Genomic DNA, 72,089 nt, shown 5'->3' with positions numbered 1-72,089 from the left:
AGATTACTCCCCTCCCCCACCAAAGGAGGAGACAGTTATCACAAGGACAGTGAGGGGTTTGATGGTGGAGAAAAGAGAACACACGTCAAGTCAGATATCAGCCTTAGGATCAGCTTTATTATGTATTTTACCTTCACCAGGGAGAGGAAGGCAAGGAAGCTGGAGAACAGACCAGCCTGCATCACACAGACACAAATCACATCTCTAAAGAGTGTACATGGTGAGAACTAAGGGCTCACATTAGACCAGCTGTGAAGCACAGAGATTGACAAGAGCACCAAACATCCATCTCATCTTTCCCTTCTGGTTGTTTTGATTCAGTTATTTACATACTTTTGGCTCATTTTAAAAAAGCACAACCAACATTTCAATGTTCAATAATTTCCTGTTTTTTTTAATGTACAGGGACAAAATCATCCAAGTTTTGATTTTTGAAACACCGCAAGTCACTTTGTCTCAACACCTGTGGTGGTGGCGGTGGTGGTAGTGGTGGTGGTGGTGGTGGTGGCGGCGATGGTGGTGGTGGTGGTGATAAGTGGAAAGTCCATCAGAATTCAGTTTGTTTTGTGGCTCATTTGATAGCCTGAAACTCTGAAAGATGAATGAAGGCATCCTTGGCTGTTACACCCCCAGAGCTGGGTGCATTTTTGCACCAAGGAAGCTGTGCTAGGCTTCTGTGGTCTTCCCTGACAGTCACACCGTTCCTGCATTTGAGACCTTCATCAGACTGCTGAGAACAATGCTTATTCACAGAGGATGATGAAATATAGAAAGACACAGACCAAGTCCTGGAATGCTAAGGAAGCCAGGAGGCAAGAAGGTACATTGCACACAGAGGTACCCACAGAAGAAGGTCACCAGAGCACGGGCTGGGGTCAGGGTTTCATCTGCTGCCCATCTTCTTGACCCCAGAAGACATATGAGCAGCTACTTCCCCTTGCCAGGGGATGAGCACTTCTCCTGGACTTTCTGTGGGCAAACCTCCACACATTTTGTCTGGAATAGCTCCTGGCATGGCTCTGCACACTGAGGTGGACATTGATCTTGGCATGGAGGTAGGCATGGATCTTGGCCTTGCTGTGGGCATTTTTCTTGACTTAATTCCTGGCACTGAGAAAGACATACCTCCTGGGCTTGCACTAGACACTTATCTTGGCAGGGGTGCTGGCACGTGGGGAGGCACACCTCCTCAGCCTTTCCCTGGCACTGCTCCTGGGTCTTTTGGAGGCATGGAGGGGGCACACATGGCTGCTTGCACTGCTGCTCACTGAAGGACATCCTAGGGTGATTTGCAGAGCCTGAAAAAAAAACACAATATTCGAAATTATCTGTGTTAAAAATATCAGTGTGGGAACTGGGAAATAAAGGGTTGAGAAAGAGGAATGAGGAGTGGATGGAAGAACTAATGGAGTGGAATGAGGAGTGGAAGTAAGAACTAATTTCTTTGGCTGCTTTTTATCTCTTTCTCTTTTCTATCCTGGCTGCAGCTCCCTGTGGCACCTGTCTCTAAGGTGGGAGTACTCTCATGGCCTCTGTCTAGACATCCATAGCTCCAAACCCCAAGTCCTACCACAGGTTTTTTTCCTTCTCTTCTAGTCTACGAATCCTTTCGAAAATCAGGTGCAAGAGACTAGATAGATAAATTCTAGTCTGGATAGAATATACAGGATAGTTTGTGAGGCCCAAGAAATGGCAAACCACTTAAAAAATCAGTAGAAAGTACAGTCCAGAGGAGGAACAGAACGGTGGCCGCCTAAAGACAGAGTAACAGGAAGAGAGAGGGCACAGATGCCCCACTTACCTGATCTTCAACAAGACTCAGCAAAAGCTGTGGACTGTGAAGCCCGGCAAGGTGGGACTTTTATATGGTGCTTAGTCCAGCCTCCTGCGGGACTGACTGGCCACATGGGCTGCGGTACTAATTGTGGAGTCACCATAACAAGCTTCCTCTGAAATCGCCGATGGTTTGAGTCACTGCTTGGGATGCCTGTTAATCAGACTACATTTTGGCCTGTGGGTCCTCATCAGACCTCAGCAGGGAGGGCCTTCCCTCAGATCTCTCTCATCAAAGGCAGCAGGAAAAGAATGTTCATAAAGTGTTATCTCAGTCTGTTCAACCAGGATTCCTTGTCTGCCCAAACTGGTACAGGATGTGGGGAGAGATAAGATCCACCTTGCTCATCTCATCTTCACCAATGGGAAGACATTATGCCTAAGGCCTGGGGCCTCTCTGGGTCAAGGGCTTACATGGCTTGTTGCAGACACTTCTTCATCAAGCCTAGAAAGTCACCCTTCAGATGCAAAGACGAAGGCTTGCCCTGTGGTTCCAAGCGAACAAAAGGCTTTCAGCCTGCTGAAGAGAGTGATTTTCCTGCATGGTGGTCTTGACGGAAATTGGGATTCATTTGTTACTCTTGGGTTGTGAAGTGGAGTGAAGGGGAAAGAGAGGAAGGAGAAGGCAGACAATCTTCATCTTCTCAACCTGGATTTATGACACCCTTCTGAAAGTGGAGTTACTCACAGAATTTTCATAGTGACCAGGAGAACAGGCTGGAACAAAGTTAACTTGTCTCTTTGCCTACTGGAAAACGTTTTCTTAGAACTCAGGTCAATAAAAGTCAGGGGATGAAAGGAAAAGTTTCAAAGCAAACACACCCAGTTTTCTCTACCTCCACTTTCTAGTTTGGGCTGTTAGTTTTTACCTGATGTGTTCTCCCTGTGCCTGTGGAAATCCTAAGCATTCTGCAAAGCTTTACTCATGTCTACCACCCTCTCACAGCCTTTCCTGATTACTCTAAACCAGAAATGAATCCACCTCTCTATGAATTCCCATGGTATCTATTGTTTGTATTATTCATATGACATTTACTATTAAAATTAGGATTTTCCAGATATTTATATATAGATCTTATTTTTTCCTGGGTTATAAGTTCCTAGAGGATAGGTACTATGCCATAGGTATAGTAAGTGGAAGATGATGGAAGACAAATGATTATTGATGGGGTAAATGTATTAATGAAGGAATGAAGAAGGTGGATGTGGGAGAGCTGGGAGTAGAGGAAAATCTCATTTAATTGAAAATGGGAAAAGATTTACTTTGAAAGAAGCCCCTAGTTCCATAAAGTGGTGGTTCTGTGTTTGTTTGCTGAAGTTCATATTTATGAAGTTGAATTTTAAATATGATGATGTCCCTTCCTTTCTCCTTAATTTGAAGTTATGTTCAATCTCTTAACTTGAAGTGGTAGGTTTAAGTCATTTCCTAAGAAAAATATTTGGCTAAAATCAGAAATGTCTCAAATGTTTATATAGATTTTGGATGCTTGATACCTGAAAAGTTTTTAAAAGGTAAGCTGGGGAGACCAGGAGGCATTTTTGACCTTTGAGACTGGTTCTCAGAGGTTAATGTGACACCACCATGAGCCCCATTGGTGTCCTGGCAGGAGAGAGAGGCCTGGGTGTGGAAGGACTTGGAATACCCAGCTGTATATCTGAAGAGACAAAGTCATTTGGGGCATCTGGGAGAGTAGGTGTAGGGTGGGAAGACTCATCCTTCTTTTTCTCCTCTTTTTTCACCTCCTCCTTTCAATCTTCTTCTTTGCATTTTTCATCTTTTCTTAGAATGCTGTTGAAGAGACAAAGCAACTCTCCTGTGTCCTAGAAAACAAGGAATTTTCCATCACTGAGTTTAATAATATGTTCTTTCAGTCACTCATGGCCCCTATGTGATGTCAATGCCTTTCCCTTCCAAAATGACTCACAGTTTCATGGAGAATATGGCCAGAGGTAAGCTGCTATGCTCCAGAGGAAGGCCCCTTCCTTGGTTTTGGGTGGAAGGTTGTGGAAGGCTCATGGGGGAGGAGGTGTCTGTGCTTTGTCTTATTGGACAGTAGGAATTACCCAGGCTAGGAGGGTGGACAAGGGCATTCTAGGTGGCCTCTAGGAAGGAATCCTTGTTGGGAGGCTGTTGAAGTACAGAGATACAAGGGAGATGAAAGGAGAGGTGGAGGCCAACTTAGGAAAGGAATGAGCAAGAGACTCTGGGAAGACACTCTCTTAGCTGGGATTTCTGGAAGTTTCCTGTGACAGGATGCATGAGATGACCTTGCTCATGTCATGTACATGTCTGTGACTTTGGTTAAGCCCAAGGACAAGGAGACTAAATAGAAATGTGCAGAACAAGAGACTACAGAATGTTCTCATGGAGGGGAGGTGAGCCCAGGTAGGTAGAGCCCAGAGTTTGACTCCTCTCACTGGATGCCCTGCCTGCCATCGAGTTGATTCATGACAGTGGAACAATCTTGAAATTGACCCAAAAGTCCTTCTGTTGTAGGCAGAATAATGGCCTCCTAAATATGTTCGCCACCTAATTGCTAGAATTTAGGTTACTTGGCAAGAGAGACTGAAAGTAGTGAATAAAATCAAACTTGCTATTCAGAACGACTTTAAAATAGGGAGATTATCCTTGATTATCCAGGTGTGGCCAACATAAGCATAAGGCTCTTAAAAGCAAGAAGAGTCTGTCAGAGTGATGTGATTTGGGAAAGGCTTAACTGGCCATTGCTGATTTTGAATATGGAAGAAGCCCACGAGCCAGAAATGAGGGCAGCCTCTACCGTCTGGAAACAGATTCTCCAGTGGGACCTCTGGGAAGAGGTGCAGGTTCGCGGGCACTCTGATTTCAGTCCGGAGAGACTTTGTCAGCCTCTGAGCTCCATAACTGTCATAGTGTTCACTTTTGTTGTTTGAAGCCACTAAACTTGTGGAAACTTGTCACAGAAGCAGTAGAAACCTAATAACCTTCCCAATGCTGGAGGCTCTTGGGAGCTCTTGAAGAAGGAAGCCTCAGATGAAGAATAAAATCTCATTTGCCATTCCCTCATTTAAATATATTCCTACTTGTCATGTCAGCATCCTCAATCAAAGGCTAGCTTTTGATAAAGAGGCACTGAGCTGGGTGCAGTGGCTCACGCGGATAATCCCAGCACTTTGGGAGGCTGAGGCGAGTGGGTCACTTGAGGTCAGGAATTTGAGACCAGCCTGGCCAACATGGTGAAATTCCATCTCTACTAAAAATACAAAATTAGCCGGGCATGGTGGCGGGCGCCTATAATGAGGTGCCTATAATCCCAGCTAATGGGGAGGCTGAGGCAGGAGAATTGCTTGAACCCAGGAGGTGGAGGTTGCAGGGAGCTGAGATTGTGTCATTGCACTCCAGCCTGGGCAAAAAGAGTGAGACTCTATCTCAAAAAACAAAATAAAACAACAACAACAAAAGAACCACTGAGATATATGGAGAAAGAACTCAGGATCCCATTCATCTGGGGTTGACTATCACATAGAGTATATGCAATATTGGATAAGTGATTTAACCTCTCATAATCTCAATTTCCTCTTGTTGAGAAAGGAAAATACTATTTCACAGATTTCTTGTGAGGAATAAATTAGAGAATGTATGCTCCAAAACTTAGGGCCATCAAGCTACTTATGAATATTAGTGCAATCTGAATCAGTTCAGGACTCACCTCCTCCATGAAGCCTTCCTTGATTCCCCTGGTTCTTCTTGTTCTATGTCCTTTGCTCTGTCCCTCCAATACTTGATTTTTGACTTGAAATTTTTTTTTTTTTTTGAGATGGAGTCTTGGTCTGTCAGCCAGGCTGGTGTGCAGTGGCACGTGATCTCAGGGCACTGCAACCTCGGCCTCCCAGGTTTAAGCGATTCTCCTGCCTTAGCCTCCCGAGTAGCTGGGACTACAGGCACATGCCACCACACCCAGGTAATTTTTGTGTTTTTAGTGGAGATGGCGTTTCACCATGTTGTTCAGGCTGGTGTCGATCTCTTGACCTCATGATTCACCCCCTCAGCCTCCCAAAGTGCTGGGATTAGAGGCGTGAGACACCACACAGTTTTCTTTAATACAGGTTCAAATTCTGCTATGCATTTCTCTCTCCACATGTGTGTCATATAACATCTAATACATGCCCAAAGCCAAACTGCTGATCTTGCCTCAAAAACTCCTCCTACCACAGTCTTCCTCAGCTCTGTAGGTGGCCTGGCCTCATCGTCTTTAACATAGGAAAGTTAGACTTTCAGTCCATCCCATCTCTGACATTCTGTGATACTATATATGTGATCATGAATGATCAGCTTGGGTAACTATGTAACTTTGTAGTGTGTGGACACATGTGTGTGGGCACTTTTTCCTTGGTCAGGTGGTAATATACCCACAGGAAGACCCAGTCTTCTGTCTTCTGCATGTGGCAGTGGCTCACTCAGTGACTGATTGACCTTAGGTGACCTGTTTTTTCCTAGGTGTGGGAGTATTTGGGGTCTGAGTCCTCAAAAATCCATCTTGGTGGCCCAGTATCTGGGGTTGTGGATTAGAAAGCTTTGGAAAAATTGTCTCACCCCAAATCTTAAGATAAGGTGACTAAGTTGTTTCTGTGATCATCTCCAGCCCTCCAGCAAGATTGGAGTTAATCTGATTTAATGACATCTGAGATTTAAGTTTTTAGACTTCTGGAGCTGTCATTACTGGGAGCCAGGGCATAATTAGACAGGATCAGCAGGAGAGTCTCAGGTGTGTGCAAGGCAGTTTTTTTTTCTCCCATTCCCATCAAACAACTATCTCCTCTGTTCAGATCTTAAAAGTCCTCAGACTCCTCTGATCCATTCATCTGCATATTACAGGGCAATGTCTCTGATAGAGCTGAATGGTGCAGAATGTGGTTTCCTGCAGAGCGGGTGCCACTGGGCAGCTTGCGAATTCCTGGGCGGAAGTCTACCACCCCTCTCCTTTCCTTTCCTCCTGTGTCACCCACACAGGGGTCTGAATCAGAGGTGCAAATTCAGGAAAGAGCTGTGAATCACAAGCCCTCAGGGCCAGACGGGACTTGAGAGGCCACTTGATTCTACCTCCTTGTTTTAGCCCCAGCACGTGCTTTAAAAAGGAGACACAGAACTATTTATTGACTGCGTTTTTTAGATGAGGAAATTGAGGCACAAAAGTGTCAAGGGCCTTGTTCAAGGTTACATGGTCAGGTCATGTCTGGTCTGGGCAATGGTCCACGTAAAAAACATTTAGCAGACCAGTGTATTGAGGATTCCTTATAAGCTTTGGGAAGACAACAAAGACGCAGACCAGCCAGTGGCTGTTCACAGTTTGGGATCATAGGAAATACTCATATGTACATGCCATCATCTATAGGGTGTCCAGGGCCCAACCTGGGAGTGGCGGGGTGGCCCCTAACTCTACTTGCCTTCAAAGATATTTGTCATCCTTTTGTGGAGCTCCCTGTTTCTCCCTCAAATGTACTGCTTCACACAGCAGATAGCAGGAAGCTTTTGCTGCAGTAGGTGATGGGTTGTGACTCCAAGTGTGTACATAGGTACTAAAGTACTGTTGGCATCTTGGCTTCCTAAGTGCAGTTGCCCACACTAGGGGCTTGACATAAGTTATCTCACTTCATCGCCCCACCCTTGCCCCTTGGTGAGACTTTTCGTCTCATTCCTCAGGTGAAGACCTCGAGCTCCCTTCTCCCACTGAGGCGAAGCATCTTGCCCGGCTCCACAGCTGGCTGGTGCAGTGCTTGCTTGGAGCCCATGTCTGTGGGATGCCAAGCCCTTTCCCTTTCCTTGCTGCTGCGCGAGGTGAGGGACCCACATGGAGGTAGCCTGCATCTTCCTGGCAAGGCAGGAGGAGGGTTGGCAGCATCTGCATCTTGTGCCTGAAGGAGAAAGTGGCCAAAGGCAGGACTGCGACAAGGGCCAGGGCTGCCTTTCAGCCCCAGGTCACTCATGCTGAGTCCCCTTCCTCTCTCCCCACTGTCGCGTTCTGGGGATGACTCCATGCCACGAGGTTAAGGAGCACAGTGGACAGGGGCTCAGTCCAGAGCAATCCCCTCTTGTTTGGGAAAGTGGCTCTGCAGCCTCTGAGCATCCACTCATTGGTTATTACTGCATGTCTGCGATGTGTGCCCGGCTGCCCCTTCTAAAAGGGCAGGCTGGTGAGACAGTCAGGTTACAAACACGTGGCCAGAATGTGGAGTGATAAGGAGACAAAAGCATGGAAGCTCTGAGACCACAGAGGGGCATCTAGCCAGCTTGGGGGTGGGACATGGGGAAGATTCTTGGAGCAGGTGACCCCTGAGTTGACTTAAAGGGTGAGGATTTGCCCAGGTGGATCATTCAGAGGAAGATTCAGTGGAGGCAGAGAAAAACGATAGAGAAGGGAGTGTAAAGTCACAAAGGCCAGAGACTCTGTGCTGTGTGCCAGGAAATGCCAGCAGTTACTTGTTACTGGACTGTAAAGTTCTAGAAGGAGATGGAGAAATGGTCCTATGGCTAGAGAAGGAGGCAGGGGCTAGATCCTAAAGGCTTTTGCATGACAGAAAGTTATTTGAGCTGCCCTCTAGGCAAAGGGGAGACTCAAGGGTTTTAAGCGAGGACATCATGTATGAATTTGATTTTAGCAAGACTGCCTTGGCTGGTTTCCACTGGAGTAAGGACTGAAGGCAGGTTAACTTTGAAAGCCAGTTAGGAGGGTTGAATGGTGTAGGTGAGAGATGATGAGTGCATTTCTGGGCAAAAGCTATGACTCCTTAGTCTGAGAAGGCTTTCCTTTGAGCCTGGGAGGGGGCGTATAGCTCTCGAGATGAGACATGAGGTTTCCTGCACTTGGAAGACAGGTACAGCTGAAAATATCCTGATACGCATTTTACGATCAGTTTGTATCTTAGAATCTTTACGTGTTTGGCAAATGGCTTAGTGTTTTTACTGATCTCTTTGTGGGGCATCAACACCTGTGACATGGAAGCAGTTATGACTTATCACTAATAAAGCCTTCTAGAATGTGCCTGTGCTCGTGTGCTGAGCTGCAATCTTTGGTCATGTGGGAACAGGACAGGAAAAATAGGACGTTTGGTAACTGGTTACTTCCTCCCCTCTCCCCAGTTGCCATTCAAGCGTGGAGGTGGGGGATGCAGGAAAATGGTCTCTAAGGTTCCTTCCAGCTTCAAAGTCAGACACCCCCGAGGTTCTGTGCCCAGCCCTCACAGTGCCAGCCACCTCACAGCCAGTTGCCTGATTTGGGAGGGCTTAGAAGCCCTTTTAGAGAGCTAGCTGTACTCTGCCTGATTCTCAAGAAAGCACAACGCAAAGGGGTCTGTGGTGGAGGCTCCTTTTGTGACCATCTTAATGAATCCTCAGAACTGCTTTGTCATGAAGGGAGAGGTCTCAGTCCTGCCCGTCTTGTTATCTGGGAGTCATTGAGCCTGGTGCTGCACAGATGCCTGTGATGTCACTCTTCAGGCATTGCTTATTTATACAGCCCTCTACTGTTTGGGGCAGAACCCTGGTGACTGCCGCTGGGGCTGGGAGTAATTATGGCATTCTGCAGGGAGGTGGCACTCTCATCATGTCCCAGCCATCTCCCCAGAATTGCCTTTGATCCAGCTTTTTGTTGGGAAAGTAGCCATTAAGAGATGCCTATCTTGGTTGGGTGCCGTGGCTCAAGCCTGCAATCCCAGCACTTTGGGAGGCTGAGACAGGTGGATCACGAGGTCAGGAGATCGATACCATCCTGGCTAACATGGTGAAACCCTATCTCTATTAAAAATATAGAAAATTAGCCAGGCGTGGTGGTGGGTACCTGTAGTCCCAGCTACTCGGGAGGCTGAGGCAGGAGAATGGTGTGAACCCGGGAGGCGGAGCTTGCAGTGAGCCGAGGTCGCGCCACTACACTCCAGCTTGGGCGACAGAGCAAGACTCCGTCTCAAAAAAAAAAAAAAAAAAGAGATGTCTATCTTTCGTTTCATTTACATGGGAGAAACGAGACCTAAACTGGCAACGAATGGTTTCATGTTCCCAGAGCTGGCCTCCTTTCAGGCTGTGCCCAGAATTCGCAGAACCACCTGGGAGGGCACAGCCCCCTGACCCATTCTCCCAGGCCTGGGACTGAGATCCTGCCCCTGGAGGGAAGGCATCCACGGCGAGGTGCCTTCGATGTGGTGCATACTCCCTAAAATGTTCTTCCTTCCCTGTTTTTGTACATTGAGTAAAATAAAGGACTTTGGGGGTCTCTGAAGTAGTCATGATTATTTCATAAATTGTTGATTATTTCATGATTATTTCTTTTTTAACCCATTACAAAACAAAAACATGTGAAAATCCAGATGAAAATAGAAATAAACTACTAGTTACCCATAACCCCACTGTCTTAAAATAATGAGAATATCCACAAATTTCCTTTTTTTATTATTATTACATTATCAAGGAAGATTTTGGTTAAAGATAATGGCTATATGTTATATTTTCAATTGAGGCCTTACTTTCTTTAATTCATTTTAATGTATTAAGTTAATTTAATACATTGAATAGATTAATACATTAAAATTAAATTAAAATTTATTTTAATGTTTTAAAATTATTAAACTTAAAACAATGTTTCATCATATAATAGGTTCAAGTTTATTTAATCAAACCTTGTTAGATATTTAAATTGTTTCTAAGTTATGCTGTGATAATCACCTTTATTTATATAGCTCCCCTACCCACCATTTTGCAATTTTTTTTTTTTTTGAATAGGTTCTATGAAGTGGACTCATTGGGCCAAAGAGTTGAATCATCTAATGCTTTTGATGATATATATTCCCACATTCCTTGAATTGTTTTCTAAAAGGATTTTTGTCTATTTATATTCCCACCAACTGTAGCACACTTTTTAGCACTGGGTTCTGGGATTTATTATTTAAAAGTGACCATTTATTAGAGGATGGTCTATTGACCATGGATGAAGATGCCATGTTATTGTTGTATTCTCTCTCTCTCTCTCTCTCTCTCCCCCTTTCTTCTGTCCCTCCTCCTTTTTGACTTCCTGTGAGGTAGAAGGGTTTGCCACCTGTTAACCACAGCTGAAGGGGTTTCCACCTGTTACCATAGTCTCCAATGCTCTAAACTAGACCCTCAGAGTCTCCTGGCATCCAGTGAGTGCCTCTCTGCAGGGATCTAGAGTATGGGAACCTCAGTGTCTCAGAAGACCCTGAGACCCCAAGGTCTCCTCATGTCACACCTGGAAAATGGGGGGGGGGTGCCTTAAATGCTCTGCCTGCTTCATGTATTCCAAAAGCCTGCTCCGTCACCAGCTGACTGTACAGCCTCAGTCTGGTGGGGTCCTAGGTATTTTTTCTTTGACACATTTTGGACTCTCTGTACTTGCCATACCCTTTGCTGTCTGAACCATCCTTCAGGCTCAGAAGGATGAGAGCTAGTTTTGTGTCATGGTTCCATAGGGAGCCATCCCAGATATGGCTCTTCAGTTATCTATTACGATGATAGCAGGGAATCCTTAAATGCTGTTCACTGTATCACTGCTTACGTGCAGTGCACTGAAACAATTCACAACTGGTCTGTCTGTGTGTCAAAGGTCTGTCACCTGCTTGGCCACGGGGGCATGCTCGTGACTTTCTAGGCAATCAGGTTCCTCTCCTGGTGAAAATAGGAATATCCTCGTGCCCAATCTGTCAGCAAGCTGGGTCTGCAAACTGGCTCAGGACCTTACTGAATGGCGGGGGGCGGAGCGGGGACGCACTAGGAGGGGATGGGACATATTCTGAGGCATTGTAGAGGCTGGCGAGATGAGAGTGACTGAGATGGTGGAGTGGGTCCCTGATCCCAGGCCTTGAAGTCTTGATTCCTACAGTTCTCCCTTTAATCCTATGCCCTGTCCCCAAACCCTTCTCAGTGTGAGCTGATAAATTCTGTTTTGTGTATTAAGCTAGTTTGACATGGACTCTCTCTAGCTACTTGTAAATAATCTCCACTAACATGTCAGCTATGAATACTTTCCCTATACATTCCTAATTGAGGTCCAAGATATGTACAATATCTTTTTTGTACCTAAGTTTTTATTTTGAAATTTTATAGATTCACAGAGTATTGCAAAAATAGAGGTTTCATATACCCTTCACTGGGATTCTTTCAATAGTGACATGTTATGTAACTATAGTTCAGTATTAGAGCCAGGTAACAGATAGTGGTATAATCCATAACTCCTTTTTGATTATTTTTTAAAGAATGTCTAATTGTACGCTTACAGATGTCAAAGCCTGACTCCTGTGGTCAGGAGATTTACAGGCTAGGAAGAATTACACAAAGCAATTAAGTTCAGGCATGATAAGTGTTACACTGTGGTGGGTGTGGGTGTGGGGTGCTCCCTTTACCAACTTACTATGTCCCTGTAAACCAGGCACTTGGCATTTGTTAACTCTTTTTTTTTTTTTTTGAGGTGGAGTCTCACTCCCTCACCCAGGCTGGAGTGCAGTGGTGAGATCTTGGTTCACTGCAACCTCCACCTCCTGGGTTCAAGCGATTCTCCTTCTTCAGCCTCCCAAGTAGCTGGGATTACAGGCGTGCTCCAAACCCAGCTAATTTTTGTATTTTTAGTAGAGACGCAGTTTCACCATGTTGGCCAGGCTGGTCTCGAATTCCTGACCTCAGGCGATCCCTGCCTTGGCCTCCCAAAGTGCTAGGATTACAAGCATGAGCTACCGTGCCTGGCCTGGCATTTGTTAATTCTTTAGCCTCACAACAACTCCATAACAGCAGTACTGTTAGCATCATCATTCCTTTTGCAAAGAGAAGGAAACTGAGACACAAAGAAGTTAAGCAACTTGCTTAAGGTTACAAGGTGTTAGGGAGCAGAGATAGAGTTTCATTAAACCCGGGCAGCCTCTACTGGGAGCCCTTCTGCATAAACATTATGCAACAGGACTAACAGGAACGTAGTACAATGCCTTTTCCTGAGCCTTCCTGGACCTTTCACCAATGTTCTACTCCTCTTTCTCCCTCATACCCTCTCCTTTCTGCTTCCCGGGGTTGGACACTTTCACAGCTGCAACCATATTTATGGATCTCTCAGGCTTTGCTGTAACAGGGCCTGGCATTCCCTGGGTACACCTTTCAGAGGTGGGCACCTGCAGGTTGGGTCAGAGGGAAAGTCAGTTCTCAGAGGTGGTTGAGAGTGCAGGGTTCTAGCCTCACTTCTCAGGGATTGCCTGCTGGTCGTTTAGTGCTGTAAAACAACAAACAAAACAAATCGAGACCCACCAAAACACCAGGAGAAGTCTTGCACAGCAGAGGAACACGTTTACTTGTCAGTTCATGGCTTCAGTCCCCAGCCCCACAGCGTTGTACATGGTGGAAGTGGCAGTGGTAGTGGGGTTGGGTAATGCCCACAGTGCCTCACTCTGGGGGAGGGCAGGGAGGTGGGCAGGAAGAAGGGCATTTAGGAGGACAAGGCTTGGCGCAGGGCTTGGGAGGGCAGGATGAAGGGGACGGCGAGGGGCAGGGCGGGCACTTGGGTGGTGCTGGACACTTTTCCCGTGGGCACTTTTCAGAGCAGCGTTGCAGCAGCTTCTTTAAACAGCTGGGCTGGCATTTGGACTCACACTTTTGTTCACACTTGGGATCGCAGTTCTTGGGCTCAGTCTTGGGGTCATTTGATTTGCTTTTATCATCACTCGACATTGTTTCTTGATTATCTGAGCCCTGCAAAGAAATATGAGATGGGTCGTAGGTGGGAGAGGATTCCTACAGGCTTCTTACAGCTTATCCTTGTACTTAAGAAAGTCTTCCCTGGGATGCGCTCAGGCTCTAGATCATCTTCTCATTTAGGGCCTTGTATGAGTGTGAGATAGCATTTCTTAATCTCTCCACCCTTACTCTGCTTTCTTTTCACTTATTCTTGCTTCTATGCCATAGACCCTAGTAGGAGTTCTTAACCTAGGGCTTTGGACCCCCCACCTCCCCCACCCCACTGAAACTGTATTTCAGTAGAGTTGGTGTCTCTGTAACCCCAAATGTTGTATTTAGTTCATTTAGAAACATGATTCCAAGGAGTCCCTAAGTTTGACCAGATTGCTCAAGGCATTCATGGCACAATAGAAGTTTCGCTCCTCTCAGGCCACTTCCCGTTCCTCTGAAGATAGATGGGAGGTACATTAGCAGACTTGGGGGCCTAGGATACTGCTTTCAATCCTGTGTACCACCCACATCCCCTAAACCTTGAGAATTGCTTTCTTTACTCGAGGCCATGGGAGGGAAAGCAATTTAATCCCTGCCACGAGTGGGTTCCCATGGGCTACTCTAGAACTGCCCACTCCTTTGCCTCCATCCAGGTTCTGATAAATAATAGGGTAAGGGAAGAAATCAGGAAATGAACCATGAAATTCCAATTTATCTGAAAATCTGAACGACAGAGCCACAAAATATGATTTTCCGAAGGGAATTCCTTTTCTCCCCTGTTGAGTTTTGCCCTGAGCTAGGCATTTCTATATGGACAGTTTAACTCCTAGATATGGACAGGGATTTCAGTCCCTCATAATACTTCAAGTTGAATCTAATTGGTTATATTTCTTTGATTTCTTTTAGCAATATAAAAATAACATTTTAAATTTTGTTTTAAAATCAGTATAGCTCCCTGGGGAGGCATATTATTAAGCTGAACTCTAAAATTGTTGAGACCCTGTTCCAAGGTGAAGCACACACCGATTCTTACCACTGAAAATAACAGGAAACTTTCATTCAAACATGACTTTCCCAACCCTGCTCAGTGCGTGGGGTACTTCAGGTCACTCCCAGGAAAGAAGAGGCCAAAGAGTGGCCACTTCCATCTGTCCAAATGCAACTTACCCCTCTGTGTTGGTGGTGAACTTGACAAGTAGTTGAGTGAGGTGGATGTTACGGCTGTGCTGGGGAAGGTGGATTTTCCCTCTGGTTCCTCTGCCCAGCTCTGAGGAAGCTGGGGTCGGGGGCAGGGGCAAAGACCTCCACTTATGAGGTCATTGCAGCATCATCGAGGGGCGATTGTTGTGTGACTCCATAGCTCCCAGCACAACTCAAGCCCTGGACACCAGAATAGAGGCATGATGAACCATCCCCCGCTTGGCTGTCCCACCCCTCCCTAGACCCCTCAACATTCAGGCCGGTAAAATGAGGCTGCAGTGAAGGGTCCTAGGCTCTGAGGATGGGAGGCTCGTTGTTGATAGGAGCAGAAAAGCTGGCCCACTGTTAACACATGGTCTCTAGCTCCTCTTCCACGCCCAAAGTTTAATTCCTCTGAACCTGCCCCTTTCCCACCTTTCTAGGAAAACAACCCTGAATTGATCACAGCCATTTTGACATTCTTCTTTTCTTTTTTTTTTCTTTCTTTTTTTTTTGTGTGTGTAATACGTGTTTAATTTTTTTAAATTTTTAAATTTTTAATTTTTTATTATTATACTTTAAGTTCTAGGGTACATGTGCATACCCGGCGAGAGCTGAAGCAGGGCAAGGCACCGCCTCACCTAACATTCTTTTCTTTGTTTTTCTAATGTGAGATTCTGAAACCTCTTCTTACCACTCCACACAATTGGGTTAGCCCCAGATCCTGCCTTAGGGCAAAAAGGTTTGCCTCTCAGAATTCCTTCCTTACCTTTTTTAAAGGCCTGACCAGGGTCTTTGTGGTTGGAATTGGGGTGTTTCAGGAGTGGCAATGGGAGGCTGGAGTGAGAAAGGTGGGTAGGCTTAGTTAGACACAGGGTGCCTGAACTCAGGTTTAAGAGGTTCATCCCGGCAGTCATCACGAATGAATCACGAGTGACTTTAGATTAAAATCGTGACAAAATTGTGCCTAAGGTATTGAAATATTAGGATGGATTGGGAGATGGGGTGGTAAAGTAAAAGCTGAATGAGACTGTTTTAAAGAAATTATGAAAATCTCCACATCTGAAGGAAGGCAGTCACGGGTCTGGGTGCCCATGAGAAAGGCCTCATTAAACAGGCAGATTCATGGGACTTATTTACTCACTGCAGAAAATTAAGAATTGAAGATGGCTCCAGAGCAAAAGGGCTGCTTCCCAATGTACTAGAAGCCAATATGATGACACCAGCTTTTCGAGAAAAGAAAAGCTTTTTACTGCAACTCGACCATCAAGGAGACAAGAGTCCAGCTCGAATCTGTCTCCCTGTGCTGGCTTTAAGGCAGCGATTTTATTGGGAAAGGTTTAGGGATTAGATTCTGGGGTTAGTAGGTGATTGGTGGAAGGAAAAGGGAGGTCTGGAAAAAGTCCTCAGGCATGGGAAGTTATCTCTTCATGCTACCTCATGGGTCATGCGTGCAAATTCGAGGAGAGTCAGTATGAAACGTGCGGTGGAAATTTGTGACATCAGTATGCTTTTTCTGTGCAGACTCCAGTCTACCAGTCTGCCATATTGGTTCCGAAGACTTCAGCCAATTTTGTTATCTGACAAGTGGAGAGAGTTTCAGCATTTTAGCAAGTTGTTCATTTTTTAAAATCTGCCATCATGTAAACTCAAGAATTTGTGTTAGTCGCTAGTTTCTTTAATTCTTTGGGACAATGTTTCACCAGGTTTTGGGGTGTTAGTGTTACTGTTAATGAGAGCTGAGGAAACAGGGGAACAGATTTGTGCTAAAAGAATATGGGTTTAAGTCTGAGAAGAGTGTAGTTAGAATGAATGCTCTTGGGTGGTTACTGGAAATATGGCTTTGGCCCTTGGGCCACTGGGGAGACCTGAGGCCTTCAGTTCATTTCAGTTCAACAAGTGTTTATTGAATAGATGATCATGAGATGACGATGGAGAAGCCTCATATAGGGTTTATTCACAAGGATAAATAATGCCATATTCAATGAAACCTCAGATGAACCTAAATAGAAGGGGAGAATGGGTTGGGATTTAACCCCCATCACTGGAATAATTGATGGAGTCATAGTCCTGGTGCAGCCCACTCCTCCCATAAGAATTTCATCATTCTTCCATAATTTTGTTCATCAGCTCTCTCTCCTCAAAGTGGTTGAGAAGCAGCTCTCACCCCCATCTCAGGAGACCCAGCCTCGCCTGACGTTCAGCTCTGGACCAAAGCTACCAGTCTAGATATGGAGATGGCAGTCATTTGTGACAGCAATGTAAAAAATGTAGTGACTTCTACTAGCCATTGTTATATTTCTCTTTCTCCTTTCTTCCCTCTCCTATTTCTTGCTCAAGTTCTCAGTGAATGAAAGTATACCAGTCACTGGACTCAGTAGGACACCATTTGCCCATTATCTTTCTAGTATTTAAAACCCTCCTTTGTAAAGGTCAGCACTCCTGGCAGTGTTACATTTGGTATCCCAGCTACCAGCCTTACCTTTCACTTAGGGTTTGGTGGCTAAGTGATTGCCTTCCCTGGCTGGAAGGAAGCACTACTGAGACGAAACACAGAACAGGCTTCTTAGGCTGCTGGGCCTCCACAAGAGAGACTGGAAGAAGAGATAAATGCCAAAGCCCAGTTTGCCTAGATTAGGGTTAGAAGAGGACTGTGAAGTCAGATTTCTGAGTTTAAATCCTGCTTTTGCTAGGTGCAGTGGCTCACGCCTATAATCCCAGCACTTTGGGAGTCGGAGGTGGGCGGATCACGAGGTCAGGAGTTTGAGACCAGCCTGGCCAACATGGTGAAACCCTGTCTCTACTAAAAATACAAAAATTAGCTGGGTGTGGGGGCGCATGCCTGTAATCCCAGCTACTCGGGAGGCTGAGGAAAGAGAATCGCTTGAACCCAGGAGGCGGAGGTTGCAGTGAGCCAAGATTGCCCCATTGCACTCCAGCCTGGGCAACAGAGCGAGACTCTGTCTCGAAAAAAAAAAAAATCCTGCTTTCATCCTTTACTTGCTGAACAACCCCTAGTAATTTACTTAACCATCCAGGTCTCAATTCCCTCATCTATAAAATGATATAATGCCACCATCATCTTAAGATAATGTATAACTTACGTTGATCGCTCATAACATGCCAGGCATATTTGCAAGTGCAAAACCTACACCCTCATCAATTATAGTGCCTCACTAGACTCATAGAATTGTAAAGACTGGAGATGCCATGTATGAAGTACCCCACAAAAATGTTTGTTATTCATATTAATTATTGTTTTTGTCAACACTGGCCAGGTGTCTTCATTGGTTTGCTGAACTTCTCTCTCTGTGTCTTCATTTCTGTCTCATTCTCTCATTCTCATTTTCTGGTGTTGGCCCTATAATCCCACTTCTCCAACTCAATATTTTCCTCAGACCTCTTCTCCATAGCGTTCTTTTTTTTTTTCCCAGCCTTCCAGCCAAAGCTCCTAGTGGTGTTCACAGTAAGATTAGATATTTTAGTATTAACTATTAATGGATGATTTCACTTTTGAGTAGGAAGGGTTGATATCAATGTTATTGATAAAAGATAGTAACTTAATTTTGGCCAAAAAAGTCATTGGGCCATTCAGTGGTTCCTCTGTGTGTGTCCAAAGGCCCTGTATGTCTGCATATTGTATCAGCCCAGGGACATGCTATGAATCAGCAATTTCAACTCCATTAGGATCCGCCTCACTGCTTTTTTGGCAAAGTATTTCTATTTTTTCCCCTGCCTTTTTCTGTCTCTCTGTGTAATTCTTGTTGAACAAGCAGAACCTGCATGCTAGTCAGAAAGCAACTCTATTTCTTCTCTTGATGCCTCTTAAAACCATCTCTATGGGGCTGGCTCTTCCCTTCCTCTTGGAGTGAAATCTCTAGCAGATGCCCTTGACTTTTAGAATCATGCTAAGAAATAGCATAATTTCTTACTTCTGGTTACATAAAAAATCACTTCTATTTACATAAAAAAATCTTATTTCAGTAATCGGACGGTCTTTCCTTGAATGTTGGATTTCCTTTTCTTTCCTACTTGGTACTACTGCAGGAAGGAAGGCTGCATGGAAAAGAAGAGTATCTTCTCTATTAGCTACTAGAGGTTTTTAATTTTCTTCCCTTGCTCACCCAGCTACCTCTTGTCCATTTGGGTAGGGGCTGCAAAGGAACGAGAAAGAAAGACCTGAAAACTTTGTGAACTGGCATAGGAGCTTTCTGGGCTTGGCAGGTGCTTACGGCTGACCTTTCTCCTGTGGAGAACTTGAATGTGTTCTTCACAGACTCTTCCCCTCCCTGCTGGCTGGGTGTTGGCCACGGTTCTTTAGTATGACAGGCACGTCTACTTTGTCTAGCTGTGCATGGCTCCTGCAGCGCCTAGGCATTGGCAGGCTCTCCTACAGCTTCTCTTGGCTGGTATTCCTCATCTTCACCTCCTGGACAGGATTTTAGACATCTGGACAGCCAGTTTTCCCGCCCTTATGGCTCATATCTGGCCCATGGGAACCAGTTATACATCCTCCCCTTTCACTGTTTATTAATCACCATTGGGTAAGTTTTTCTTGATATTTGTATGTTTTGCTCATTCATTATATAAAGGGGTAAGAATGTTCTATGAAATCCTCATGGACATGGTTCAGGGATTAACCTATTTGACTTTACTGCAGTATTTGACACAGTTATGTCCTATATTTTACCCCTCTTCCCTTTTGGCCCTCTGTGACGTGGGTAGCCTCCCACTTACAGCCTCATCTACTCTCCTTCCTGAGCCCTTTCTCCTCTGCTGAATCCTTTCAAAATCACCTGCACCTTCATTTTTCACCCTTGCTGCTGATATTATTATCCACCATTGCTGGAAGTATCAGTTCTGCATAGAGAATCCCAAAGCCCACCCTCTTCCCTGAGCTCTAGGTCTCAATATTAACATCCATTGGATGTACTTTGGTACCTCAAGCTGACTTTACAAAATCAGAGTTCAACACCTTCCACATCTTCCCTAACATGCCCCTCTTGCTCCTCTTATGCACTCCAACTCTGTGAATAGCATCCTGTCCACCAAGATTTAACCGGAAACCTGGGATCATCCCAAACTGTTGCTTCCTACTCAACCTCACAGCAGATGTGCTACCAGGATCTGTAGATTCTACCTCCTGAGCCACAGGCTTCTAAACCAGGCTGTGTTTGGGAGTTGCAGGGTACATTGCTCTCAAGTCGGTCAACCATCCTCTCACAGTCATGGTTGCTGCCTTTATTGTGGCATCATCATCACAGGTCTCCCTGTCTCCAAAGAGTCCCACCACTAATTCAACCCCCAAAGCATTCCCAAAGTGAATTTTATAAAACAAAAGCTTAATTTTACTATTGAATTTAAGATGAGGCCCAAGGCTTTTGGTTGGGTCAACAAACTTTTACTAATCTGGTGTCTACTTTCAGCTCAGTCTTCTACTTTTACCATAGATTCTGGGATAAAGCTACTTGCAGTTTCCAAAATATGCTAGACTTTTTAAATTTTTTAAACTCTGAGTTTTTGCTCTGCTGGCCAAGTCCTCCCTGTCTCCTCCTCAACCTTGAACTCATAGGAAATTCTCCTTGGGCATGATTTCTCTCACTTTCCCAGGCTGTTCGTTGTCTTAGCCGAGCTCATTATGATATTTTTATCCGTATATTCTGTAGTTATTTATTTCCCGATCTACTCTCTCACATGATGTAGTGTAGAGATCAGGAACCAACTACTTCTTTAAATCTCTGTTTCTGCAGTGCCCAGTGCATGGCTCGGCACATGTTGGCCAGGCAACAGTTAATGCTTATTGTCAATAAGGTGATGGAATAATATTATTTCAATGGTTTTGCAGTTGCTTTTCTTTCTAACTGGAGTATCCCCCTCTTTTTTGCCTTGATATTTATTTATTTTTTATCTTCCAGATACAACTTGAAAATTCCACCTTCCATGCGGACTGCCCTGGTCCTCCACCCTGCTGTAGTTAAGAGATACTATCTGTGAACGTGCCTGACATGCTCCCCGTGGATTGACTCCCCACCTGTTCTGCCAGGGGGCAATGCTGTCTCCTGTCTCACACTGTGCCCTAATCCAGGAAAGGGCTTTCTTATTATTCTTTGCATCTTTAGTGCTGGACCAGGGCCTGACATATAATAGATGCTCAATGAATGTATGGGGAATAAATGAATGGATATACAAGACAAAGTTCAGCAGGGGAGGTAAGAATCAAATAAACTATCTGTCAGAGGAGGGAGATCCAACTTTATGGAGAAAGAGATCTATTTCTCAGGGTCAGCTTCCAACATGAATATATCTGTATGAGGCCCAGAGATTCCAGGAGGCAGGAACCACTGGGCTGTTTAGGCTGGAAATCCCAGATCATGTTGGATTTGTCCAGGATACAGCCACTGTCTGATCCAGGCTCCCAAGCAGAGATGGACTCAAGTGTCGGGGAGTCTCCATCTCCCCTTCCCTGCAGCTGGGGTTTCTCTTGCCCTGCACCTCCTCTTCACTCCCCAACATGTGCATATGTGCGTGCATCGGTGCGCACACACACACACACACACACATACACATTCTCTGCCTGGTGAGACCCTCTTCAGGAGCACTGAGGAGGACACAGGATGGGGTGCACTTGGCAGGGAGGTAACTGGGCAAGGCACAGTAGGGAAGGATCCTGTGGTTAGATGGGAGTCATTCTCTTGAGTGAAGCTCTACCCCACTCCACTGTGGAGTCCACGTTCTACCTGCGGGCTCTTCCTAAGGTGCCCACCAGGCTTCTGTTTCCTTTTTCCTCCTGTGACTCCATCACCTTCCCAGCTACCAGCAAGCGCAATAAACTGGGGGCCCCCTGGGGCAGATGTCTTAATGGAGAGAGCAGAGATGACGAGAAAATCCCTCAGCAGGTTGAGAAGGCCTTCTGTAGGCTCAGGGCACAAAGTGAGAACTCTTTGCACAGGTAAGGAAGGCAGTGAAAAGCACTTCCTTCACTGAGTGTGGGATCACAAAGTCAGGAAATTTGGGGGAAATTTTCACATGATTTAAAATAGTTCTTGTCAATTTCTTAACCAACTTTACAAGGTCTTCATATTTTTTAATAAAATGGGAGGCAGCACTGTGTTTCCCTAATGATCTTCTTTTGTCACAGGAGGCAGCATGGGCTGGAACAGTAGCAGCTGGAATAAGCAGCTTTATCTAATCAAACTTTAGCTAAGATGTGAAAATAACCTAAATGTCCATCAACAGATGAATGAAGAAAATGTGGTATATACACATGATGGAATACTATCCAGCCTTAAAAAGGGAAGGAAATTCTGCCTTATTCAACAACATAAATGGCCCTTGAGGACATTATGCAGTGAAATAAGTCAAATACAGAAAGACAAATACTGCATCATTCCACTTACGTCAAGTATCTAAAAATAGTCAAATTCATTAAATCAAAGAGCGTAACAGTGGTTACCAGGGGCAGGGGGAGGATGAAATGAGTTATTAATCAACAGGCATAAAATAATTAAGTAAGATGAATAAACTCTAAAGATCTGCTGAACAACATTGTACCCATAGTCAACAATATTGCATTGTATTAATACACTTACAATTTGTTAAGAGGATAGAGCTCATGTTAAGTGTTCTTACCACAAAAACAAAAATAAATTAAAAAAGAGGATAAGGAAGGGGAAGGATGGCACACCTGGTCCCCAGGAAGTTCCTGAATGTACTTTTGTCTAATTCCTGCTGTTTTCTGGGAAGGATCTGGGAGGAGTCACTCACCACCTATGCAGGCCCAGTGGCCTGGGAAGGTCTTCTCCTTGGTGCTCATGAGAGTTGGGGTCTTGTGGGCTGTGGGGTGCTCAGGGTGGGAGCACGAGGGAAGGAGGTGTGTGTGATGAGTGAGATAGAGTCCCCGTGCCTCTAGAGGAACGGAAGAGTCATCTCAGCATGTTCAGAACAGGCTTAGGAGCAGAGTGAGGGGGGTCAGCTCTCTTAGGAGAGGAGGTGATAAATAAATGTTGTAATTGTCTTGATTGAGGCTGAAGGATTGGAAAGAGAAAATTCTTAAGATTTTACCATTGTCCAAAGCAGTTTTTCTTTCTTAGAATTTCAATCATCCTTGCTACTCAAGACCCCCAAAATGGTGGAACCCAGGGGTACAGAGAGCTAAGGAAGGAAAACTCCATAGTTGAGATGCCTTCTTGAGCCAGCAGGTGGCAGTAGTGGTGGTGGAGGCAGCAGTTAGATGGACTGACTGGTCCTGACCACACTTGTGGTCAAAATAGAGAATGGAGAGCAGATCTGCTGTTCATGGCCCACATGTCCAATCCTTGCTGTTGTCTGGAGGAGGAGCTGGGAGGAGACCATTGATGAACTACTCTGAGATTGGTGGTCTATGAAGGTATCTTTCCCTTTCAGTAGATGAAAGGTAATTTCTGGGTTTTGTGTTCTAGAATAAAGAGATTGGAGAGGGTGCAGGGAGCAACATACTGCCTAGATGCTGGGGGAAGAGAGGCTTCAGAAGAGGCTCTTCGGCTTTGGTGGTATTCCTGTTAGCATGGGGAGGAAGTCCACGCCTGCCAGCTGTGGAGTACAGAGCAGGGCTTAGGGGCCCAGGAGGGGACTGGCAGGGGATCTGGCACTGCTACAGCTGCTGTTAGGTTGTCTTTCCTGTGTTGATGATACACTGCAAGAAACAGGAGATAAACTTTTATGCTTTGGCGATAGCAGTGGAGGAGCTTCCTCCTGAATGTTCACATGTGAGACATTCCCTCTCCTCTCCCTCCCTCATTCTCCATCCTTGGGGACTACGACCTTCACTCCTACTCACTCACTGCCACGATCAAAGCCACGGTTGCCTCCATGGAGCACAGCACTCAACCAAGGGGAGTGTCTCTGGGGCTGCACCAAGGAGCCGATGCCTGCCCATGTCTACTCCAACCTCAGAGGGCTGAGGCCAGTTATGGATGCTGCTGTCTGAGACAATCAAGCTCACATTGCAATGATTCAGAAAAAAAAGCAAAAAGTTAGGGAAGCACCAAGATAGAGTGCCTGTTAAAAAATGGAAAACGGAGTAGGGGAGTTTTAGTCTGAGGAAGGAAAAGTTTGGAGGAGGGAGCACAAACCTGCACATAATTCAAGGTTGTCCCTAATGAAGACATGCTCCCAAATGTTCCAGACAGTGGGAGCAGCATGTGTGGGTGGAAGTGGCAGGAGGTAGGGAAGAAGTTGCTAACATCCTCTTCTCAGGCCAGTAGCAGCACTTCCTAAGTTTATCAACTGGCCCAGCAAATGTTTAATTAAGTGCCAGCTAATCTTTTGAAGGCCTTTTGGTGGAGAATAATTTAATCGGAGGCAGGACTAGAAGACTTTTAGAATGTCATGCAAATTTTCCTGTGTTTTGAGCCATTCTGTTAATAGTTACACAGACATTTTGCCTTTTCTCCTATTATTGACTGTTTCTCTTCTTCATCTATGCTATTCCTCGTTACTTTAAAATCTGATCTCTTTTTTTCTGGAGGTTAATACATGCCAGTTTGAGTTGGCGAACTAAAGAATCAGAATTGAACACCAGAAAGAGTAAATTCCCAAGCTTTTGTTACCCTAGCCTGGGTATAAGCTGAAGATGATGCAGAAGGAGGAGCAAAGCATGGGGAGCCAAGAAAGTTAAGTTCTACTTCAGGTCTAAGAGAATCATGTCTGTGATCTGTGTCTTTGGTTTCTTCATCTACAGCTGTCATCTTGTGGGCTGGAGCATGGTGGCCAGGCAGTATGCAACGGGCTGTGGTGTCCATATAGCCCTCATAGACCTGCAGAGGTATTATTGCTCTAAGCCCCCAGTGGGGTTCCATTTTGATATCTGCCCTGGATGGAGATGTGGGGGTGAGAGAAAGGGATATGGAGGCAGGTCCACTTTACTCAGCAGCACCTCAGGTCTTTGGGACATCCTAGTGTCTGAGAGGAGACAAGCAGAAAGGACTTGCTGAACTTCTCATCTCCACGAAACAGTTCTTCTACAAGGATTCCTGGCTGGGTGTTTAGCATCTATCATATGCCCCCACCCCAATCCCACCATCTCTTTGAGGGACTTGAAATGAAATCACTTAACATTAACTCACACCACCTCTAGCGCTGCTCTTTAGGATTAAATGAAGTTTAAAGTCATTGAGCCTCTCCCAGAGACTAGACCCTGTGTGTGCGTATGCATGCCTGTGTGCTCATGTGTGCATGCGTGTGCATGTGAGTGTGTGCGCACGCACATGTGTGAGGACAGCATAGGGGATGAAGATGCAGAGCACCCTGGACAAACACTCTGCAGTCTAGGCAAGAGTGAGCGGAGTCACCGATGTTGAGGCACAGAGCTAAGTATGGGGAGATATGACTGAAGTTTGATCAGTGTGCTGTGGAAATCCATTTGGATGATTGGTGGGGGTGAGTGGGTCACAGAAAACCTCCTGGGGAGCTATCACCTCCAGGGATGATGTAGAGGAGATTCTGTCTCTTTCTAGGTCAATGCATGTCGACCCTCCTCTGGCAGTTTATCCAGTCTTTTGTTCTCTAGCTGTATTTGTTTATGGATACTACATCCTTTTCTTCTCTTCACCAGGAAGACTTCCTGGGCTGGTCAGTGGGCCAGAAGAAGCTTTGCCTAATCTCTCAAAATAAAAAAATGGAAACCTAGTCCTAGTGTGTGCCTCACAAAGGACACACCTTGTGCTCCTTGCCAAGGCATAGTCCAGGTAGCTCTGATCTTTTGATTCCACCAGTTTCCAGGTGGTGGTGCTAGAAACACGTCAGTGGTTTGGGGCCAGACAGTGAATGATGGATGGAGGTTCTTAACTACCCAGGCAATAGTGTCAGCTTAAATTTTATTTAAGAAATTCTGCCTGCTAAACTTAAAAAAAAAAAGACTTTAAGCTGTGGAATTTGCAGAGAAAAATATATTCTACATACCTACAATGCAAAGAGCTTGAGAAAAATTTAGGCCCAGGAGAAGAGTTTAATAGTAAGATTTAGAAACAACAACCAGAAGCTCTAGTCTCTTTGTTTCAGTCTGAAATCAACTAGCAGGGACTTTCCTGTGCTCAGTGAAAGGACCCAGGAACTTATAATCTTGACTAGGCAAAAGGGAAGTGGGTGCAATTTGGGGGGACTTTCCCAATCCTACTATAAAATTAGTTCTTATCCTTTCTCTTCCACCTCCACTCTTGATTGTTCTTAAAATTTTTTATCCTTCAGGTATATTTTTCAATTGAGTATGATGTGATTTTACCTCCATGGAAATAAGGGAGACGCTATTGTGTAGCTGGTGGGAGGAGAACTGGGAAATAATATGATTAGATTCAAACTTCCATAATCACTGAATGTGATTAGCTCCCAAGGAAACTCCTGCTGGTTGCACTTAGGAACACAAGGAAGAAACCCAGATAGGAATCCAAGAGACATCCTCTGCTCTGCCTTCTTCCTCACCTTCCACGTTCAATACATCATCCCTCACACCCTCTGTGCCTGATGGAAGCCCTGGTCAGATCAGCCTAATGGTTCATGCAGCACACGTGTATCCCCACTGCTGCAAGAGACAACCGAGGAGGCTTCTCTAGAGAGCTTCAGTGTCTTATTCCCTTTGTCTTCAGGTTTTATAAACTAGACGCTTTGTAGGCGTTGTTGTCAATGGTTGTTGAATGATGGTACAGAACTCAATTTAGCAGTGCTAAATTGGTTCTGATTAATGATTATGGAATTAAAGGGCAGAACTTAATTTGGCTGGATAGTTAAACAACAGGCATAAATAAAACCCACAAGTAAGCTGAGACCAAGGAGAACATCCTCAACCCTTTGAAACTTGTGCTACTGTGGTGTGTTGTGCTCTGAGACCCTGGAGGCCTGGCCCACAATCATGCCCTAGACCAGTGGTTGTCAACATGTGGTGCGGGGACCTTGGGGTCCCTGAGATGCATTCAGTAGGGTCAGCGAGGTGGAAACAATTTTAATCATAATGCTGATATTATTTGACTTTTTTACTTGTATTTTTTCATGAGTCTATGGTAGAATTTTCTGGAGAGTAGATGACATGCAATGACATCATCACTCTGCCAGCTAGTGCAATATCTACTTACGTAAAATGTGTTTAAAATTTTCTGGTTTTAATTTTTAATACAAGAAATATCAATAGATGTAAATCACGTGAATAAAATCTATTTGGGGTCCTTATTAATCTTAAGTGTGTAAATTACTTTCAAGACCAAGTAGTGTGAGAACTGCTGCAGTAATACCTCTCTCTGGGGTCCATCCCCAACAGACTGGGCTCCGTGCAGAGCCAGGCTCACAATTCTGGTCCCAGATGCTGAGCGCTCACACATCTATGAACCTTGCAGGGCATGTCATGTGCTCATCCCTCCTGCAGCCTTGACACTGATGGCTCCTTCGTGCACTCTCCTCACCTCCCCTGCATGGCGAGTCCCTAATTAGAAATGGATAGGTGCCTCATGTAGAGGTGGGTCTGGAAGCAGCTGAAATCAGAGACTGAGACTGGGCAACCAGAGAGAAAAAGAAGACCTTCTGGCTTGAATCAGGTCCCCTTGTCACTCTTGGGTGGCCCCTGATTGCCTCTAGGGTCCTTCCAAGGATTTCCCATTCAGTCTCCACTTTCCTCCACAGGCTCCTTTGTCTCTCTGTGACTTTTTTCCATCTCTAGCAAGAGAGCAAAGACATGGTGAGTCAGGGATACATATGTTTGATTGGGAAGCAGAGAGAGAAAAAAAAATCATAGGTCTTGGAATAGGTTCAAAATCCAGAGGAAGGGGTGAACTTTGTTAGGATTTATGGAGATTATTAGGGAGAAAATACAAACAGACAATGTCATTGTCTTCATCAAAGAGTGTGTAGTTGTGCTGTAAAGAATTCTGGAAAATTTTTCATTGATTTAAGCAGTTTTCATATGTTAATTTTTTTTTTAACAATATTTGCTCCTAGAAACCTTAATGAAGTTGTTGAATCCCATTGAGGCAGAGAGCTGAATGTTCTGTGTTCTTGCAGGAATCTCATATAGCCAGCAGAAGGCAGTGTGGTAGAGAAGGTAGCAGGTGGAAACATGGCATATTCGGATCACAGGCGGAAGGTTTGAAAACGTGGCACTTTGTCTAAACCATGTTGTCTCCTGGGTGAAAAGCTGGGAGGGGTTGTCGATTCAGGGAGGAAACCCCAGTAGACTATGACAATATCTTCCATCTTGAATCTGAAGACAGGTAGTATCTTCTAGGTTGTGTGATGGTCCCTGTTGTTGGAAATAAGAGGATGGAGGGGGTCAGGGGGATGCAGTATCCTCTTGTCCAGGTCAGAGAAGGTGGCTTCTGAGGGTCACTTCTGCTTTGGTGTGCAGTCTTGCTGGCATAAGGGGTACTTAATGGAGGGACTTCTACTGTATGAAGGGTGGGAGAAAGGGTTCAGGCACTGGGAGGACAGGGCTGTGGGACCTGAGTTGGGGGTGGTGCTGGCAGGGGACTTTGCCTTATTTCTGCTGCTGCTAGGACATTTTCCCTAGTTGAAAGTAAACTGAGAGAAAGAAGAAAGTACTTTAGTATGACACAACATCAGTGAAGAAAATTATTCCCCAAAATACCTCAAGGGAGAAACACCCTCTCTCATCACCCCTCTCTTTAACGTCAATGACAAGACATCCCCATTGCATTTGCTCCTGAGACTGCCCACCCCACAGGAGACTTTTGTGAGGCTGCCCCACAGATGGTTGGGACCTGCAGCGTCCGCCCCTCCCAGGAGTTGGTGTCTGGACTGCACTCTGTCCTTTGCCTGGAATATTTTCACACCACAGCAAGTCAGGGGAGAGAAAAGATGTGAAGGTATCTGGGAGGCAAGCCTTGAAGTGAAAGGTAAAGCAGAATGCTGGCTAAATTAATCAGATCTGTTGTTGCAGATAATCTAATTTGGAGGGAGATTGGATTATATTTTTTCTGCTATGAAACACGTCCTTTCTTTGACTCTGTGTCCCCTGCTCCTAAGACATTTTTTCTCCTTACTCATCCCTCCTTGGCAACTTCCCTGGACCTTTTGTACTGCCCCTATGACTTACAACTTGATAATTACTTCTTCAGGAACATCAGTGTCCCTTGTCATGACCTATCTTATGTGTTAGAATCTGGGAGCATCTGGGTGTCTCATCATCCTCCGACCTAGGTCCCAAAGCTTGATAATCAAATAAGAGAAATACTCGAAGTACAAGAAGAGCAGAGACTGGGAGCTTGAAAGTAGGTTCATCTCAGCTTTACCAAAATCTATGGGATACCCTGGAGCTGCTTTGTTTTCCTCAATGCTACCTTTGATCTCATTGATCTCAAAGTAACTTTTAGGTTTATAACAGTGGTCAGTAATCCTTTTCTGCCAAGGGTCAGATGGTAAACATTTTACACTTAGCAGGCCAGACAATCTCTGTCACAACTTTTCAGTTCTGCTGTTGTAGCACAAAAGCAGTCATAGACAACATATGGGAGTGGCTATGTTCCCGTAGAATTTTATTGTCGTAGTAAACAGGTGGCAGACTGGATTTCGGCCACAACCTTTTTGCTGAACCTTTTTTTTAGAGTATCTGACTTTTGGGTCTGTTTTCATCTCACCGCTTTCTGCTTGCCATCTGTCCTACACTCTGTCTTCATTTTCCAGTCTGTTTTGTGCATCTTTTTCCCGTGCTGTTTCTGGACATCTGTCTTTCATTTCTGCATCCTACCCCAACCCGTAACTACACCATCTTCTCATTCTGTCTAATGGGAGCTGATTGCTGGCCTGAAGGCTTCCTCTTCCACAGAAGTCTCTTCACTCCCTGCTTCTCTTCAGGCTGTTCTAGCCTCAGGGATCCACATGGCATGAAGAAGCCCAGAGCAGTGTCCTTTTATTCTGGGCCCAGCTTGGACAGGAGGAAACCAAGTCACCCACTAATTTCTCAGTGTACCAATGTCTCACTCAATTCTCTAAAATACACGCCAGACTCTCTCTTTGCACTCCAAGCTTCAGTTTTGCAGCATTGGGGTGAATAACAACATTTCTATCTCCTCTGTAAGGATTTTGTATGTGTGTGTGATGGGTGGGGAAGGGGGATATAAGGTCCCATGCATTTTTCTCAAGTGTACCTGAGTCCGTCAGTGGAGTTGTGTGGCTATGAGGAGACAAGAAGAGAGAAATCCCTAGGTTGAGTTTCTGGAATTGTGGCTTCTTCTAGGATTACAGGACTGGATCCTAATGCACTTCCTATTCCATTCAAATGTCTCATCCTCACATTTTACATAAAGTAAATAAAGTTGCCATCCAAACACATACCGTATCTAGCACTGATGTTTTAGGTCAAATGAATTTAAGATCATTTACCCAAAGGCTACTGAGCACCTACTAGGGGCCAGCTCCTGAGAGTGAGGAAGGATGCAGTGATGATAGGCCCAAGGGAAGCTCATGGTCTAGTAGGAGGCACATGTGAGCAAGCAGAGTGAAGAAACAGTGCTATCTGGTAGGTGTTGATCAGTACGCAACATGCTTGCTGACTGGTGATTAGGCAGAAGAAGATTCTCCTATAGTGATGCTGTACAGGGGATTTTTCCAGCACCACCCTATGCTCTGAAGTCTGACTTCACCCTCCTCCCTCAGCTTCACACCATCCACAAAGTGTTATTGCATTATCTCCTCCATTCCTCAGCAATGATTGACACACAGGATCTTAGAATACGTTCCATATATCCAAGAATAGGAGGAGAACCTCTCGCTTCACCACTTGCCCTCCTTTGTGATCCCTGGAGTCTCTTTCCTCCCTGGGGCTCCTTTCCTTCATACAGGCCTGCGATCTCAAAGTCCTGGGCATGACCTTTTCCCACCTGGTAGCCCAGAATTTCTTGGGAAGGTCTCAATAGTGTGAGCAGATAAACGAGTGCCTCAAACAGAGTCTAAATCTCCAAAAAATCTGCTTCTCAAATTTTATAAAGAAACCATGTTTAGTGAAAAATGCAATAAAGGTGAATGTATCACCCTGAAAGGACCAATTTGAGAGGAATTCAGGGATAAGAGCAGAGAGTAATATCAAGTGTCAGAGAAAGAAAGACAAGCTCTAGCTGCTGTCTCTGTGTCCTGACCTGCCCCAAATCTTGAAACTGACCGACCAAGACATCCTCTGTCTTTCAGTGGGCCACATTTCCCCAACGGCTGCTGCCCAAAGATTGGCTCCAGGAGGAATGAGAGAAGGTGCCCACTGAGGGAAAGAAGTGGACACTTGTCAATCTTATGAAAGGCAAAATTGTAGATGTATTTCTTCTTCACTATCACCCAAGACGTTCTAGAATTTTTTTTTGTGATCCCTCCAAATGGCTTCTTCAAGTGACTCTGATTCTCCCCGCGTCAGGGAGGCTCTTGTGTGGCAGGAAGGTACAAATTGAAATGGAAAGTGATTAAAAGCCCATAAAATGTGATTAGCATCAACCTTTCACCTCCATGGTCAGCCCTGCTTCCAGTGTGTCAGGGGTTCAGGGAAATTTACTGATTTTCCTTTGCAAGTGCCCAGATGGTGCACTGAAGTTAGAACAGTACACGGGAAGCAGTCTCCATCAGACCCACATGTATCTTTTTCCATGCCTTGGTCTTCTACTCAAAACCCTGAGAAACATTGTTGATCTTTTGGCAGTAGCCAAATTAGACTTTTTCCAGTGCAAAGAGGGAGTGTGACACATGTGTTCATAAAAAGTGGCATAAGATACCCTGGATGCAGTAAACTCATGGAATTCCCCATAATTTCTGAGCCTGGTTTGAGTCCAGGATAAAAGGACTCAGGCTGGGGCCCTCCCTGTGCTTTCCTATCTTCAGGGACAGGAGCAGCTCACTGTGTGAGGTGGCCCTGGCTTTCTGGCAGGGTAAATGGAGGCTCCTGGTCTTCCTACTCAAATTCCCTGGTGGGGTACAGCAACCTATGTATTTTGACACTAAATCTGCTTTGTAGATGGATGTAGAGGAGTTGATGTGGGTAAATACTGATTTGGTAAGGAAATGGAAATGAGAAAATACTTACCATTAAAAGGACATTAGAAATTTGGGTGTTGGTTTAAAGATACGTAGTGTAAATATTTGTCAAAACTCATTAAACTGTGCACTTAAAACCTGTGCATTTTATTGTAAGAAATTATCTTTAATTTCAAAAAGAAAGTGAGAGATATCATGAGATACAATATTTCACGTAAGAAAATTGGGGTCCATGAATGGTTTGTGGCATAATCAGGACCAGAACCTGGCTACCCTCATTGTTGGTCCAGTTCTTCTTGTACTTTATTGATGTCTTTCATCATCCGTGGCTTGAAAATAAACTTAAGACTGCAGAACACAGTGGATTGTAGAATATCCCTGTATTCCTATATCTGACATGGGTAACTTTGAAGGAATTCTTCTTTAGAGCTCTCTTGATTTGGAAATGAGTAGTTTTCGTAACATCCTTCATGGAGGGTATGCTCAGGAAAAGTGGAAAGAGAGATGGGGAAAATGATGTATTTACATAGGGGTGTGTGATTTGAGAGCCAACAGAAAGAGAAGGAAGATGCTTTAGAAATTTTCTGCTAAGGACAGGTTCAGTAAGCCTGGGATGACAGAAACCAGCCTTCCTCCCTGGGAGAATCTCGAGAGCACTTGGACTTGCAGGTTCTCCTTGGTCTCTGACTTCCAAGGAAGGGGATCCTGAGGGAGACCAATGTGCACTGGGATGAATCTGTGCTCAGAGTTTCTACCTTTCTGTAATGTGCCTTTAGCATTACCGAATAAGCTTTAGAGTCTTCCCACCAGGGATTGAGGACCATACTCCTTGTCTCTCAAATCCATTTTTTTTTTGTCCAAGCATCTTCCTTTACTTTACTTTTCTCTCCTTTTCTGGTTGTGTTGCAGGAAGTCAGGGATCCTGAATGGAGGGACCGGCTGGAGCCATGGCACAGGAACATAAATTGTGAAGATTTCATGGACATTTATCACTTCCCTAATAATACTCTTATAATTTCTTATGCCTGTCTTATTTTAATATCTTAATCCTGTTATCTTCGTAAGCTGAGGATGTACGTCACCTCAGGACCAATATAATTGTGTTAACTGTACAAATTGATTGTAAAACATGTGTGTTTGAACATTATGAAATCAGTGCACCTTGAAAAAGAACAGAATAACAGCAATTTTCAGGGAACAAGGGAAGACAATCATAAGGTCTGACTGCCTGGGAGATCGGGCAGAATACAGCCATATTTTTTTTTTTTGCAGAGAGCCTATAAACGGACGTGCAAGTAGGGAAGATATCGCTAAATTCTTTTCCTAGAAAGAAATAATAATAATTAAGACCCTGGGAAAGGAATGCATTCCTGGGGCAAGGTCTATAAATGGCCGCTCTGGGAGTGCCTGTCTTATGAGGTTGAGATAAGGACTGAAATACACCCTGGTCTCCTGCAGTACCCTTAGGCTTATTAGGGTGGGGAAAAAACCCCACCCTGGTAAATTTGAGGTCAGACCAGTTCTCTGCCCTCGAACCCTGTATTCTGTTGTTTAAGATGTTTATCAAGCCAATACGTGCACAGCTGAACATAGACCCTTATGAGTAGTTCTAAATTTGTCTTTGTCCTGTTTCCTCAGAAGCATGTGATCTTTGTTCTTCTTTTTGCCCTTTGAAGCATGTGATCTTTGTGACCTACTCCCCATTTGTACACCCTCCCCACCAACTTTCTAAAGCCTTAATAAAAACCTGCTGGTCTTGTGGCTCTGGTGGGCATCATGGTCCTACCAATATGTGATGTCACCCCCAGAGGCCCAGCTGTAAAATTCCTCTCTTTGTACTCTTTCTCTGTATTTCTCAACTGGCTGACACTTGTGGAAAATAGAAAGAACCTATGTTGAAATATTGGGGGTGGGTTCCCCCAATATGGTTGCCCAGGGTTTCTCTGCTAGTTTCCTAATTTGTCTCATGTATCAGGTATTTTCATATTCTCTTAACAACTGCAGTGTCCTTCCTCCACTCCAGACCCTTCTGTCCTGCTTCGTCTACTTTGAACTTGATCCCACTGTTAATGTCCCTATTAGAATACTGAGGTCAGGACAGGGAAAGTATCTAACTAGGGCAGGAGACCATGCCTGGTATTTTTACAACTAGGAAAATGTTGGTATGTCCTCTCAGTAATTCATATTGTGGTTAGATGTTGCCAGTGCTGGATCCCATAGGCTGGTGGTTGAGCCCAAATGACAGGTGGTGCTATGCATTGAATGTGTCACCCCAAAATTTATCTGTTGAAATTCTAACTTCAAGGTGATAGTATTAGGAGGTGGGGCTTTTGAGGGTGATTAGATTATGGGAGTAGAACCCTCATGAATGGATTGGTGCCCTTATAAAAAAGGCCCAAGAGAGCCTCCTTATCCCACTACCCTGTGAGGACACAGTGAGAAGGCACCTTCTATGAACCAGGAGGAGGTGCCCCCTGCCAACTAGACACTGAATATGATGGCACCTTGATATTGGACTTTCCAGACAAATTTTGTTGTTTATAAGCTTCCCAATATATGGAAGTTTGTTATAGTAGCTTAGACAGACTAAAAGAGATGGGAAGGACTTTGCCTCTGAGGATGTGATGGAGCTCCTGATGATTAATGCAGATTGTGCACCTCTGAAGAAATCTGTCTCCTGTTTCCTGCAGATGTGCTTAAATCTGGAATAATGTTCTATCAGCAGTAACAACAGTGCAATGTCCACTGCCAGCCTCCTCTCCAGGGCTCTAGCCCTATCCTCCCAAGGCCCCTGTGCTCTGCCCTCCAACCTTCCTGTGCCATCTTCTCCATCTCCTGGCCAGTAAAGAGCCACACTGTGCTATTTCCCCATGTCAATAGGAATACCTGTCAAAGCAGAAGTAATACTCTTTGGAATTATCCTTTCCCAAATGTGGGCATGAATAGCTGGAGCCTCTCCCTTTTTGTTATCTTTCCACAAACAGCCTTGAATCCCAAAGATCCATAAGAAGCTTCAAGATTAACTCATTGAACACAAGGGGAATTGAGTTTTCTGATTTATCAGCTGGTGTTCAAGTGGTTCTTTCCTGTACCTCCAAGAAGACATGAAAGGGTTTGGGAAGATGTGAAAAGTTGTCAGGAATCTCCTTGGAGGATAGATGTGTCTGTCCTTTCCTTTCTACCATAGTCTGCTACAAATTAGGATCAATTTTGCACCTTTGGCTACTCTCTTTACTGATGTGATCCCTTAACATTCAACCTTCATCACATAGGTTAGGGAAGGGGCCCTGATGGGAAAGATATCCAGATCTCATGAACCATATCATTTTCTGATAGACTAAAATAATTATCATAGTTTGACAAAAGAATCCCCTTTGAGGTTAACACCGACTGAAGGGTACCTTCTTTGTATCATGCACCTCAAATAAATTGATAAAACTGTGCCTCTTGCTCCCTTCAATGGGGGTCATTTTAAACTTCTGCCTATGACAAAGATGCACTTAAAGAAGAGCCATTATGTTATTTTGTTTTTCACTTCTGCTTCCATAATTACCTTTCTCACAATTATAATACAATCCTATCTTTCAGCCATGTAAAATTTTACTCTAGTAAATTTCACATATGTAAAAACCTACTGAATGCTATATCTTGTTGTCCACTGGGATTTTAATGATTGAGAAAGAAATATTCTTCCAATGTGATTTCTAAGTTTTGATTCCCAGGAAAATTGAAGGAATACAAATCAAGTTTTTAGTTATTTAAAATCAATTGTAAATATCTATATCTGTAATAAATGCTGTGGTGCACCACCCAGATCCTCCGCTTCAGGACTGAGACCCTCATAATTACAACTTCCCAAGAGTTTCTGATGGTTCAAGGTGAGTCCCTTATGGAAATTTCTCTTGGTCAACTGGAACATACTCTTTTGTGGTTAAGCCTCTTTTCAGGAGTAGCCACTTCCAAAGGCCTGTTGAGGCACGAATGCAAAGACCTTACTGTCAGACTTTGCCAAAGGGTCCTCCCAACCCCAGAGCTCTCTTTTGCAGTTGTAATAATGAGGTTTAACTTCTGTCTTTGCCCAATTTTGTCTCTGTCACCCTCTGGCAGGTTTTACCCTGAAAGCACTCCCCAGTATGCTTCTTGCTTGTGATTTTCCATGTTTCCTGGTAAATATGACTTAAGATAATCACTATACAAATTTTGGCATAACTTGAGAAGAGTGCGTAGAATTTAGTGCCATTGCTAAGATACAAATCCTTTCATTTTACTTTACCTATCTATGTATAGGTGATGCCTTCCTCATCAGATCCCCTTTGCCAGAACGATGTACCCACCCCCTAGCTGCTCTTGAGTATTGGCTGTCAATAGCAAATAGTAGCCCCCTGGTTGATCAGTTCACTGGAGCTGCCTTGCCTGGGAGGCTGCACTTTTTCACTCTTGTTACAGGCCACCCTTTTGTCTTTACACATGACATCTCTATCATGCAGTTTATTGTTTTTACACATCTGTATCTCTATAGTGCAGCTTATTTTCAACAACTTTCTTTTGTGGGTCAGACAAAAGCTAGGCTTTATCTCAGCCCATACGTTTGCTTGACATATACACTTTCTTGTTCTGTTTCTTTCACTATACCTTACAGTTGTTTGTTTGTTTTTAAATACTTCTTTACTAAATTGTATGTCTTGGCAACCTCACTCATCTCTGCCAGGAAACCCAACTTGAGTAGCCACATAAATAAGTTTCCTTAGTTACTTACATATAAAAAGATGAAAACTATCAACAGATAATATTTTTCTATGATTTTATGAAGTAATTGAAAACAAAAAGAGACAGCTCATATAAGTTCATTAAATGTTTCTAATAAAACTTTAAATATAATTATCTATAAAATATAAATATATTTTATTTGGTAACATGAACAATAATTATTATTAATACTAATAAGTATAATGATGTCTGACTTAGAAGAATTTATAAACACATAACCTTATAACCATAGGGAATAATAGACAAATATTTCAATTCAATATACTTACACATTCTTATGAAAAGAGTAGTCAATAAATATATTTAAGTGTATGTTACACTAAAAATGTCATAAAGAAGTAAAATGGAAATTCAAGCTGAAGTAGAAGAAAATAATATAAAAATTTCAGTCAACCTCTTTCATGAACATAGATAAAAAATTTCTTAAAGACAGCTGGCAAGATGACCGAATAGGAACAACTCTGGTCTGCAACTCCTAGCAAGACCAATGCAGAAGGTGGCTGATTTCTGCATTTCCAACTGAGGTACCTGGTTCATCTCACTGGGACTGGTTAGACATTGGGTGCAGCCCACAGAGGGTGAGCAGAAGCAGAGTGGGGTGTTGCTTCACCCAGGAAGTGCAAAGCGGTGGGGAACTACCTCCCCTAGCCAAGGGAAGCCATGAGGGACTGTGCTACCCAGTCCAGATACTACACTTTCCCCATGGCTTTTGCAATCCACAGACCAGGGCATTCCCTTGTGTGCCTACACCATGAGGGTCCTGGGTTTCAAGCACAAAACTAGGTGGCTGTTTGGGCAGACCTCGAGCTAGCTGTAAGAGTTTTTTTTTTTTTCCATATCCCAGTGGCACCTGGAACCCCAGTGAGACAGAGCTATTCACCCCCCTGGAAAGGGGACTGAAGCCAGGGAGCCAAGTGGTCTCAATCAGCGGGTCCCACTCCCACGGAACCCAGCAAGCTAAGAATCACTGGCTTGAAATTCTTGCTGCCAGCCTGAAGTCAGCCTGGGACAATTGAGCTTGGTGCAGGGAGGGCTGTCTGCCAGTACTGAGACTTGAGTAGGCGGTTTTCCCCTCATAGTGTTAAGGAAGCCAAACTCACCACAGCATGGCAAAGTGGCTGTGGCCAGACTGCCTCTCTAGATTCCTCCTCACCGACTGGGGCATCACTGAAAGAAAGGCAGCAGCCCCAGTGAGGGGCTTATTGATAAAACTCCCATCTCCCTGGGACAGAGCACCTGGGGGAAGGAGCAGTTGTGGGTGCAGCTTCAGCAGACTTAAAATTTCCTGCCTGCCAGGTCTGATGAGAGCAGCAGATCTCCCAGCACAGTGTTCAAGCTCTACTAAGAGACAGACTGCCTCCTCAAGTGGGTCCCTGACCCCTGTGCCTCCTGACTGGAAGACACCTCCCAGGAGGGGTCGACAGATACCTCACACAGGAGAGCTCCAGATGGCAACAGGCAAGTGCCCCTCTGGGACAAAGCTTCCAGAGGAAGGAGCAGGCAGAAATCTTTGCTGTTCTGCAGCCTCCACTGGTGATACCCAAGCAAACAGGGTCTGGAGTGGACCTCCACCAAACTCCAGCAGACCTGCAGAAGAGGGGCCTGACTATTAGAAGGAAAACTAACAAACAGAGAGCAATCACATCAACATCAACAAAAAGGACACCAACTCAAAAACCCCATCAAAAGGGCATCAGCATTAAAGATCAAAGGTGGATAAATCCATGAAGATGAGGAAAAACCAGCACAAAAATGCTGAAAATTCCAAAAACAAGAATGCCTCTTCTCTTCCAAATGATCACAACTCCTCTCCAACAAGAGGATAAAATTGGACGGAGAATGAGTTTGACGAATTGACAGAAGTAGGCTTGAGAAGGTTGGTAATAACAAACTCCTCTGAGCTAAAGGAGCATGTTCTAACCCTATGCAAGGAACCTTGATAGAAGGTTACAGGAATTGCTAACTAGAATAACCAGTTTAGAGAAGAAGATAAATGACCTGATGGAGCTGAAAAACACAGCATGAGAACTTCGTGAAGCATACACAAAAGTAACAATAGCCAAATCAATCAAGGGGAAGAAAGGATATCAGAGACTGAAGATCAATTTAATGAAATAAAGCATAAAGACAAGATTAGAGAAAAAAGAATGAAAAGGAAAAAACAAAGCCTCCAAGAAATATGGGACTATGTGAAAAGACCAAACCTACAATTGATTGGTGTACGTGAAAGTGACAGGGAGAAGGGAACCAAGTTGGAAAACACACTTAAGGATGTTATCCAGGAGAACTTCCCCAACCTAGCAAGTCAGGCCAACATTTAAATTCAGGAAATACAGAGAACACCTCTAAGATTCTCCTCGAGAAGAGCAACCTCAAGACACATAATTGTCAGATTCTCCAAGGTTGAAATGAGAAAAAAAAAAAAAAAAAAAATGTTAAGGCCAGCCAGAGAGAAAGGTCAGGTTACCTACAAAGAGAAGCCCATCAGACTAACAGTGTATCTCTCTGCAGAAACCCTGCAAGCCAGAAGAAAGTGGGGGCCAATATGCAACATTCTTAAATAAAAGAATTTTCAACCCAGAATTTCATATCGAGCCAAACTAAGTTTCATAAGTGAAGGAGAAATAAAATCCTTTACAGACAAGCAAATGCTGAGTGGTTTTGTCACCACCAGGCCTACCTTACGAGAGCTCCTGAAGGAGGCACTAAATATGGAAAGGAAAAAATGGTAGCAGCCACTACAAAAACATACCAAAATATAAAGACCAACGACACTATGAAGAAACTGCATTAACTAATGTGCAAAATAACCAGCTAACATCATGATGACAGGATCAAATTCACACATAACAATATTAACCTTAAATGTAAATGGGCTAAATGTCCCAATTACAAGACACAGACTGGCAAATTGGATAAAGAGTCAAGACCCATTGGTGTGTTGTATTTGGAGACTCATCTCATTTGGAAAGACACACATAGGCTCAAAATAAAGGGATGTTGCAAATGGAAAAAAAAGAGCAGGGATTGCAATCCTAGTCTCTGATAAAACAGACTTTAAACCAACAGAGATCGAAAAAGACAAAGAGGGGCATTACATAACGGTAAAGGGATCAATGCAACAAGAAGAGCTAACTATCCTAAATATATCTGCACCCAATACAGGAACACCCAGATTCATAAAGCAAGTTCTTAGAGATGCACGAAGAGACTTAGACTCCCACACAATAGTAGTGGGAGACTTTAATATTAGACACTGTCAATATTAGACAGATGAATGAGACAGAAAATTAACAACGATATTCAGGACTTGAACTCAGCTCTGGACCAAGCAGACCTAATAGACATCTACAGAGCTCTTCACCCAAAATCAACAGAGTGTACATTCTTCTCACCACCGCATAGCACTTATTCTAAAATTGACCACATAATTGGAAGTAAAACACTCCTCAGCAAATGCAAAAGAATCGAAATTATAACAAACAGCCTCTCAGACCACAGTGCAATCAAATTAAAAGGTAGGATTGAGAAATGCACTCAAAACCAAACAACTACATGGAAACTGAAAAACCTACTCCTGAATGATTACTGGGTAAATAACGAAATTAAGGCAGAAATAAATAAGTTCTTTGAAACCAATGAGAACAAAGGTACCATGTACCAGAATCTCTGGGACACAGCTAAAGCAGCATGAAGAGGGATATTTATAGCATTAAATGCCCACATCAGAAAGCAGAAAAGGTCTAAAACTGACACCCTAACATGATAGCTAAAATAACTAGAGAAGCAAGCGCAAATTCAAAAGCTAGTAGAAGATAAGAAATAACTAAGATCTGACAGAACTGAAGGAGATAGAGACATGAAAAACCCTTCAAAAAACAATGAATCCAGGAGGTGATTTTTTGAAAAGGTTAACAAGATAGATAGACTGCTAGCCAGAGTAATAAAGAAGAAAACAGAGAAGAATCAAATAGACACAATAAAAAATTATAAAGGGGGATATCACCACTGATCCCACAGAAATACAAACTACTATCAGAGAATACTATAAACACCTCTTTGTAAGTAAACTAGAAAATCTAGAAGAAATGGATGCATTCCTGGACACATACACACTCCCAAGTCTAAACCAGGAAGAAGTCGAACCCCTGAGTAGACCAATAACAATTCTGAAATTGAGGCAATAATTAATAGCCTACCAACCGAAAAAAAAAAAAAAAATCCCAGGACCAGAAGGATTCACAGTCAAATTCTACCAGAGGTACAAAGAGGAGCTGGTACCATTCCTTCTGAAATGATTCCAAACAATAGAAAAGGGGGAATCCTCCCTAACTCGTTTTATGAGGCCAGCATCATCCTGATACCAAAACCTGGCAGAGACACAACAAAAGAAAATTTCAGGCCAATATCCCTGATGAACATTGATGTGAAAATCCTCAATAAAATACTGGCAAACGGAATCCAGCAGCACATCAAAAAGCTTATCCACCATGATCAGGTCAGCTTCATCCCTGGGATGCAAGGCTGGTTCAACATATGCAAATCAATAAATGTAATCCATCACATAAACAGAACCAATGATTAAAAACCACATGATTATCTCAATAGATGCAGAAAAGGCCTTCAATAAAATTCAACACCGCTTCATGCTAAAAACATTTAATAAACTAGGTATTGATGGGATGTATCTCAAAATAATAAGAGCTATTTATGACAAACCCACAGCCAATATCATACTGAATGTGCAAAAACTGGAAGCATTACCTTTGAAAACCTGCACAAGACAGTTATGCCCTCTCTTACCACACCTATTCAAGATAGTATTGGAAGTTCTGGCCAGGGCAATCATGCAAGAGACAGAAATCAAGTGTATTCATACAAAACGAGGGGAAGTCAAATTGTCTCTGTTTGCAGATGACATGAGTGTATATTGAGAAAACCCCATCATCTCAGCCCAAAAACTCCTTAAGCTGATAAGCAACTTCAGCAAAGTCTCAGGATACAAAATCAATGTGTAAAAATCACAAGCATTCCTATACACCAATAACAGACAAACAGACATCCAAATCGTTAGTGAACTTCCATTCAAAATTGCTACAAAGAAAATAAAATACCTAGGAATACAACTTACAAGGGACGTGAAGGACCTCTTCAAGGAGAACTAGAAACCACTGCTCGACAAAATAAAAGAGGATAACCACAAACCACTGCTCAAGGAAATTAGAGAGGACACAAACACTGGAAAAAATTCCATGCTCATGGATAGGAACAATCAATATAGTGAAAATGGCCATACTGCCTAAAGTAATTTAGAGATTCAATGCTATTCCCATCAAGCTACCATTGACTTTCTTCACTGAATTAGAAAAAAGTACTTTAAATTTCATATGGAACCAAAAAAGAGCCCACATAGCCAAGACAATCCTAAGCAAAAAGAATAAAGCTGGAGGCATCATGCTACCTGACTTCAAACTATACTACAAGGTTACAGCAACCAAAACAGCATGGTACTGGTACCAAAACAGATATATAGACCAATGGAACAGAACAGAGGCCTCAGAAATAATGCCACACATCTTCAACCATCTGATCTTCGACAAACATGACAAAAACCAGCAATAGGGAAGGAATTCCCTATTTAATAAAAGGTGCTGGAAAACTTTCTAACTATATGCAGAAAACTGAAACTGGACCCCTTCCTTATACACTTTATACAAAAATTAACTCAAGATGGATTAAAGACTTAAATGTTAGACCTAAAACCACAAAAACACTAGAAGAAAACCTAGGCAATACCATTCAGGAGATAGGAATGTGCAAAGACTTCATGACTAAAACACCAAAAGCAATTGCAACGAAAGCCAAAATTGGCAAATTGGATCTAATTAAACTAAAGAGTTTCTGCATAGCAAAAGAAAATATTATCTGAGTGAACAGGCAACCTATAGAATGGGAGAAAATTTCTTCAATCTATCCATCTGACAAAGGTCTAATATCCAGAATCTACAAGGAACTTAAACAAATTTACAAGAAAAAAACAAACAACCCCAACAAAAAGTGGACAAAGGATATGAACAGACACTTCTAAAACAAGACATATATGCGTCCAACAAACATATGAAAAAAAGCCCATCATCCCTGGCCGTTAGAGAAATGGAGATCAAAGCCATAATGAGATACCATCTCACTCCAGTTAGAATGGTGATCATTAAAAAGTCAGGGGCCAGGTGCAGTGGCTTACACCTGTAATCCCAGCACTTTGGGAGGCTGAGGTGGGTGGATCACCTGAGGTTGGGAGTTCAAGACCTGCCTGACCAGCATGGAGAAACCCTGTCTCTACTGAAAATACAAAATTAGCTGGGCATGGTGGCACATGCCTGTAATTCCAGCTACTTGGGATTACATGCATGCACCACCACACATTAATTAAAGAATCACTTGTTTTTCTCAGGTTTGTCAAAGATCAGATGGCTGTAGATGTGTGGTATTATTTCTGAGGACTCTGTTCTGTTCCATTGGTCTATATCTCTGTTTTGGTACCAGTACCATGCTGTTTTGGTTATTGTAGCCTTGTAGTATAGTTTGAAGTCAGGTAGCGTGATGCCTCCAGCTTTGTTCTTTTGACTTAGGATTGTCTTGGAGATGCGGGCTCTTTTTTGGTTCCATATGAACTTTAAAGCAGTTTTTTCCAATTCTGTGAAGAAACTCATTGGTAGCTTGATGGGGATGGCATTGAATCTATAAATTACCTTGGGCAGTATGGCCATTTTCACGATATTGATTCTTCCTATCCATGAGCATGGTATGTTCTTCCATTTGTTTGTGTCCTCTTTTATTTCACTGAGCAGTGGTTTGTAGTTCTCCTTGAAGAGGTCCTTTACATCCCTTGGAAGTTGGATTCCTAGGTATTTTATTCTCTTTGAAGCTATTGTGAATGGAAGTTCATTCATGATTTGGCTCTCTGTTTGTCTGTTACTGGTGTATAAGAATGCTTGTGATTTTTGCACATTAATTTTGTATCCTGAGACTTTGCTGAAGTTGCTTATCAGCTTAAGGAGATTTTGGGCTGAGACAATGGGGTTTTCTAAATATACAATCATGTCATCTGCAAAGAGGGACAATTTGACTTCTTCTTTTCCTAACTGAATACCCCTGATTTCTTTCTCTTGCCTAATTGCCCTAGCCAACAGACATATGAAAAAATGCTCATCATCACTGGCCATCAGAGAAATGCAAATCAAAACCACAATGAGATACCATCTCACACCAGTTAGAATGGCGATCATTCAAAAGTCAGGAAACAACAGGTGCTGGAGAGGATGTGGAGAAATAGGAACACTTTTACACTGTTGGTGGGATTGTAAACTAGTTCAACCATTATGGAAAACAGTATGGCGATTCCTCAAGGATCTAGAACTAGATGTACCATATGACCCAGCCATCCCATTACTGGGGATATACCCAAAGGATTATAAATTATGCTGCTATAAAGACACATGCACACGTATGTTTATTGCAGCACTATTCACAATAGCAAAGACTTGGAATCAACCCAAATGTCCATCAGTGACAGATTGGATTAAGAAAATGTGGCACATATACACCATGGAATACTATGCAGCCATAAAAAAGGATGAGTTTGCGTCCTTTGTAGGGACATGGATGCAGCTGGAAACCATCATTCTTAGCAAACTATCACAAGAACAGAAAACCAAACACCGCATGTTCTCACTCATAGGTGGGAACTGAACAATGAGATCACTTGGACTCAGGAAGGGGAACATCACACACCGGGGCCTATCATGGGGAGGGGGGAGGGGGGAGGGATTGCATTGGGAGTTATACCTGATGTAAATGACGAGTTGATGGGTGCAGCAGACCAACATGGCACAAGTATACATATGTAACAAACCTGCCCGTTATGCACATGTACCCTACAACTTAAAGTATAATAATAATAAATAAAGTAAAAAAAAAAAAAAAAAAATTCAGGAAACAACAGATGCTGGAGAGGATGTGGAGATACAGGAACACTTTTACACTGTTGATGGGAGTGCAAATTAGCTCAACCATTGTGGAAGACAATGCAACAATTCCTCAAAGATCTCTAACCAGAAATATCATTTGACCCAGCAATCCCATTACTGGGTATATACCCAAAGGATTATAAATCATTCTACTACAAAGACATGTGCACATGTATGTTTATTGCAGCACTATTCATAATAGCAAAGACTTGGAACCAACCCAAATGCCCATCAATGATAGACTGGATAAAGAAAATGTGGCACATATACACCATTGAATACTATGCAACCATAAAAAGAATGAGTTCATGTCCTTTGCAGGGACATGGATGAAGCTGGAAATCATCATTCTCAGAAAACTAACACAGGAACCGAAAACCAAATACCTCATGTTCTCACTCATAAGTGGAAGTTGAACAACGACAACACATGGACAGAGGGAGGGGAGCATCACACACCAGGGCCTGTCAGGGGTGGTGAAGTACAAGGGGAGGGAGAGCATTAGGACAAATACCCAATGCATGTGGGGCTTAAAATCTAGATGATGGGTTGGTGGGTGCAGCAAACCACCATGGCAAATGTATACCTATGGAACAAACCTGCATGTTCTGCAGATGTATCTCAGAACTTTAAGTATAAAAATAAAAAAAATGACAAAAACCATGATAACTTTTGCATCAACCTAATAAAAAAATTCTTAAAATGCAAGTAAATCAATTAAGCGAGATACAACAAAGAATAATATATAACAACAAAGTTGATTACATTTCAGGAATGCAAGTTTAGTTTAATATTTGGAAAGACATCTTTGAAATTTACTACATTAATAGAAAATGGTAATTATATAAAAATCCCAGTAGATTCAGGAAAAGTTCTTGATAAAATTCAACAACAACTCATGATAATTCTGATTATACTAGAAATAGAAGAGAATTTCCTTAAAGGAGTAACTGTAAAAATATGTAACAAACTTTCTTATTAATGGTAAAATCTTGAATGCTTACCCCAGAGATTGGAATAAGACAAGGATATTCATTATCTTCATTTCTATTTAGAATTCTATAGGAGATTCTAGATGGAATCATAAGCCATGAGAAAAAAAAAGTCTGAAGATTGAAAGAGAAGAATACAATTGTCTTTATTTAAATAATACATAATTATGTTAAGACAAAAATAAAAAAAAACTGTAAACTTTGAAACCTAAGAAGTCAATATATCATTGGAAATAAAATCAATGCATAAAAGTTAACTGCATTTCTTTGTATCAACATCAAAATGACAATTAAAAAAGTTATAAAGTTTATGATGTCATAAACTATCCAAATACATGAATATATTTAGTAAAGATGTGCAAAATCTTTAAAGTCTGTAGAACATTGAGAGAAATTAAAAAAGATTTAAATGAAATAAAAATATCACATGTTCTTAGTTTGAAGACTCAATAGTAAAATATGTTACGCCCAAATTACCCTATAGATTCAATGTGTATGAATTATAGTGCTGTCATTTTTGGTAGAATTTGTCCAGCTTATTTAAAAATCCAATGTTAAAATTAACTTGTATTTATTGTATATTTATTCTGACATAATTTTGTTGGTAGTACTTGACAAGCTTATTTTAAAATGTATTTGGAGAGACAAATAGCTAACAATAGCCAAGAGGTTCTTAGACAATAACAAAGTTACAGAATTTCAACTACTGGATGTAAATGCTATAGTAATTAAAACAGCACGTTGCTGGTGTAAAGATAGACCAATGGAATAGAATAGAGACTCCAGGAACAGACTCACACATATATAATTGCTTGATATATGAGAAGGATGACTACATGGCAGTAGAGCCTTTTTGATAAATGGTGCCTGGGTCAACTGGCTATTCCTATATTCCTATGGGATAAAAAAATATAACTTCCGCCTACCTTACACCATAAACAAAAATTAGTTCCAGGTGGATTACAGATCTAAATTTGAACAGTAAAACAACAGAACTTTAAAAAATAACCCACAGACCAATAATGAGTAACCAATAATGAGTAACAAGATTGAATCAGTAATAAAAGTCTCTCAGCAAAGAAAAGACAAAGACATGATGGCTTCACTGCTGAATTCTACCAAACTTAGAAAGAACTAATACCAATTCTCCTCAAATTATTCCAAAAACTAGAAGAGGAGGGAATCCTACCTAACTCATTGTATGAAGCCAGCATTATTTGGATATCAAAATCAGACAAGGACACAACAACAAAAAAGAAAACTATAGGTCAATATTCCTGATGTACATAGATGCAAAAATCTTCAACAAAATACTAGGAAACCAATTCCAACAGCACTTCACAAATATAACACACCATAATCAAGTGAGATTTATCCCAGGGATGACAGGATAGTTCAACATATGGAAGTCAATAAATGTGATATACCACATAAACAGAATGAAGGAAAAATAACGTGATCCACTCAATAGATGCAGAAAAGGCAGTTGACAAAATTCAACATCCTTTTATGATAAAACTCTCAACAAATTACATATAGAAGAAACGTACCTCAACAAAATAAAGGCCATACACAAGCCCATTGCTAACATAACATTGAATGGGGAAAAGTTTAAAGTCTTCTGCTAAGAACCGGAATTAGGCAAGGAAGGCCACTTTCACGATGCATATTTAACATAGGACTAGAAGTTCCAGCCAGAGTAATAAGGCCAGAGAAAGAAATAAAAAGCATCTAAACTGGTAAAGAGTAAGTCAAATTGTCCCTCTTCACAGATGACCTGATCTTCTATCTAGCAAAACCCAAAGACTCCATCAAAATCCTCTTAGATCTATAAAACAAGTTCAGTAAAGTGGCAGGACAAAAAATCAACATACAAAAATCAGTAGCAGTTCTACACACCAATTACAAACTATCTGGAAAAGAAATCAAGAAAGCAATCTCATTTACAATAGCTACAAAAATAGCTAGAAATAAATTTAACCAAAGAGGGGAAAGACCTTTACCAGGAAAACTATGAAACACTGATGAAAGAAATTGAAAAGGATACAAACAAGTGGAAAGAGATTCAATGCTTATGCATTGGAAAAATTAATATTGCTAAAATAACCATACTACCCAAAGCAATCTACACATTCAATGTGATCTCTATCAAAATATCCCTGTCATCTTTTTACAGAAATAGAAAAAACCTTCAATTTGTATGGAACCAAAAAATGAGCCTGAATAAACAAAGGAATGCTGAGCAAAAAAGACAAAACTGGAGGCATCACTGTAGGCTGTTTGTTTTGCTATAAAGGAATACCTGAGACTGGGTAATTTCTAAGGAAAAGAGGTTTATTTTGGCTCACAGTTCTGCAGGCTGTACACAAAACACAGTGCTGGCATCTGCTTCTGGTGAGGGCCTCAGGAAGCTTACAATCAATCATGGCAGAAGGTGATAGGGACCTAGTTTGTCACATAGTGAGAGAGGTAGCAAGAGAGAAAGAGGGGATGAGGTGTCACACTTTTTTACAACCAGATTTTACGTGAACTCACAGAATGAGAACTCACTTTTTACCATGGAGAGGGCACCAAGCATTCATGAGGGATCTGTCTCTGTGATCCAAACACCTCCCATCAGGCCCACCTCCAACACTGGAGGTCACATTTCAACATGAGATGTGAAGGGGACAAAACATCCAAACCATATCAATCACACTACCTGACTTCAAAACATATTACAAAGCTATAGTAACCAAAATGGCATGATATAGGATTAAAACAGACACATAAACCAATGGAACAAAATAAAGAACTCCCAAATAAACTCATGCATTTAGGGCTAATTGACTTTTGATGAAGGTAACAAGAACATACACCGAGAAAAGGACACCCTCTTCAATAGATAATCCAGGGAAAACAGGATATCCATATGTAGAAGAATGAAACTAGACCCCTATCTCTCATGGTATACAAAAGTCAACTCGAAATGGATTAAAGACATTAAATGCAAGACCATAAACTATATAACTGCTAGAAGAAAATAGAGGAAATACTCCAGAACATTGGTGTAGGTGAGGATTTTATGGTTAAGGACTCAAAAGCACAGGCAAATAGGCAAATAGTATTACATTAAACTAAAAAGCTTCTGCACAGCAAAGGAAGTTATCAACAAAGTTAAGAGATAACCTGTTGAATGGGAGAAAATATTTGCAAAACATTTATCCAACAAGTGACTAATATCCAGGGTATACAGGAACTCAAACAACAGCAAAAAAACACAAACAATCGTGTTAAAAAGTGGACAAAGGATCTAAACAGACATTTCTAAAAAGAAGACATATAAATGGCCAACAAGTATATGAAAAATTGCTCAACATCACTAATTCTCAGGGAAATGCAAACTAAAACCACAGTGATATATCATCTCCCTCCAGTCAGAATGGCTATTTTAAAAAAGAGGAAAAATAACAGATGCTTGAGAGGATGAGGAGAGTTCTCATATACCATTGGTGGGTATGCAAATTAATACAGCCATTATGGGTAACTATGGAGATTTCTCAAATAACTAAAAATAGAACTACCATGTGATCCAGCAATCCCACTACTAAGTATTTACTCAAAGGAAAGAAAACAAGTATTTCAAAAGGATTTATGCATCTTAATGTTTACTGCTGCACTATCACAATAGCAAAGATATGGAATTAACCTAAGAGTCCATCAACAGATGAATGCACAAAGAAAATATTATATATATATATATATATGGAATACTACTCAGCCACAAAAATAAGGAAATCATATTATTTGCAGCAACATGGATGAAACTGGATGCAGGTCATTATGTTAAATAGAATATGCCAGACACAGAAGGACAATGATCACATCTTCCGTCATATGTGGGAGCTAAAAACGGTGATTTCATGAAGGTAGAGAATAGAATGATAGTTACCAGAGGGTGGGAAAGGGGTGTATGTGCATAGGGTTGTGGGGAAAAAGAGAGGTTGGTTAATGGGTACAAACATATAGTTAAATAGAATAAATAAGTTCTAATGATTAATAGTAGAGTGAGGTGACTATAGTTAATGAGAATGTGTTGTATCTTTCAAAATATCTGGAAGTGAGGAACTGAAATGTCCTCAACACAGATAAACGATAAATGCTCATGGTGATGGATATTCTAAATACTGTGACTTGATCATTATACGTTCTATGCGTGTAACAAAATGTCACATGTACCCCATAAATATGTATATTATGTACCTATAGAAAATAAAAATATATTACACATCCAAAAACAAAATTCTAAACTCTGGGAGAATGTCTTCAGATCTTGTCAATAGGAAAGATTCCTTAGTCAGGTAATAAAAAGCATACCAATAAGGTGGAAAAATGACAAATTGGATGTCATTAAAATTAAAAATTTCTGATTATCAAAAACACCACCAAGACTGCAAAATGTCAAGCCACAGGGATGGAGAAGCTTTATGTAATACCTATATTTAACAAAGGGCTTGTTCCCAGAACACATATACATATGTATTCCTACTTACAGATTAACAAAAACAACAACAACAACAACAACAAAAACAAGAAATGAGCAAATAGAAAAATGTCTGAACAACTCAAGCAGGCAATTCATGAAAGGGCATTTCCATATTTCTGATAAACATATGATAAAGAATTTAATCTCATCATTCATAAGAGAAATGCAAATTCAAATCACAACGTGTTATCTCCACATAGCCACCAAAATGGCTAACAAGAAAAAAGATAGACAATACCAAGTTTGGTCAGAGTGTGGAGCAATTGAAACTTTCATACACTGCTGATAGGAATAATAGATGGTAGAAAGAATTTGGAAAAGTTAACAGTATTCACTAGAGCTAAGCATATCCCTATCCTCTGACCCAGTCATTATATTCCTAAGTATGTACCTAACAGAAGTGTGTACATATAGTCACAAAAGGACAAGTATGTGAATATTCAAATTAGTGCTATTTTTAAAAATTCAAAATTGAAAACTACTAAAATGCCTTTTAGCAATCAAATGGATGCATAAATGGTGGTATATTCTCATAGAGAAATACTATACAGCAATGAGAATGAACAATCTATATATGCCAGAGATATCACAAACACAATTTTGAGGAAAAAAAATCCAGGTACCAAAGAGTTCATACTGTATAATTCCCTTTATGTACAGTTCACAACATGAAGAACAAATATATGGTGTTGGATGCCAGGAAAAAGGTAGTGTTTGGGGGCTAGTAGTGACTGGGACTGCTTCTGAGGACCTGCTTCCCAGGTGGACTGCTTCTGAGATGCTGCTAACATGTTATTTCTTCATCTGTGCGTTGGTTGCATGTTTGTTTAGCTTATGAAGCTTTATTGAGATGTATACCTGTAGTTGGTGAGCTTTTATGAATTTATACTTCAATTTTAGTCAGTTAAAAGGTTACTTTAAAGGGAAGGAAGTCACCAGAATGCCAATATTCCTGCAACGTAGTGAACAAGGAAAGAAAGATATGATGAAGTCAGCATAAGAGTCAGTGCCACAGCATGAAGTGCTTTGTAGGACAGTAAGGACTTCAGATTTTTCTCTAGCTACAATGGCAAGATATTCGATCATTTCAATCAGGGAGGACACAATCTTCTCTATATTTTATATGATTGCTGTGGTTGTTCTGATATGGGACTGCTGTGGCACAAGATAGGAATAAGGAGACAAGATAGAAATCAGGACACAAGATAGGAAACTTCTGCAGTTGTTCAGGTGAGGATGATGGTGGCTCTAATTAGGGTAAGAACATTGAAGATAATGAGAAGATGAGAAGTGACAATAAACTTAAGGCAGAACTTGGGATCTAGGAAGTAGTATGTGGGAGGTGAGGAAAGAGGAATAAGAGATGAATCCTAGGTCTTAAAAATTATTATTATGACTACTATCATTACTTTAAAAATTATTATCCTTATTTAGTTTGTGGCTTGAGTACCTTCACACACATGATGATGTTATATATTTAAAAATGAATAGAAACCATTTCACAAATGATAGGTGTGACATTTTTAAATTTAAAATGAGTGGATATGATAAACAACTTCATATTGAATTCTACAACTTAGATGAAAAGCACAAATTCCTTGAAAATAAAAAACTAACACATAAAGAAATGAAAATTTGACAGCCCTGTGACGTCTTTTGATGTGTCAGCTTGGCTGCGTGACAGTCCCTAGTTACTCAATCAAATACTAATCTAGGTGTTGCTGTGAAGGTAGAGTAATTAAAGTCCATTATGAATTGACTTTAAGTAAGGGAGAAAATCCCAGTTTATATAGGCTGGTCTGATTCAATCAGTTGAAAGGCTTTAAAAGCCGAGCTGAAGCTTCCCTGAAGAAATTCTATGTGTGGATTACAGCTTTAGCCTATGACAGAGTTCCAGCAAACCCTCCTGATGTCCTGACCTCTGGATTTTAGACTTGCCTAGCTGCCTTTGCAATCATGTAAATTGAGTCCTTGTGGTAAACCTCTGAAGTACAGTTCTAACTGGTTCTGTTCCTCTCATTGTACCCTGACTGAGACAATCTCTAATTATTACAGAATTAAAACCCATAGTTTAAAACCTTCCCATTTAGAGCGCCCCAGGTCCGAAAGGATTAACTGGTGAATTATATCACACACTTAAGAAATAAAAATTTCAATCATACATAATTTCTTTCATAAAACAGAGAAAGAGGGAATATTCACCAAGTCTTTTACAGGTTAATGTAGCCCTGATATTCAAATTTGACAAGGATGTTAAATGAAAAGAAAGTTACAGATCGGTATTCCTCAGGAGCATAGAAGCAAAAATCCTTAAGAAAATATCAGTAAATTGAGTCTAGCAATATATTAAGAGGATTTGTCATAGAATGCAAGGTTTATTTAATATTATCAGTGTAATTCACCAAATTAACTGAATAAAGGAAAAAATTGTATTGTCTCAATAGATGTAGAGAAAGCATTTGACAAAATTCAACACGCATTGAGGATAAAACTCTCTGCAAACTAGGAATAGAAAGGAATTTTCTCTATGTGATGAAGGTCATCTATGAAAAACCTATGGCTAACATTATATTAATTGTGAAATATTTTTCCCCTAGTATCAGAAACAAGGCAAGTATATCTCAATTTACTACTTCTATTCTAACATTTCCTGGAAGTTCCAGCCAGTGCAATAAGGTAAGAAAACTAAGTACAAGAATGGATTGGAAAGAAGCAGCACAAATGTCTTTACTCTCAAATGGCATAAATGCCCATATAGAAATTCCTAAGAAACTTATAGAAATATATATTGGAACTAATATGTAACTTTATCAAGGCCACAGAATACAAGGTCAATATATAGAAATCAATTATATTTCTATATACCATCACCACACAATTGGAAATAAAATTTAGAAATAACTTTATGACAGCATAAGAAGATAAAATGTTAGCAACATATTTAACAAAAATTTGTAAGATTGCTACACTGAAAATTAGAAAACAATCTTGAGAAAAACTAGACAGGACCCAAATAAATGAAGAGATATATGTTCACGTATTGGATAACACACTATTTCAAATGTATCAGTCCTCTTAAATTGATCTATTTATTCCTTGCAATCCTAAAATAAAATCCCAGTTGGCTTTTTTTTTTTGAGAAACTAATGGACCAAATTTAAAATTTATATGGAAATTCAAAAAATCTAAAAAAGTTTAAACAATAGTGGAAAATAACAAAATTGTAGGTCTCATACCATCTGGTTTCAATACGTACAATCAAGGTTCATCAGTCAAGAATGTGTGGTTCTGGTGTATGAATACACATATAGATAAATGAAAAACATAAAGAACTCAGAAATAGACCCACATTTATGTCCGAGTGAAAATGTGTAAATGACCAAAACGCATGTGAAATCCTTAATCATGTTATCAGTCAGCGAAATGAAGTTAAAAAGCCCCATGAGATATTATTTCAGACCCACGAAAATGGCTAATATTAAAATTAATGACAAAGCAAGTGTGGCAAGGAGATGGAGCCCCTGGAACTCTCATACAGTGCTAGTATGAATGCAAGGTGGCACAATCAATGTAGAAAACAATTTGATGGTTTCTTATAAAGTTAAACATACAACTATGCTATGACCAAGAAGCTCCACCCCTAAATATTCATTTAAGAGAAATAACATGTTCACAAAAGACTTGTACATAAATATTCATAACAACTTTGTTCAAATAGCCCCAAATGGTAATAACCTAAATGTCCATCTGCAGGTAAACCAATAAATTATGAAAAATTCATACAATGAAATACTGCCTAACATTAAGAAAACTAAAGAAACTATTAAAAAAGCAGGAATTTAATGTGTATCAAGACGCTATGTTTAGAAAATAAGCCAAACACAGCAGAGTACGTTCTGTATGATTCTATTTATATAAATCATATTAAAACGTGCTTAACAACATTATTAGTCAGGGAAATGCAGAATAAGGAAAACTAACCTATGGCAAAGAATCTGAACAGTGCCTTTGGGAGGGGATTAACTAACTGCAAGGGGGCATTGGAAATATTCTAGATCCCCCTTGCACTCAGAGGTTCCAGGGGCTGTTATGATGGGATTATGGTTTCTATTCACTTCTCTCATTGTTCTCAGTTCTTTGTTGAGATAAAATTACACTACCAGAAATCCACATACTTGAATTATCTTACTCACATTAGCCTTAAGGAGATAATGCATTATTGCTGTGCTTTTTCACTTTTACTGACATGGACTGCAAGAATTGGCTATATGAAATCTAAGTCTGCTTTCACCTCGCCCCTTGGTGAATGCCTTCTCTGTGAGTCCCAGGAGTGCTAGAAAAAGTAGCCTTTGTCACACCCATACAGACATGGTGTGTTTTCTCCTCCAAGACTGTTCTTCCAGGTAAGGGAAAACTGTTGTTAGTACCTGTACAGTTGCCAAAGTGGAATTTTCTTTGAAAGTCAGAAGTTAGTTTTCAGGAATTGAAGTGAATCAAAATTGTTGGGGAAAGACTTTTTATGTGTTCCAGACCAGTTTTATCTGGGATAAAATTTTCCAAGTCAGTTTTCTTCATGCCACTGGGATCTTCTGAGGACAAGAGCACCTTGGACAGGTGGGGGTAGGAGGTAACTAAAACTGACAAGCAGACATGGACAATGGATAAATACATGTGTGAGTAACAAACACGAGTGCATAAAGGAAGTTCCAGCAAGAAGGAAATCCAAAGTCCATGTGTTCCAGCTGCTGAACTGAGGTCTAGAAATGTAAAATAACTTGTCTAGGGTTACATAGCCAATACTAGGACCAGTTAGCGGGTTGACAGTGCCCTATTCCTTCCTTGGTACTATCAGATCTCACCTCCCCTTGCTTGCATGGCCAAGGCTTCATTTCTAGGAGGAAAGAGAAATGAATCGGATTGTAAAAACCATTCAACAATTTTTTTGTTTTTTTTTTGAGATGGAGTCTTGCTCTGTCGCCCAGGCTGGAGTGCAGTGGCGCGATCTCAGCTCACTGCAGCCTCTGCCTCCCGGGTTCCAGCAATTCTCCAGCCTCAGCCTCCTGGGTAGCTGGGATTACAGGCATGCAACACCACATCCAGCTAATTTTTGTATTTTTAGTAGAGACGGAGTTTCACCACCCTCAGGTGATCCACCCGCCTTGGCCTCCCAAAGTGTTGGGATTACAGGCGTGAGCCACCATACCTGGCCAAGAAATATTTATTGAGGCCTCATATGTCTTAGGAACTGTGAGGTGCTGGGCCTATAGCAGTGGTGAATAACACATGGAATTTAAATTCAGCAAGGATAGCAGACATTAAACAAAACAAATGGTTACCTTGATTATTACTTAAGTATAATGGTTACATGTGTCATGAAGGAGTTGTTCAGATTTATAAAAAGCATAAAACAGAGGGAACTAACCTCATCTGAAAGAATCTATGAGAGTTAGCCTGAACCTTGTATGGAACATGAAAGTCCATCAGGGAGAGTTCCTGGCTGAGACAGCAGCATGTGTGAAGGCTGGGAGGGAAGAAGGAACCTGGCACATATCGGGAGTAGAGAGACCAGGGCCTGTTAAGCCAAGCCCAGGGAGAGGAGCGTTGCGTGGACTGGACTTATGGGAACAGCCAAACAATTAGAACCTTACTGGTCAATGTTAAAGAGTTCAACTATTTTTTCTAAGTGTAACAGGAAGCCATTGAAGGAAGGACAGCGGGCAGGATAACACAATTGTCTTTGTATTTTTTAAAGATCATTTTGGCAGTGTGGTGTTTAGCTTATAGAGGATTGGGAGTTGAAGACCAGTTAAGAGGTTCTTACGGTTAGTCTGAGTGAGAGATGATGGTACCTGGATGAAGGTAGCAACAGTGAAATGGAGAAAAGTAAATGGAAGATATAGAGGAGATATCAGGTGGAATTGTTAAGCTCACAATATCAGCTCTGATCATTCTAACAATTCCCCAGGTCTGGGACCCATAATAACATCTTAACAGTCAACATTATAGCACAATTAAGAAATATAGCTACGTCTACCTTACTCTAGGGTACAGCCTGCTGCCTGAGGTGTTAAGTATTTCTTTTCTTTTCTTTTTCTTTTTTTTTTTTTTAAGCCCAGCATCCATCCAGGTCATTTTCAGCTAGCACAACTGTATGCCCTGACAGATGCTTCAAATATGTGGCTGACACTGCAGGTGTTGTCTCAACTTGCCTGGATCTAAAACCAGTGACAATTTGAGCTTGTAGCAAATATGTGTAATCTTTTCCCTTGCTTTCCAGTACTCTTCGCACATTGTCACTATGTAAGGACTATTTTACAGACTTGTATTCCTTCTCCCCAAGGTAGAACCCAGAAAGTAAATCTCACAGTCTGTTTTGCAGTCAGGGTGCGCCCTGTGATGGAGGCTCTACCAGTCAGAGCTACGCTCTGGAAAGGAACAATTGGAAGAGGGTCTCCTTGCAGAAGACATTTTGCTGGCAGGGGTGGTGGCTCCCTTTTGCTGCTAGCTGAAGATGCAAGGACGTGTTCCTGGCATGATGCAGCAATGGTGGAGCAGTCGCCGTGGCAGTAGAGCTTCCTCACCAGGCTAGTTTTGTGGTGTGGTTTTTGGACATTTCTCCTATATGCTTAGCCTCAAGCCTCCTTCTGAGGCTTTTCCAAGAGTTCTATAATCTACCCAATAATATTTTAGTAAACCCCTTTTCTGTTAAACAGCCAGAGTGAGCTTTTGTTGTTTGTAATTAATATCCTGAGATGATACAAAACTAAATGCTATTAATTACACGGTATTAGCCTGCTCTTTAAATTCTACTGAAGCAACATCATGATATTGTAGTGCTTGAAAGAGTGACCAAATGGGAAGAAATAGGTCTAATCAAAACTTTTGTTCATACTTGGCTTACATATGGGTTATGCCAAACATTTATCAACATATAAGAGAAATGTATGTCCCTATAACATTCCAAATAAACTCTTTCATAGGCCTTCTCATAGATGAATTTCTGAGCCCATCTGCTAAAAATTAAACTATAACAAAGTAAAAAATGTGAATGCCTCTGAATTACTGAGTGAAACTTTCCTGCCCCATCCTCTTTGGTATGTAAGAATCTGTAAAATTTCCTGAGAAGTCCATGAGCAGGTGGAAGAGTGGCCTAGGTGGGGAACCAAGGCATAAACAATTCCTGAAGCCAATGAGAGACTTGAGTTGTGCCACCTCCAACCCTATGGAAGGAGCTCCCTGGAGCATCACTGACTCAGGACTTCTAGCCTCTGCTATGACACCTCCAGTGACAAGGAGGGAACTGCTCTGTAGTTCAGAGCAGAATTCTCCTAAAGTAACAGAAGTCACTGGGAAGCACATTTCAGTCCAACCAAGGAAATAGTTTCTAAGTAATTTCATTAATAATAAATCTGGTTGCCTCCCTTGTACAGAGCATTCTATTATGGACAGACTTCAAGCAGAGGCTGAAAGACCATCAGGAGATATTTTAGAGCAGATTTCCGCTCAATATGTGCTTCTGATACCGTGATTCCTATTCTTATCTGAGATTTTTTTTCTATTTGACTTCCCTTTAGAGCCTCCATCATTTCCCTCTATTTATTTCCCTCTCTCTGTAGGACAACCTCACTCTTATTGTCCAAACCACAGGTTCTGAAAGAGGAGCCAGGGAGTAATAGAATATCACAAGGCTGGGGGTTCCGGAAGTGTTAGTCATGCTCTGTCCCAAGGCATTCACTCAAATTCTCAGGTCTGTGTCCCCACTTGAAGACTGCTCTTTGGGGTTTCTGAATAGCTGGGATTTGACTTCAAGCTTAAGTGAAATAAGGCCTCTTGGGGTTGTAGAAAGAACATGAGATAGGATGTGAAGATGTGGATGCTAGCTTCACTGACATTAACCAGCTATGCAGTCTGAGTGAAGTTCCTCACTATCTCCATGACTTTATTTCTTCATCTCTAATATCGAAGACTTGCAAGAGTTCCAAAGTTAATTCCAAAATTATATTATGTTTGCCTGCCTGTCTGTCTATTTATGCACCTAACTATCCTAATTCTTTAAAACTGCACCTTGAAAAAAGTGGTCACTGTCAATCCAACCACACAATCTTCTTCCGGCCCAGATGAGGGCAGGCCAATCCCTAAGGGAACTCTTCTCTCCTTTCAGGGATAATCCCAGTCACTGTCTCTTCTTCAACTTCCTGCTTCAGAGGATTAAGGTGGCATAAAAAGTAATCTTGTACCTTTGATCCCACGCACAGTCAAACTTTTGGAAAACAAAAGGATTTGCCCCAGTTTTCTGTTTTTTGGGTGCCTCATTCCAGTTACTAATGTGACGTGTCTAACTCTTTTTTTGTATAGGAAACTCCAGTTTTGCAGGTATTGAGTGACCAGCAAGGTTTCCATCTCCTGAGGAAGGGCAGCCTGGGAGAAAGAGGACACAGAAGCCCTTTCCCACAGTACCTCTGGGTTCTCTGTGTGGGCAGCCAAGGGAGAGGTGCAATGAGGTGCATGGGGGGAAGGACCCTTGAGTGGGAGAAGGATGTGTGCAAGGACTCGTAGGTGCTAGTGGTAGAAGACTTGAACTTACATTGTAATGCTACAGCAAAAGTCAATCCCGTGAAACCAGACCAAGTATTGTGATAGGTGCCACCAGGAAAGAATTCTGTGGAATTGATGGATAAAAAGATCCATTGGAAAAAACTAAATGAGACAGTTCAGAGAAGTAGACCTTGTCTTCTGAGCATGAGAGTTATAATTTAAGAATGGTTTTATCAGTCAGGGAGTGTTAATAGACCCTGGAAGGTGAGAGGCAAAGTAGAATGGAAGCCAATTCCTGGTCCTCTCATGGAACATGGCTTGACTGTTACTTGTCCCATGTATTCAGGAGGATGCTGGATACCCGAAGCTGTAGGTCACTCCAATTTCAAAGGAGGATTAAAGTTGAGAGTAAAAGGAAATTGGTAAACCAAAGAAGAAGGTGTGAACTAGTCCTTAGCACATGGCCAAAGGACAGATGTAGATATTGATAGCTGGAGTACAGGGCTGGGGATTCAGGTGGCATGGGAGGGAAGGGCAGAAGCACTGGGCAGAGCTCAAGAAGGGAACTGTGGTCCTTGGGTAGTGTTAGACATCCACTAATTTCACTGGTTGATGTGTTTGGTTTGTTGTATTATTTGGTAGGGAAAACTGTGCTTATAGAACCATACATGAGCAAAAAAAGAGACTTCACTATCTGTGCCAGGGAGATGGGACTACCATCTGTTGGCAGCTATGAAGTTGAGAGGTGGCTGTTCACCAGAGATGAATACACAGGGTTTCCAGTCAACTTTCAGTATTTTGGCGCATGATACCCGAGCCCTAGCCACTGGAAAAAGTGAGCAATTATCTGTTGAAGTAAAGTCCAGAGTGGTGAGTGGTGGTAGGCTGGATGGAGGAAAAGTGGTGGCATGTGCAGTGGAGATTCAGGTACTGAAAGGGTATGTGGTATGATCACACAAGTCCGCATAAGCCTAATTCTCAAATGTCAGCTTGATGAATGAATACAGTGGAGCATTCCTGGGGAGGTGAGTGGGTGTAGAGGCTCCTGTAGTCCAGGAATCTTGAATGTTTATATGCAATCCATTAGCTCAATAGTAGCTGTAGTTGTTATTTACTCTCTTTTTGAGTTTCAGTGTTTGTCTGTGGTAAGACACACCTGTGTTTCAAGAAGTCCCAGGACAGCTGGGAAAAGGGTGGAAGGAGGGTGTTTACCTGCTCATATTCAGAGAAACTAATTGCCTGGGGGAAATTCAGGTTTAACCAATGAAAATGAGAGAGTTTCAACATTTCAGTCTTGCTGGCATTTAAGGCAGGTGTGAACATCAGTGACAAGAACAGCCTTGCCAAGCAACGTACTATTCCGTGAAAAGAGGGAGGATTGACCCTCCCATCTGATGTCACTGCCAAGGCCAAAGAGGGTGGAATGAGCTGATCGTGGATCCTGGATCTTCTAGACCTTTGAGAATTTCTATGTCAGTTGCCCATGATACTCTGTTCTTCCTCATTTGTTGGCCACTTCTCTGAGTCGCTGACCAGCCAGTGCTGGTTTCTTTAGGTGGATTTGTGGGGTCCTGGCCTGAATCACCGTATGCAGAGGTGGCTCTCAGAGGGTGGCAGGCAGCTATGGGGAGGTGCAGGGAGGTAGGACCTTTGAGTGGAAGAAAAGCATATGAGGGGTCTGGTAGGTGGGTCTATGGGATCCTGGGCTGATTTACCATATGCTGGTTAATTTTTAAAATCAAAAGCATTTTCTTTTGAAGCCATGGCATGATACCTCTCTTATCTTTCTATCGAGCCCTTCTTCCACCTTTTCTTCTTCTCTCCTTTCCTCTATCTTGTCCTATTGCCCAATAGTCTTCTGGAGTTGATTCTTAAACCCAGGTCTACGTTTTCTGCCTACTCTTTGCAACTCATAAAACTTTTGTTTTCTGTTCATTTTTCATTGCCATATGCTGTTTTTGTGTCCTTGAAGTTGGCTTTTGTGTATTACAAAGATGATTTAAGGCACACTTTGGTTTACAAAATTTATATTTACTTTATTAAAGTTACCAACTATGCTGATTTTTTTGAGTCATAAGCTAAATAACTAATGTCATTAATTTAATTAAAATTCTAGAAACTTGTGTAATTTTTTCAAGGGGCTTTGGAGTAGTAATTGATCTAGTTAACAACTTTGGTTAAATTCTCTTAAACCACTTAAACTGATGTTACAAAGTTGATATCCTCAATTTTAGAGTACTTTAAGTCTCCCACTGACTAATACAATTCCGAATACATACTTGAAGAAAATTTATACATATTTTGATTCTTATGTTTTCTTAAGTATTTCAATGCTGTTTAGAAACCTAACCAAATTCCATTACAGTTTGTAACTTAAAATCATGTCTAAATAAATTAGTTACATTAGTTAATGTAAACTATAAGACTGTCAACTGAAGAATGATGAGATTCATATATTTGGAAAGGAGAGCACTCTTTCTTATAAAGGGGTTCAGTCTGCAAGGTGGCCATTCTAACATACTGGGAAGCACAGCCTCCACCATAAGTCAGAAATACAGATATTTGGAGGGTGAGTGAATAAAGCAGGAATTTATGCTGAATGGTGTGGCTGAATATACATGTTCAATAAGCTATAGGAGGAGTCATGAATATTTGTGAAAGGAGAAACGTGCACATACACAATTGGACTTCATGCCCTTGGGTCCCATGTTCAAAAAATGGCAGTGTCAACATGATAGAAGGCTGAAGTTTTCAGCCTTCTGACATTAAAAGGTGAAGTGGAGGACATGAAAGTCATCACTGTGCATCTTCTGTTGACTGGCCAGAACCACTTTGTGGTTGGTGGCTTTTTTTTTTTGTTTGTTTGTTTGTTTTTGAGATGGAGTCTGGCTCTGTTGCCAGGCTGGAGTGCAGTGGTGTGATCTCAGTGCACTGCAACCTCTGCCTCCCAGGTTCAAGCGATTCTCTTGCCTCAGCCTCCTGAGTAGCTGGGACTACAGGTGCACGCCACCATGCCCAACTACTTTTTTTGTATTTTTAGTAGAGATGGGGTTTCACCATGTTGGCCAGGATGGTCTCGATCTCCTGACCTTGTGATCCACCCGTCTGGGCCTCTCAAAGTGCTGGGATTACTGGCTTGAACCACCGTGCCCCCGGCTGGTTGGTGGCCTTTCATCAGGGAGGAATGTTGGTCCACTGTTGTGTTCAAAGGCAAAAGGGAGGAGTAGTCACAAGGTTGTTTGAAATCAGTGGGGAGCAAGTTTTTCAAAAGGACTGGTTTCTGATTAACCCTGAGGGAAGAAAGCCTAAAGGTGGTTAGTGAGGGAGGGAGTATAACAAGGCACCTCCAACCTCTCATTCTGTAATGCTAGGAACTCAGTTTTAAGGTTTCTCTGGGGCCCCGTTGGCCAAGAGCAGGTCCACTTAGTCAGTTGGGAGGCTTAGGATTTTATTTTTGTTTCTCAAGGCTGATTTATTTGATGATCTAACATGCCAAATTTTATATCTTAAACACACACAGACACACACAGACACACACACACACACACACACACACACGAGTATATCAAGATGACAGTTGGGATTGGCATCCAGGTAGGGTGCTCTCATAGTCTATGCTTTTCTGATTCAAATTGCACATTAACCAAGAATTCTCTGTTGTCCAAATCTGCATCTTCCTTCTCAGGTTTTATTGGATTTCATTCGGTACTTACTTACTTACTTGGATTTTTCACTGCTGGGGGTCTTTTAGCATATTTTTGTGTTCTCTTCACTAGCTCTAAGAATGTATCAATGTCTTTCCATAGGATCATTCACATGCTTATGTAATTCCTTCAAAACTTCTTTGAAATTTAAGAATTTTAGATGAGATAATAAAAAGTGGCATCTAGTAATGTCCCAAGCAGATAATAAGCACTTAATAATTGGCAACTATTGTGATTCTGCTATTATCATAAAAATAATAATAGTCAAAACCTGATTTGTTATAAATGCCAAAATATAGGTACGGAATTAGTGAGAATGTGAGGGAAATCAATTTCCATGGGATTCACATCCATGCTTGCTGTAAAACTGAAGCTCTGTGCTGTGTTGAGCTACTGATGTACTTCTCTGTGATGTGTAAGATACAGTGAAAATTCTATCGAGACACAACTGAAGTGGAGCTTTGAGAGAGCAATTCCCAGACTGCTTGTTGAAAATAGATAAAGCTATGGGCAGTGCATTCAGCCTTTGGTCTAGGAGGTCCTTCTGTGGAACTGAATGTTTCCAGAACAGTTGGTGGAAGAGTCCATTCTTTTTGGTAGATGTTGATAGCTATGTTATATAAAGCATTCTTCTCTCCTAGTAGCATTATTTTTGAGATATTAAAGTAAAACAGATTCTTCTTTGATTGAGACACTACTCAGAGCACCAAGAAGGTGATTTAGAATATAGCATTTCTCCTGCTCATGGGATCATGGAACCATTTATACTCAGGTTCTAATATTTTATAAGTCATGGGGTAGCAAATATTAGGCTAATATATTAAGATAATTGCCATATTATTAGCAAGTATTACACGATTAAATAGAATGTAATTTTGGTGAATCTTCTTAAAAACATTACTATATTATTGTGGAAGGCACACATGACTTTTGGTCCAAATGACAATGAAACAGGTAAGATTCAAAAACCTTTATTATCATTTAAAATTATTTACTTGTAAGTTTATGTATTTTGGCTTATGTCTTCCATAAGAAGATAAAGTCAGAGAGCACAAATATTTTTTGAGTTATTCTCCATTGTACATCCAGCATCTAGCAGAGTATTAGTTAAGTTCCACCTTCCTAATCTCTAATCATTAAGCAGATGTCAAACAAATTTGTATGGCACCAATACAGTAAACATATCAAAATAACTTACCGTAATTGCCAAATTTACCCTACCTAGTTTAGAGATTTCTTTTTCTTTTCTTTTTTTCTTTTTTTTTTAGACAGAGTTTCGATCTTGTTGCCCAGGACTGGAGTGCAATGGCATGATCTTGGCTCACCACAGCCACCACCTACCAGGTTCAAGTGATTCTCCTGCCTCAGCCTCCCGAGTCGCTGGGATTACAGGCATGCACCACCATGCCAGGCTAATTTTATATTTTTAGTAGAGACAGGATTTCTCCATGTTGGTCAGGCTGGTTGCGAACTCCTGACCTCAGGTGATCTGCCTGCCTCGGCCTCCCAAAGTGCTGGGATTACAGCCACTGCGCCTGGCCAGAGATTTTTTTTCTTTCCAAAACAAAGCATCTCTTGTTTATCTCTTCACATCATTAACTGCAGTATGGCATGCCAAGGTTGTTAGGATCCAAATATCTCATATATATTTTGAGACCTCTGTGATGGTGGTGGTGGAATCAAAGTAGATTGCGTCAAGGTCCTTTTTGGTTATTTATGCCATGGTTCTGGATCTCAGCCCCTCTTCTCCATTCCAACTTATGTTCCCTTTATAGACCTTTGTCAATTTTCAAGTGGATTTTTTTTTTTTTCCTAAACACTTTTCTGAAGTGATCAAGTGGATTTTTACAGTTCTTTAACTGCCCTAACATTCTGTGATACTCAACTTTTTAAAGTGCTGAGCACATCAAGAGATTTTCTATCTGTGTGGATGGTATCAGTTGTCCCAAGAGAGTTTTGAGTAGGACTGTTCTTTTCTTAGGTTCAAAATCCATCATTGGACTTCCAGATGTTGATAATGTGGGCTAATATGGGAATGAGTGATGAATGAAATGACACATCTATTCTTGGAGATCTTCATCCCCATGGTCTGGAGACTGAAATGTGTTGCTTCTACCTGGTTGGGTGGTCCTCTGCTGTCCACAGGCCCAATTCTGCTTATTTGAGGGTGCAGCGTCAGAGCTTAGGTATCAAGGAAGAGAAAAGAAGGGGTAGTAATATTTTTATTGCTGCAGATATTAGGAACACTTCCTTGGGACCAAGAGAACAACAACAACAACAACAACAATAACAACAACATCAAATAGGCTTGTAGAAACCAGATTTTCATATGGGGTTCTTTCTCAAACAACAAAAGCCCAAGTGACTAAGTGAAATACCCATGTGGGAGAGGCTCATAAACACTCAGGTCTTCATCCTCAATGATTAACAACTTTCCATTCCCCTCTACTATAACCAGAACTACAACTACAAGTGCAGGAGTGTTCCTGGTACAAGGCAGGGCAGAAAGCCAGTTCTCCCTGAGGCTGTCCACGGAAAATCTCTGCCCAGACACAGAGTAGGAATGATTCTCTGGACCTGCCCTATCAACCCACCCAGTATGTAGGTACAAGCAAAGAGACCAGGCAGAGAAGGAGCTAGGAATTGTGTCACGTGAAGCACTGGGGATGCTTTATGGGAAAGAGGCTTGGGTGATTAAGAGCATTAGGTGCACCATCCAAACAGCCGAGCCTTGAATAGAAAGCAGAATTGGTGCCTGTGGAATTTACAGTCAGAGGTTGAGCCTGATTTCAACACAGTACAAGGAAGACATTTCTGAGTTGACTCCACGGGTGTCACTGCTATTGGTGGGGCCATGAAGCCTGTGCCTCATAGTCACAGAGGCTCTCAAAGTGCTATTTTAGTTTTTAATCTTCAAAGAATGTTTTATACACAATCACAGACACACCAGCAGGACTGAAAGAAGGCATTGCTTATCACCTGTAGAACTCTGATTTCCCTCCAAAGTCACTCTTCCAGGTCTCTATTATATATTGTCTTTTCTTAGACTTATCATTATTTCTGCCACTTCCCCACTAGAATATATGTTGTGTTCTCAAGCCATTTTATATATGTTCTCTTAACCTCTGGGCCAAAGGAGCTCTGGGAGAGGAGATAACGTAACACTAGATTTGTATCCCAGCCTCATCCTCTCGCAGTTTCGCGTTAGAACAATGGTCCCTGAGTCTCTATTTGATGACTCTGAGGAGCCAGACTTACATTATAAATTAGGAAAATGAAGTCAGAAAGGGCAGAAAAAGGATTCAAGCTCTGGAAACTGGGGAGTTCTGTCTTTGTCATAATCTAGCTGTGGGAAAGTTGTCGTGAAGCCAGTTATCTACTCTGGGTTGGTTCAGTTTTATGCTCTGTAGTAGGCTTCCTCTGTGCTTGAACCAATGAGTGCTCTTTGATTTTTTAAAACTTAGAATAACCTATTTATTGTATTAGTTCAATATATATCAATATTTAGAATCACCTATATTTTGATCAATCAGTTGATCCATCCATCCATCCATCCATCCATCCATCCATCCATCCATCCATCCATCCATGTTTTCTTTCTAAATCCTACCTTGAAAGCTGCCTGGGTACAAATATTCTGGATCCGATTTTCAGACTCAGTGGGAGTCGATCTCCTGCCGGGTAGAACCATCTCATTCATCATCCTCTTCTAGTTGCTCCTTCTCTCAGAGGACCTAGGTTACTTTTATCTTGGATCAACTTGATGGATGGAAACAAAAAGAATTTCCCAAAAGTTTGCACCAGGGAGAGGTGAGAAGTGTGTAGGGAGAGGTGACAAGTGTGAAGTTATCCTGTTATCCTGCCACTTTCCATCTCTAGCCTGAGGGAAGTTTATAGGTTCCTTAAACATACAGCCGGTACTTCATGTCTGTGGGTTCCACATTTGTGGATTCAACCAACTGTGGGTCAAATGTATTCAGAAAAAAATTCCACAAAGTTGCAAAAAGCAAAACTTGAGTTTGCAGTATGCAGAGTTCTATGTTGAACCCACCCCACACAATGAAGTGGTGTTTAGGAATTCTATTAGGTATTATAAGTAATCTAAAGATAATTTAAATTATACCAGAGGATGTATATAGGTTATATACAAACACTATCTTATTTTATATAAGGGACTTGAGCATCTGTGGATTTTGGTATCTATGGGAGGGTCCTGGAACCATTCTCCCATGGATACTGAGGGATGACTGTATTTGGTACTCAGATTATTTAAAATAACAGAGCCACTTACTTCTTTCTCCTTTCCCCTCTTCAGACTACTCTTTTGAGCTTCTGCCCACCCATCAGCATTGGATTAGAGATTCCGGACTATATGACTTTCCCCAGGGATAGTTGCTGGTGGACAAAACTTCCAGGTACACCCACTTTTGGCCTTTCTTATACCTCTGATCCTTGCCTCATGGTCCTGCCATTCGTTGCTAAGCAAGCCCGTCAGTTAGAGACCTGTGCTTCTCCATGCCCAGGGGCACTTAAATAATCTCCATCATTGTTCTTTGGGTTGTGAATGATTTAGTCCATTAAGTTTTATTTACTAAATAACATTTTCTGTTATTTTAAAATAATATAAAACCTGTTACTTGAAAAACACAGTTGAGAATTAAATATTTCATAACTCAAGGTAAGATAAATTATATAAAAGATTGAACTAACTCTGTTAGTGAAATTAGAAAGTTCTCTTTCTAATTGTATTCCTATTGTTGATATTACTATATATTAGCATGAAATGGTATTGAGAAACATGAGGGTATTTTAGATGACTCAAAATCTTAGACTTTGGAAGACAGAATAGGTGATGTTGATATAGAGTTTTGGTCTTCCAGAAGAGCAGCAAGGTTATGAAGAATGGGATGGGTTTTGTTTTGGATACACTGTGATAAAGAACTGTGATAATCTAGGTTGAAATGTTAACTGACTGTTTAGGAATATCATTCCTATGGTCTCCTAACAGGGCTGAGACACAGAAGGTATATGGATGGTGTGAAGATTTGGGAAAGGAAGAGAACAGTCAGAGGGACAAGGTGAGTAGGAAAGACTGAGCTGAGGACAGAATGCCAAGGTTCAGAGGATTTGAAGGCTGCATTTTAGGCTCCAAAAAGAGAATGAGACACCTCTCTTGCTTTACAACTTGCTTTGGAATTGGTATACACTGCTCCCCAGCTAACATTTTGAAGACCTCTTACCCTCTTCTTATGTGTCCCCAAATATAGGAGCCCCAAATATAAATAGTCAAGTCTCTATCACCTATAATTCCAATTGCTATAGGGAGGCGTGTGATGTTTGGCAGGGCTAATGTAGTGGAAAGATGAGATGTTTAGAAAATCACGTGCTTTTGGCATAGATGGCCTTCTTTTTGGAATGTTTAAACAACCATATTTTATTTTATGAAACACAACCTTACCCATGAGATAATTTGTCAGCTGATCCCTCAGCTCCATTTTTTTCAATCACATGTGCACACAAAGTCACACTCAATCCATGCACAGTTCTAAAAAGAATGCTTCCTTTCTAGTGCCACATTTTCCATGTTGTGATCATCTGGAAGCAAGTCTTCTCTGTCACAATACACTGTATATTCTTCAAGATTAGGGTCATGAACAGCTCTTATCTTCATCTTGTGCATTTTTAATGGTGTCTGCTATGTAGCAAAACTATTGACTGAATGGATGGTTAAAAACTGGTTTTGCTTCTACCATTAGTATCACTGGATCTGCTAATCATGAGAGAAGATTCTTTATTGTCATTTTAGGCATTAGAACTAATGTTTATTTACTTGTTTGATAATATCTGTTTAACCCCAATTATGTAGCATGCCCTGTCATAGGCACTGGGGACCTGAGATTGAGTAAGGCACTATCCCTGCCCTAAGGGGTTCATACTATCTTGTATAAAATATAAAGACACCTAGAAAATTAAAATATTATATTGGCAAGTACAATGATAAAGATGTACAGATTGGCTGTGGTTGGGAGAGGATTCCTGGAAGACATAATATCTGATCTGAGCTGGAAGTCTGAGGTGGTCAGGCCATGGAGTTTGAGGTTCCCAGTCCATGGTGTGTCCTGCTTTAGGACCCTGTGGTCCCTCACTTTCTCTCTGATCACCAAAAAATTCTAAGTCCAGGGTCTTGGGCCCACACCATTTCAGTGGGCTAATTTAACTGTGATTCTGTCTGTTTCCCCAGTCCTGATACACTAACTTACTGTTTAATGGTGGGACCCATAGCAGTAATGGAGCCTCAAGAATGTCCTGGCTCAGGCATAGCAGAAAGGCAGAGTGTTTGGGTTACTCTAGGTAGCTCCCTGCTCCATTCAACAGAGGACATGCATTCCTGAAAACAACTGGTATTCACCATGGAATACTATGTAGCCACAAAACAGAATGAGATCATGTGCTTTACAGGAACATGGATGGAGCTATGGGCCATTATCGTTAGCATAGTAATTCAGGAACAGAAAACCAAATACCACATATTCTCATTTACAAGTGAGAGCTAAATGATGAGAACACATGGACACATAGAGGGGAACAACACACAGTTGGGCCTATCAGAGGGAGGAGGTGGGGAGGAGAGAGAGGATCAGGAAAAATAACTAATGGGTACTAGGCTTAATATCTGGGTGATGAAATAATCTGTACAACAAACCCCCATGACACAAGTTTACCTATATAACAAACCTGTACATGTACCCCTGAACTTAAAATAAAAGTTAAACAACAACAACAACAACAACAACAACAACAAACCCCCTATCGGTATCATGGAGATGATTGAAATGCAGTTTTCTGTCTTCTAATTTTACGAAGGAGATTTTAGACATTGTCAATTTAGAAAGGTCAATTACCATTGTTTGAATCCCATTTTCTTTTTTATGAGAAGATTCTCAAAGTCTGCATATTACCTGAGGATATATTTCTAATTCTAGAGTAGTCTTTGTAATTTTTGTCCATCTGATTTCTAAGATTATTCACAGTTTATATATGGTCATTCTCATTTCTTTGCTCCAGAGTTCCAACAGCCCAGCTAATGGCAGGCTGGGACTCTTAGGTGAGTCCTAGGGTAATGATTTAATGCAAGTTATAGATGAAACTTACATGAAAATCACAGGCAATGAAATAAAAAAATAGACAAGTGGGGCTGCGTCAAACTAAAAGCCTCTTGACAGCAAATGAAAGAATCAACAGAGTGAAAAGTCATCATACAGAATGAGAGAAAATATTTGCAAACCATACATCTGATAAGGGGTTGATATCCAAAATATATGAGGAACTCAAACAACTCAAAGGCAAGAAAACAAATAACCTAATTAAAAAGTGGGCAAAGTACCTGAATAGACATTTCTCCAATGAAGAAATACAAATGGCCAACATGTATATGAAAAAATGCTCAATATCACTAATCACCAGGGAAATGAAGAGCAAAAACCACAATGAGATGTGACTTCATATGTGTTAGGATGACTATTATTAAAAAATCAAAAAAATGAAGGATATCAAGTGTTGATGAGGATGTGGAGAAATTGGAACACTTATGCACTGTTGGCGTGAATGAAGAATGGTGCAACTACTATGGAAAACAGTATGCAGTTTCCTCAAAAAATTAAAAATAATTCAGCAATTCCATTTATGAGGATATATCTAAAATAGTGAAAATCAAGATCTCTAAGAGATAGTTGCATTCTAATGTTCATTGCAGCATTATTCACAATAGCCAAGATATGGAAACAATCTAAATGTCTATGAGCAGATGAATGAATTGAAAAATTGTGGTATATACATACAATGTAATATTATTGAACCCTAGAAAAGAAGGAAATTCTGTCATTTGCAAAAACATGGTTGATCCTTGACGATATTATGCTAAGTGAAATAAGCCAGTCATGTAGAAGGAAAAATACTGCATGATTCTACTCATGTGAAGTTTCTAAAATATCCAGATCTATGGAAGCAGAGAAAAGAATGGTGGTTGCTGGGGGCTGGGGTAGAAGGAAATAGAAAATTTGTTTTTCAGTGGGTATAAGGTTTCAGTTATATAAGATAAATAAATTCTAGAGACCTGCTGTGCAATATAATACCTATGGTTAACTATATGGTTGATATGGTTTGGCTCTGTGTACCCACTCAAATCTCATTTCAAATTGTAATCGCCACATTTCAAGGGAGGGACCTGCTGGGAGGTGATTGGATCATGGAGGCAATTTCCCCCATGCTGTTCTTGTGATAGTGTGTGAGTTCTTATGAGATCTGATAGCTTGAAAGTGTTTGGCAGTTCCCCCCAACTTCTCTCTCACTCTCCTGCCACCATGTAAGTCATGCCTTGCTTCCCCTTTGCCTTCTGCCATGACCGTAAGTTTCCTGAGGCCTCCAAAGCCACGCAAAACTGTGAGTCAATTAAACCTGCTTTCTTTTTACCCAGTTTCAGGTAGTATCTTTATAGCAGTGTGAGAACAAACTAACACAGAGAATTGGTACCAGCGGAATGGGTACTGCTATAAATATAACTAAAAATGTGAAAGTGACTTTGGATGTGGGTAATGGGCAGAGGTTGTAACAGTTTGGAGGGCTCAGAAGAAGACAGGAAGATGTGGGAAAATTTGGAACTTCCTAGAGACTTGCTGAATGGTTTTAATCAAAATGCTGATAGTGATATGGACAATGAAGTCCAGGTTGAGTTGTTCTCAGGTGGAGGTGAGGAATTTATTGGGAACTGGAGTAAAGGTCACTGCTGCTATGCTTTAGCAAAGAGACTGGTGGCATTTTGCCTCTGCCCTAGAGATGTGTGGTGCTCTGAACTTGAAAGAGATGATTTAGGGTATTTGGTGGAAGAGATTTCTAAGCAGCAAAGAATTCAAGAGGTGACCTGGTTGTTTCTGAAAGCATACAGTCACATACATTCACAAAGATATGATTTGAAATTCAAACTTAGGTTCAAAGGAGAAGCAGAACATAATGGTTTGGAAAATTTGCAGCCTGACCATGAGGTAGAAAACAAAAATCCCTTTTCTGGGGATAAATTCAAGACCGCTGCAGAAATTTGCGTAAGTAACCAGGAAAGAAATGTTAATCACCAAGACAATGGGGAAATGTCTCCAAGGTATTTCAGAGATCTTCGTGGCAGCCCCTTCCATCATAGGCCCAGAGGCCTAGAGGGGAAAAATTGTTTCATGGGCCAGACTCAGGGCCCCACTGCTCAGTGCAGCCTTGCAACTTGGTACCTTGTGTCCCAGCCATTCCAGATCTAGCCATGGCTAAAATATCCCAAAGTACAGCCCTGGCTATGGCTTCCTTCAAAGGGTGCAAGTCTGAAGCCTTGGCAGCTTCCACATAGTGTTGGGTCTGTGGGCATGCAGAAGACAAGAGTCAAGCTTTGGGAACCTATGCCTAGATTTCAGAGGATGTATGGGAATGCCTGAATGTCCAGGCAGAAGTCTGCTGCAGGGGTGGAGCCCTCATGGAGACCCTCTTCTAGGGCAATGCAAAATGGAAAAGTGGGATTGGAGACCCCACACAGTGTCCCAACTGGGGCACTGCCTAAGTGGAGCTGTAAGAAGAGGGCCACTGTCCTTCAGATCCCAGAAAGGTAGATCCACTGACAACTTGCACCATGCACTTAGAAAAGCTGCAGACACTCAATGCCAGCTCAAGAAAGCAGCTGCAGGGGCTGTACCATGCAGAGCCACAGGAGTGGAGCTGCCCAAGGCCATGGAAGCCCACCTCTTGCATCAGCCTGCCTTGGATGTGAAACATGAAGTCAAAAGGGGATTTTGGAGCTTTAAGATTTAATGACTGTCCAGCTAG

The 72,089-nt window shown here is 41.7% G+C and overlaps 2 protein-coding genes and 1 long non-coding RNA gene across 3 annotated transcripts in view; all 3 read right to left on the bottom strand.

The window, feature by feature from the left end:
- PRR9 (proline rich 9) overlaps positions 1 to 5,040 on the bottom strand; it is a 6,531-nt gene extending 1,491 nt beyond the window's left edge. Inside the window, exon 1 of the mRNA XM_021923876.2 lies at positions 1 to 5,040. This exon is cut by the window's left edge and continues 1,491 nt beyond it. Within this exon, the coding sequence (XP_021779568.1) occupies positions 928 to 1,278 (351 nt within the window). The 5' untranslated portion in view covers positions 1,279 to 5,040 and the 3' untranslated portion in view covers positions 1 to 927.
- An 8,079-nt stretch (positions 5,041 to 13,119) lies between these two features.
- On the bottom strand, positions 13,120 to 14,824 carry LELP1 (late cornified envelope like proline rich 1). The gene is made up of 2 exons (XM_003892653.4): positions 14,687 to 14,824; positions 13,120 to 13,543 (listed from the first exon to the last, which is right to left on the bottom strand). The coding sequence occupies exon 2, from the start codon at positions 13,520 to 13,522 to the stop codon at positions 13,238 to 13,240; it is 285 nt and encodes a 94-aa protein (XP_003892702.1). The 5' UTR covers positions 13,523 to 13,543; positions 14,687 to 14,824; the 3' UTR covers positions 13,120 to 13,237.
- An 11,825-nt stretch (positions 14,825 to 26,649) lies between these two features.
- LOC110740925 lies at positions 26,650 to 66,777 on the bottom strand. Its single transcript, XR_002516229.2, has 2 exons — positions 65,845 to 66,777; positions 26,650 to 27,956 (listed from the first exon to the last, which is right to left on the bottom strand). It is a non-coding gene; the product is annotated as an uncharacterized LOC110740925 (long non-coding RNA).
- Positions 66,778 to 72,089: the final 5,312 nt, after the last annotated feature.

The sequence above is a fragment of the Papio anubis genome, chromosome 1 (assembly GCF_008728515.1).
Source record: "Papio anubis isolate 15944 chromosome 1, Panubis1.0, whole genome shotgun sequence".
Classification (NCBI taxonomy): domain Eukaryota; kingdom Metazoa; phylum Chordata; class Mammalia; order Primates; family Cercopithecidae; genus Papio; species Papio anubis.
Note: the sequence above shows the minus strand (reverse complement) of the source record. Positions and strands in the feature narration are given on the sequence as shown.

Bases quoted from the DNA above. Each gene is read 5' to 3' on its own strand.
- LELP1 (XM_003892653.4), bottom strand. From the start codon at position 13,522: ATGTCGAGTGATGATAAAAGCAAATCAAATGACCCCAAGACTGAGCCC.